Source organism: Amblyomma maculatum, chromosome 10 (genome assembly GCF_055883805.1).
Source record: "Amblyomma maculatum isolate TAMU_Amacu chromosome 10, ASM5588380v1, whole genome shotgun sequence".
In the NCBI taxonomy this organism is placed as follows: Eukaryota; Metazoa; Arthropoda; class Arachnida; order Ixodida; family Ixodidae; genus Amblyomma; species Amblyomma maculatum.
Genome location: NC_139353.1, coordinates 128,586,859 through 128,658,947, shown reverse-complemented (window position 1 = coordinate 128,658,947; position 72,089 = coordinate 128,586,859). Strand labels below are relative to the sequence as shown.

The 72,089-nt window shown below is 45.4% G+C and overlaps 1 protein-coding gene across 1 annotated transcript; it reads right to left on the bottom strand.

The window, feature by feature from the left end:
- Positions 1-43,302: 43,302 nt before the first annotated feature.
- Positions 43,303-44,998, bottom strand: LOC146177448 (uncharacterized). Its single transcript, XM_084581565.1, has one exon. The coding sequence runs from the start codon at positions 44,509-44,511 to the stop codon at positions 43,303-43,305; it is 1,209 nt and encodes a 402-aa protein (XP_084437691.1). The 5' UTR covers positions 44,512-44,998.
- Positions 44,999-72,089: the final 27,091 nt, after the last annotated feature.

Sequence of the window (72,089 nt, the reverse complement as noted above, 5' to 3'; positions counted from 1 at the left end):
GTTCAAGGACCGGATTTGTTGTATTACCTGATGTCACGCATGACGCCATCCTGGGCATCGACTTTTGCGTTAGTGTGGCACATCACTGGACGTTGGAGACAGCTACATTTTTCTGAAATGAAACATGTCAGCCTTACTAAACATCCGTTCCCGAGTCGCGACGATTTGCTTTTTCTCACGCAAAATGTGGTCTTGCCAGTTCAGACAGCTGTTTTTGTCCCTGCGCAGTCTTCCAGAAATCGAATGGGGCATTGCCAACTTATAATTTAACTGGACACTTGCAATGTATTGAAGAAAATTGTGTTGGTCCCTCGTGTTGTTATCGACGCAGAAAACGATTGTACGCACATGTGGGCCCTGAAGTACCCATACAGCCTGTGCGTCTGCCGGCTGTCTCAAACTTGCAAGATGTGAACATAATGTTACCAAAGGCATCGCGGCCATTTCTGATTGCCCTCGCACTGCACTGAATATGCCGGGTTATTCTGATTAGTTAGGAGCAGTGATAGCAAGCCGCTATTCTCTACCAATTGGCATGCACTACAGGACGTTCCCGCGTCTCGTGCTGCTGTGCTTGCCTTTGCCAGGACAGGATCTCTTCCTTATGTGCCAGACTCTCGCATGCAATATCCAAATAACATGGGGAATTGCTATTCCATCAGGAAAAAACCGTATTAAGTCTGTCCAGCCGAGCGCAAAAAATATTCATGATCAAGTCGAAGAGATGCTGCAGAAAGGAGTGATTCAGGAGTCTTGCAATCCATGTGCCGCACCCGTAATACTATTGAAGAAGAAGGAAAAATCATGGCAATTTTGCGTCAGTTATCGTCACTTCAATGCGTTCATTCAAAAAGACGTGTACACTGCCACGTATTAATGACGCTGTCGACTGTCTGCGTTCGGCGTCATACTTTTCGTCCGTTGAACTCCGCTCTGGGTATTGTCAAATACCGATGTGCCCATGTAACAGAAAATACTGCCTTTGTGATTAATGATGGCATGTTTGAATTTAATGTAATGGCGTTCGTCTTGTATAATGCGCCTGCGTTGTTCGAGCGTTTCATGGATACGGTTCTTCGTGACCTGAAACAGGATATTTGTATGTAGTATTTGGATGATGTTATCATATTTGGAGAGTGATTTGAAGAGTACATTTAATGCCTTGAAATGGTCTTTGACTCTGTCAGCAACGCTGAACTCGTGTTGAATTCTAATAAGTGCTACTTCGAAGAATGACAAACTGTTGTCCTTAGCTTCCTTGTGGAAAACGACGGCATTCAACCTGGTCCGCAGAAGATGGCTGCAGACTTTGAAAAGCTACGTACGTTCAAGAGGCTTTGGAGTTTTCTTGAACTGTTGTCTTATGGCCGCCACTTTATACCAGGCTTTGCACACCTTGCAATCCCCTAACTGCCGTTCTCCACAAGCACTTGCAGTTGGTTTGGACACCTGACTGTGGTTCGGCTTTCAACCAGCTGAAATTTGCTCTGACCTGGGAACCCCTTTTGCGCCACGGCGATTCGTACTGACACTAAAGGCTTCGGACTTGGGTTGGCGCTCATACAGATTCATAGCTGTTCCGAGCTTGTAATTGTTTATGCCAGCTGCACCTTAACGAAGTCAGAGAGCAATTGCAACGTAACTGAAGAGAAATGCCTAGCTGTTGTCTTTGCTGGTTTGGTTTGTGTGGTTTAACGTCCCAAAGCTACTCAGGCTATGAGATGCTGTAGTGGAGGACTCCAGAAATTTCTACCACCTGGGGTTCTTTAACGTGCACTAACATCGCACAGCACACAGACGCCTTGCATTTCGCCTCCAGTGAAAAGCGGCCACCGAGGCCGGAATCTGATCCCGCAACGTTGGGAAAAGTAGTCTAGCGTCGGAACCACTGCGCCAGCCTGGCGGGGCTGTAGGCTATTGAACACAACTGTTTATCTTGCAAGCTAGATATGCAGCAGGCATGTAGGGTGTGATAATCATTTTGAAGGCATGTGGCACACTTTAATTGCACTGGCTACTAGGCCATATCTGACATGAGAACCACAGGTTTTGATGGGTAGTTCATGACACATAAAATTTAGAGTGTCTGCTCAACACAACATACTTTGTCTTTCTAATAGCCTCAGTAGCAGACCCTACCATGCTTATTTGCACTATATCAATGTGGCTAGCAAGAACATATTTGTGCTGTGTCACTTTAACATTTTGCATTTATTTATGTGATCCTCACCTCACATGCCTGAAGGATCCTCGTGGGATAGGCGGTCCCGCAGGTGATCCAAGCAGGCCTGTGCCTGTTGGGCCCAAGCCATCTGCTTCATAGCGTTGGCCTGTGTCTTTTGGGCCCGGGCCATCTGCTCCATGGCGTTGGCCTGGCGCTCCGTGTGGCCTACAGTCTTTTTTCTGAAAGTTTGGAGGTGGGAAGGGACACTTATGAGTGTGACAATGTACATATAATGCTAATGTCACCCATCTGCAGATTGCCTTGCAGATCCTCGTTCACGTATATGCATTTTTTTTTTACTTGCTTAAACTAATACCTCTGTCAAACCGGCCACCGCACTGTCCATTGAGTGAATGGCCATTAAATATGTTTAGGATTATAGAGATGCATCAATCCCTTGTGTCAAGTTTCAAAGAGCATTTAGTAGTGAGCATGTGGTCTGACAAATGGTTGGTTGGTTGGTTGGTTGGTTGGTTGGTTGGTTGGTTGGTTGGTTTGTGGGGTTTAACGTCCCAAAGCGACTCAGGCTATGAGAGACGGGCCACGGATAACATCTAATAGAAATGTGAATAAAACAGGATAAAACAAGGTGTATATTGCGCACAATGCAATTTTTAAATAAAATTCCGTTCCAAGAAGGGTATTCAAATACCTCACAGCACAGCATAAACAACACGCACCACAGGCGAGCAATGGCGGAACGAATTCAATCGCCGCAATCATATTGCGCAATAAATGCAGCCACAGCTCGGCAGCGCTCTTTACTGCAGTCATAGTTGCTATTGTTAAAAGCACATGTGGGACTCTGGCTCTCGGTTGTCGCAAAGTGTATTAAAAGGCTAACATAATTGAAACGCTACAGCATGCTGCACTGCCACAGAACAGCAGCTGGACACTCTAGAAGAGAGCCTATTTGTTTACATCTAAACACTGCACAGAGGTATGCACTGCACTGCATATCTCTGAGTACATTCTAAACTCGACAACAAGCATCCAATAGAACCACACCCCTGCCCTAGATGTAAGACTTGCAGTCATATACAAAAAGGCACCACGGTCAAAAGTAATGCAAGCAATTTCACTTTTCACATAAAATAGGCTTGAACTACACATCTTCAAACGCCGTCTACCTTCTGTAATGCTCCTTTTGTCATAAACAGTGCATCGGAGAGACAGGGCAACCAATGAACATAAGGCTTAACGGACATCGGGCAGACACAGGCAAAAACCTCCCGAAAGCAGTTTCTAAGAATTTCAATCAGAAAGACCATAATTTTGAAGAAATTAAATTATATATTTTCCAGTCAGGCTTTAAATCTGCAAGGGACATAAAATATAGAGAGGCATATCTAATTCATAAATTGAAAACATTCGAATCAGAAGGAATACATATGTCGAAAGGAACGTTACAATGCCTTATGTATATTCCCTCTGCATCATAACTTTTCGGGAAAACAATACCAAATAGCGTCAATCGTACAGTTTATTTACAACACATGTACACTCTATTTCCCTCCGCAAAGCATAAGGTGTACATGTTTCGCTAAACACATTTCCTCCTTATCACTTGTTATTTGTTTTTTTTTTCATATCAGTTGTGGCTCACTGTGCGGTTATTATTGTACTTGAACTTTTCTCCCCCCCCCCCCCCCTTTGTAGAAAGTTTCAAGAATTGTCCCCCTTAGATTGGTCAGAGTTTTGCAGGGTCGGTGCAGTAAGGCCTCAGTAAGCCCAGCGGAAGGCTAGGCCACCGGACGGGGCCCAGTAGAGGCAAGAGGCCTCTGATTGCCTTTCCACGGCCGATGCGTCAGGCCTCCCCGACGTGCCTGGGCTCAGCACGGCGCCGAACGCTTGTGCCAGTGAAGAGCTGACACTGTGGCACTCCCGGGCCCGACCACCGTTCCGAGTTTCGTGGACGACAGGAGAACAGGACAGGATACGGCCGGCAGGCCCCAAGTCTGGATCCCCGGTCAGGCCTGGCAGAAGACGCACCGCTCCGAGCTCCTTGGACAGCCGATCGGCGCCGCTGCTCGCCATTTTCCCCCGCTCGTTCCTCGCGCTCCTCGAGCCAACCTTCCCGTTTTCCTCTTCTTCTTTCTCCAAACGTCGTTTTCTTTCTTCGTTTTGTATCAAATTATCATATGTTCTTCACACGTGAGCACCTTTCTAAAATAAGGCATTAACTACTCATTACTTTTCATCAAAGTATAGTTGTACCTACAAAGAAAACTCACACAATCTTCACAGTTGCAGAAATAACAATTCTGGTTTTGTCACTTAATCCAAGATCACTCTCTGGCTGGGGCAGTTGCTGAACCAAGCTTCGCAGGATGGCCAGCACAGGTAGGCCAACAGAAAATTTATCACTAGGTTTAAGTTGAAACTAAGCATGTCTGTGAGCTTTTAACTGAATGTGTTTTTCAAAGAAGGTGGTGATTTCACGTGCTGTGCAGTTGCAGCATTATACATTTTTATCTTGGCGACACCTTGTTGAGTTGGAGACTCAGAGAGGAGTGACTACTGTTGGTACCCTTTGCAAAGGTGTGCTTACCAAGTATAGACCAACACCGTGTTTACAAACAACAGGAGCGCTCGCGGCGTCGAAGCCGACTGGGGGTAAAAAATAGGGTTAGCGCCGATAGGAATACATAGAACCGAAATATTTCTAAGCAGTTTTTTTAATTTCACGAGATACTTATGATATCCTTATTCGGTGCAGAGTAACCGTGAGCATTCTAGAACAGATCGTGAAAGTATGAAATCTCATTACTGGGGCGAAGTATTTTCAAAACACCGCGAAACGTATGGGGGTGCGAGTTGGGAGGGTGGCCTATAAAAACACAAGTGAACGCAACTTACCACTACATTTTTATCGTTTCGCAGAGCACCAGAAGTAGTGTCCGGTCGTTAAACATTGGCCAGCGCTTTGAAGAAGAATGCAGCGTCATTGCAGAGGCGGTATACTTTTAAAATTGCCCTAAAAATCGATGTTGTGAATCCGGAACCCTCAAAATGCTCATGTAACGAAACACGTAGTTTTGTTTACAGTCTGATATGCTGCCGCATGGAGTAAATTAGCTTGATTATACTGTCCTTCAAGTCATACATCCTAGACAGAATTACATTTAAAAGGCAGTTGTCAAACGCCGTACGACAATACAGACCGAACGAGAGTCTCGCAATGCAGCAGACGACAGCGCAGCTGGCGATACCCACCGTGGCCGCCTCCAGCTCCGGAGCGTCTGCTATGGACAGCGCCGCTGGTGCATTGCCGTCTGCAACTGTGCGCGGTCAGTTTATCGTACTGTGAATGGTCCCCCAAGTCGTCAGACTGCAGCACTTGCAAGGGAATGTAGTGTGTCACGCAAGATGGTGTCGGGGCGTGACACAAGACGTTCACCAAAAAATGAGAAGGGTTCAACGCTGCTGAACCGAGTAAAATGTTGCGGTAAGTTGTGTTTGCATGTTTTTTATGGGTCGCCCTCCCCAACTCGCACCCGCATACGGTTCGCGGTATTTTAAGAATACTTCGCCTCGTTAATGAGATTTCATACTTTCGTGATCTGTTCTAGGATGTTCATGATTGCTGTGTACCGAACAACGAGATCATAGGTGCGCCGTGAAATTAGAAAATTGCTTTGAAATTTTTCGGGTCCATGTATTCCTATGGGCGCTAAGCCTAGTTTTCACCCCCAACCGGTCAAGCCTGGTGACAGAAGCGCCACCGTATTGCGCTTACGTCACAGATCGGTGTTCTTCTGTACACTGTACTTTGCTCTCAAATAGATTTTAATAGTGTAGTGGTTACAGCAATAGGCTGATTGAGGAAGTAAAGTTTCTTCACAGTAAATGTCAAGCTACGAGGACAAACCGGTGCAGTGATGATTATTTGGTTTGCTTGAACACACTGCTTTATTGTGATGTGTTATTCCCTTGCTCTCAGGTACCAACATTATGGGGTATGGAAAACTACCGATAGTGGTATATGTGACAAACCTTGCATTTCGAAACAGTACCCATGCTCCTCGGTGGGTGGCGGTGTCACAGGCGGTCTGGGTGACTGGGCTATGGGTGACGGCCTGGATGCCTAACAGTTAAGCAAAGGGATATATACATAACACCTTGTATCATGTTTCAGTTGCGGCATGTTGTCTGTTGAGGCTTTCAGCAGTTGCTGTGTCACTTCACTCGGGAAGCCTGCAGCACTAAATGCCTTCGCCCCAAGGACCCTAAGTCAGGTGTTCTAGGTCGGTGCTTTGTTACAAACCTGTGTACATCACTGTTTAGCAAGACATTACAACTACGCCTTGTGCGTAAGGCAATTTTATAATTGCTTGTTTGTGCGTATGCACATCGACTTGTTGCATACTGTTTGTAATGTGAAGCTCAAAATTTGCAAGGTGTTGACTGAACTTCATGGTTTTACTGACAATGTTGTGCGTTATACAATGTGCCCCACAACTGGCAAGCATAGCTCCGTGCATTTGTGCGTTTTCATGCTGTGGCCTTTGTTGATTTTGGTAATTGAAATTAAAATGTGTACTATATGCTTTCAGCACGATCATTTCATTCCTCTCGGGCATTGTGGCCACATCCCATGCAGTGCCCACACAAGTTTACATGGCTGAAATCTTGTCCGTAAGGGACCTATTGCCACATGTGTTCCTCTAAAAAATGTTATGATTACCGAAAAACATGTTGTATAAAGTTGTCGCATTGTTCATAAGAGAGCTCAGTTATCCATTCTTTTAAATGATGCCTCCATGTCATACCCTACCTTTGGTATGGCCTTAGGGATGTCATTTCTACCTACTAATTATAACAGCACGACTGCTGTAGGGTTGCTAAAATGAAATGATTTCATCAACATAATGATCCACTGTAATACAAATGTCCCCGAACTGGTCGAATTAACTTGAAATTGATGTACTCTCTAGGAGAAGTATGGGAGAGGCCTTCGCCCTGTAGTGAGTATAGTCAGGTTGATGATAATGATGACGATGTATGCTCACAATGTGGATAAGAGCACCCGATGGACACTTTGATCAAATGCTCCGTTGCTTATTGGGCAAAGCTACACTTTTTGTGTACAGTCGTGGTCAGAAGTAGATGAAATGCGATAGATTGTTAGAAAGTGGTTATGAATAAACTATAGTAAGCGTGGCACAAAGCCTGTGTTATATACATGCAAGTGAAAACCTGCACAAATCATTCCGCAGTGCACATCTAAAACAGCCTCGAAATATTATATCTTGCCCTTTCATAGAAGTTTTCTATTGATTGTATATATTAATGCATGCAGACACCTATCTAAATGTACAGCAAAGTACCTCACCCGCGAGGTTGCTGTTCTTGGCCGGCCGCCGAGGACTGCGGGGGTCCTGCAACCGGCGGCGCAGACCTGACCGACGATCGTAATAATGTGAGCGTCGGTTTTATCAGGACTGCGCCTGGGTTCGGCAGCCCTCCGTCGGTTCTCCTGCAAGGTTGACATAGTGATAACCGACTTTTTAGCAGATGCACATTTGTGTATGCACGGGCAAAAAAAACTGCGTCAACTTATTTAATACAGTAAGTCGCCGTCACGCTCCGTAGCACGTCTACTCGCCTGTGCTCGGCAGCAACCGACGCTGCTGTTCTCCGCGCCGCCCTGACCCGCTCCTGCCAGACACGCCTCCAGTCCTGACGGGACTGAGTAGCCGGCCCTATACCGTTTAACTAAGCCGCCAGCTGAGTCCATAACGCCGCCTGGTTTCGGCGGTGATGCTGTCGTCGGCCGCATGGGCCAGTGCAGGGTGGGAATGTATGAAATTGACCATAGCTTCAATTTGGAGATCACTGCAGCGCAGCGCGTATGCTCCGCGCTGCTTGCTGTCGGACATGCTGTCAACACTTTCGGATTCCATTTTCGTTCTGACGCTTCGCACAGATAGCAGCGAGTGCAGCAGCCGTACAGCCTTTTGAGCATGACTGTGCATGTTTCTCGTTTGTTTAGACGAGCACAATTTACGAAAGCAACACGGCCGACAATCACCCTATTCCTACCCTGTCACCTTCATTGCATATTTTCACGGCACGCGTGACATGGCTTTGTAATGAAATGAATCTTCTGTGTCGCCAATTATCTCCGACGTCTTTTGCTAGGCCATGGTTCTGTAATCTTCGGTGCTATCTACGGAGACTTCGACGGCAGTTTGTTCTTGCCCGAGAACGTTTTCAGCAAGCAATTTATATACTACTTGCTGCACGCATCTCGTAAACCCAGTGTTGCTGCACGCCATATGGCAATGTCCTGCTGGCGCAGAGAAAATGCTATTGAAGACGGCTTGAAATAATTGTTGCAGAACAAGCGACTTGTGCGCTGGGTAACGAAAAGTTTATTTTGCATGTGCTATATTATATGTAATTACTGTGGACAGGGCACAAAAGAACGAAATGAATTTTTGCTTGTTAGCGCGTTTCCCTTCCTCTGGTTTGGTTTAATATATAGAGTTTTGTTTGGTGTATGCACAGCTATGCACCAACATGCCCCGCTAAGTTTTTTACAATTTATTGGCATGCAGCCTCACACAACGGTTACCCAATATCTTCCACCCAAGCATACCCACTGGCTCCTATATAACGTACATCCAGCCACTCTCACTGGCTATCCAGTAACCAAGCTTACTCACTGGCTTATAATAATTCTGCTATCCAGCTAGGCTCATCAGTTGCCCAACATCGCCCAACCAAAGTTGTCCACTGCCTTTGCATGATTGGCATCCAGGCAATCCCATTATTGTCTAATATTGTTTTTTGTGACTATTTTTTGATCTGGTGGGTGTTACGGCGCAGAGGCAGCTAAAGCCATCATGCGCCAAACACAGGGTTGAGTTTGTTTTTGTGCAGACATTTTACATGCAGCTAATATATATGTACAGCATCCTGAAAGTATACATGCATTCACACAAAAAAGGCAGAATTGTTCCTTTCATAGATAATAATTAGATGCGCATTTGGTACATAGTGAAACAGACTACAGGCATAATTCTTTCAGACTTCCAGGACCTCACCTCTAGTTAGGTCCATTGACAAGGCGTCGGCAGATCCCAGTTTGTAGGAACACGTCGCATTAAAGGCAGCTTTAGGTGTCTGCCAAGCCAGCATCTCTAGCATGCGCATTTTGCTCTCGGTTATAAAGACAGCAGCATTCAGCAGCCCTTGCCGACGTATGCTCAAGCAGCTTGCATGTCACCATCTTCCTTTCGTACAAACATCTGCAAGCGAAAATAAAAATACGAGACAATATTATGCAGAATTGTTTTTTTTTTAGTAGAGCTTGGGCAAACTGTTCATGAGCAGTAAAGTTTGCCACTGCTACAAAATTAGTTTTTCCAAGTCAGTGTGCAGAAATCGGAATACATGAAGAATGCATATTTTCTGTTTGGTGCAATACAGAGTTGAAGCCAAAGCCTTTCTTACTCTTGGCGTACATAAACGGCAGATGAGCACACATTCTGTTAATCTTAATTATCAGGTGCCAATGACTGACAAAATGATTAATTTCCAGTTAATACGCCGCACTGTATAAAAAATGGATATCTTACCGGTCATCCAGCACAGCCAATTGCATGCAGCGTCAGCCGAAGCAGCTCAAGAGGAAATTGGCACGCAAAGGTCCGTCCTAGTGATCCCGAGTCTTTACTCCTGCAGGGAAGTGTAGCAACATGGGAGGCAAATAAAGCAACAAATGCTCCCAAAAACCTACTCCCTTACGAACATATATCTTAAAATAAAGGGGCAGTGGTACTCACACTGAGCTGCAGACTTTTGCGCGAGAAAGGACTAGGCATGTCGGTGTTCTGCTGTCCGAGTGCGTGTGGAGCTGCAGCAGACAACCGGCGACGCGCACCTGCGTTGGTAGAGGAGAGAACATGGAAGCGCGAATATAGAGAGTGCGCCGGCGCCAGTCGTGCCAGAGCGCAAGCGCTGTCCGCATGGTTTCATAGGACATCGCAAGTTGGAATTCCGCCTTGGTTACTGGACGCTGCTCAGGCGTGGGAATGAAAATGCGTACGCTGCCACGGCGAAGGCTGGCGCCGCTGCGTCGCAAATAGCCGCCTGTCTAACTCTGCTAGAAAGAACGCACCGTCTTTGCCAAAAGCAACCAGGCTGCCTGATTTGCTCCTTAGCCCTGTAGTTAAGCATTTTACAAGACATTCCAAACTAATAATCACCTGTGCAGAAAAAGCCCATCACTCATATCTATCTGTAATGACCATTTTTTTCCTTTTTGAAAAAGATCAAGGGCTCCAAACATGGTTGAGAAGGGAACGCTGCAGCCTAGTTACTATTGGCAAAAACGGTACGAACGACGTAATTTCTAGATAGAAATACCCTCGGTCTGGTCGCAACGTGTTCTTATAATATTTTTTAAAAGCATGGAGAATCTTTCCAGAATACTGCATAGGAACAAGCATTTAAACGCGTCATGTTAAGCCGACCTTGCAAAAGTATTCGAAGGCAGGTCATTAGTTATACACGCGCTTATACAGCTTTCGGACAAAAATAATGTCTTGAAGAGCAGTATGACCAGGCAACAATAATGTTTACAAATATTTCGGTGGTGAGCGTGCATTCATGTCTTTTTTGTTTCTGTAAAACAAAACAACTCATTGACACTTCCAGTCTGCAATTGTGGGGTTGCTATGCTTGTAGCTTCTTGAATATTTTCTCTTTTAAATCTTTACCAGTGAATGTTAACAGGAAATGTTAACTAGTTAACAGGTGTCACAGCAAGTACACAACTTGTAGAAAAAGTTGGGCAGCGTGCAATGCTATTGAATTTAAATACACTTCATTTCAGAACATCTGAGAAAGCTAGATATTTTTTCTTTGGCAGGCGAAGGTAGAGAGCGTATAGAAAATATAGTTTTCAATGTTTTATATGGGGGATCTACCTTTTGACTATGAGGTATGCTGCATCAACAGCCTAAAGGGTTTGTTCATCATTCGTCTCTTGCTGAAGCACTCAAAGCAGAGCACGCCGGCATATAGGAATCAAGTGTAAGTTTATGGCTGATGTAAATTACAACACAAAATATGCTGCAGCTAGCCCGCCTTCTGCGCTTACAAGACCACCTACGGCGCAATACAGTCGGTGCTGGCGCCTCAACGAGGCGCCAGCCAGCGTACATGACGAACGGGCACAGCATTTGCCTACACTAGCACAATCTCTTCACCCTCTGGTTTCCAGAATTTGATCTTTTCATCTACCACGCAAATGAAATAGTGCATAAATGAAGCATTTATGTGTATTTCCAGTTATGGACAAAAGTTTTCAGGATGCGGATGTAAAACTTCATCGCAACAAATTAAGCCGGGCTGACAGCCTATAGTATATATTGTTTTGAAGGTGCTAAGTCTTACTGGCCTACTGCAGATTGCAGAAGTGTATATTGTCACGTAGAGGTGACACGGCCGTTGACACCAAAAGAAGGCGCAGGCTTAATGGTACTGAAATTGACTCTAAATTGGGCTCACTTGCACTCGCAAAAGAATTAAGCAACTCGGCGGCGACGATAGCACCAAACGTGCTCGTCGATCGTGGAACAAAAAATGCCGGTCGCACTCGGCAACGCTCAATTTAAAGGCTGCTCAGAACAATCTAGATGACGTCGCAAACTGCTACTTGCACAGCCTGGAACATTGTAGAAACATACGCAAGTGATCGGGATCTTCGAGACAGATCTCGGCTCATCGTTCGCGAGAAGAAAATAACGCGTCGTATCGCGATAACGAGCATGAACACGGGATACAGAATTGATACGCGTGCCAGAATCACAGTGATAAGGCCGCATGCCAGCGGGTGTTACAAAACAACAAATACAGTTTTCAAGGTTTCGCGGCAATATGCTTGTATACTGCGCCGTGCTGTGTTTCTATAGATAGGCAGCGACCGTTGTCAGCCTAAAAAAATTATGCGTCTGTTTTGTTGCGATTTTATCGAGGGCGACGAAGTATTTTTAAAATTTTCGACAGATTAGTGGCCTCATGCATCACGCTGAAGACGTATAGAAGAAATGGTAGGGACTGAAACTGCTGTGGGTTTCACCTCTGTACTAACCTTCTTCGCAGTTGAGAACAGCGTGACAGCTCGGGCATTTCTAAGGCTTCGTCGGCGGCATAAGCCATGCGTCCGTGTTACGGGAGAACGCAGATTTAATTTTTGAATGAAGATTTGAAGAGGAACTTCAGAATGAGTCGAACCACCTTCTGGTATGTTGTGAGTGTCTGCGAGTGTTTAGACGTGCTGACACTGAAATGCGCAAAGCCAATCCTCTGGAAAAAAGTATAGCCATCGCGATAAATTGCTTGGCTTTATCTCTGGAAGGCAGGACGGTGGCCAACCTCTACGGCGTGAGCCGTCCTCCATGAACATAATATGCCGGAACTTCTGCGAAGTTGCTGTTCGCGTCCTGAGTCGCGTTTCGTGCGCTTCTAACCATGACACAAATTAACAGACCATGTGAGGCAGTTTGCAGCTCTTCCTGGTTTCCCCCAAGGTGTGGGAGCTCTCCATGGTTGTCATATAGATGTGGGCCCACCCAAATAGCAAGCATGTGACTAATACAATTGTAAGGGTTGGCACAGTACAAAACTATTAGCTGTGGTGAACCACTGCTATAACTTCAGGTATGTAAATGTGGGTTCTTCTAGGAGAAACCATGACGCTGATGTCTTCCTTATTATCTAGGTGGTCAATGATGAATAAATTAAAGATAAATCTTACAAAGTCGAAGGCTGTAATATTTTGCGCAAGAAACAAGCCGACAACACCAAACTGTGTACTGAAGTTTGAAAACCAACAAATAGAAATTGTTGAGGAACATAAATCCCTTGGTGTATATTTTTCATCTCATTTAAACTGGAATGCTCACGTTGAACATATCTGCAAACAACTCTCTTCAGCCTGTGAGGCCCTCCCGCGATGTCGTGGAACTCTATCTATGAAGTGTAAACTACAAGTTTATTACGCATTATTTTTTTCTCACCTTAACTACTGTAGTTTAGTGTGGGCCACAATGACCAAGGCATACATAAATAAGCTTCTCATATTGCAAAAGAAAATTGTTCGAATAATAGCTAATGCTAATTATGCGACTACCTCCAAATATGCATTCAAAGCCCATAACATTATCCGTGTTGATCAATTGTAGAATTATAGGTTACTACAAATCATGTATTTTTCGAAGGCATCCGTTGCCGAATATTATTCTTCCTTAGCATCTTTGGAGACGCATCGTTCTAACATGCACACAAGAAGTACTAATGCATGGAATGTACCACGTTTTCGCACTGATTATAAATTACAAATGCTATCTTACAACCTGCCCCATGTTTTAAACACTTATCAAAATACCATAGGATACACAAAAGCCGAGCTGCGGAAATATTTTTTGAAATGTGGTTTTGTGCATCTGTTTGTAGATTGCTGAATGTTTGCCCAGTGTGACATTTTTCCTTTAAAAACTACCCAGTTCAACTGTTTTATTTTTTGTACCATTTACTTTAAACTTTATTGTGAATTTCCATGAGCATTTAATGTTTTGTCATTGAATGCGACTACTTTATATATGACAGATTAGGAGATTTCCTTCACCACTCGTCTGCTGCTGCTTGTAAGGGTTTCCTGGACACTGTCAAGCTGCGAAGGCAGCTTCTATCCGGGAAACCCTCCAGTTGAACCTGGAAATAAGCTTATTATTGCATTGTATTGTATTCCAAAAGATTAAACTGGTGATGATTTTGGCAAGCAACGTGTTTAGTCTTCAAAACAAAACCTTCCATGGAGTGACAGTTGGCTATGTACTGCTTGCTGACCAAGCGTTCTCGCTTCAAAAGAATATGATGAAGCCTTTTTTGACTACCTGGCGCTGCAGATTCTCCTTCCCCAATTTTTAACTATTATATGTCGAGTGGAAGACGACTTCTGGAAAATGGATTTGGCCGCCTGAAGCGCGATTCAAAAGTTTACTCAAACACCAAGAAAACGGCAGTGGTAATGGGAAACGCATTATAGTGCTTGCTGTGTACTGCACAATATCTGCGAAGAACTGAGCGATCGATATGACCCTGTCTTCATTAGCACTGCGCGCACTGTTGATGCAAGCAGGCCTCAACCACAGTGCACAAGTAACCGCCCTGAACTAGGTGGCACAGAAATACGAAATGTTTTAGCGGCATTCCTTGCTGGCAAATAAAAAGAGCACAAGGAGTTCCTCTGCCTTCCTTGGTATACATATCTCAATGAACGGTTTGGAACCCAGGGTTCTGTGCTCTCAAATTCCTCATCTGTGGCGCTTTGAATAGGTGAACCAACCGGAAGTGCAGTATACTACGGTCTCTATTGAAGTTTTAGACATGCTGTTGACATCTTTAACTGCTACATCAATGACCCACGCCATGTATAAACAACAGAGTTTGTGTGGCTACGTTCGCATTCTCTCTCAGTATAGGGCACATTTGAACATTGCTCATATTAATAAAATACTTTACGTGTGTCTTTTTGTTTAAAGATCCTGGAAGGCAAAGCAAAGTTTTGTAGTTGTATTCAAAATCAGCACTTCGCCACAAATACGTTTTCACATTTGCATTCCAGGTTTTCCTTCACTGATTGCTACACGAGTCTTGCTAAGGCATTTCCTTTCAGTGATGGCTACAAATTCAGTGATAGAAGTGCTGCTCCAATTGCGCAAAACACTGCATGTTCAAGGCGACCTCTCCCCAAGAAAGTATAAATGGTTTGTGTGCAACTTGTTTTTGCAGAGTGGTACGGCCAGAGTCCATCTGCAGTTGCACTGAAGCGAGAGATGGTTAATGATGTCAAGTGTTCATACAAGCTTTTATTTAGGCATTGTCAACCACGGAAGCCGATCCAGTAGCCAAGGAGTCAAAGCTTCGTAATGTCAGCATTCATCGTCAAACTTTGCAGACCACCTTAAATGGCAGCGAACAGTCTCAATTTCATCAAGTCATCAGGGCTAACATTAAAATCAGACAAGTGCCACTTCGCATATGAGGAGCCATATCATGAGCAAGGATGGCGTTCTCCCAGATCAGCAGAAAGCTTCTCCGATCGCCCAGTTTCCGCAACCTTCCAACAAGAAAACCTTGCACAGATTCCTTGGGCTGTGCGCCTACTAGCACCGATTTGTCAGGAACCTTTCGCGCAACGCCGAACCATTGACGCAACTTACAAAGGCTGACGTACCTTTCAGATGGGAAGTGCCTCAGGCGGAAGCGGTTAAGCAACTTAAGCGCCGCTAAGGGATTTCTCCTGTCTTCGGTAACTTCGATGCAAACAGCGAAATAGAAATATATACAGACGCAAGCAGCGTTGGCCTAGGCGCAGTCTTCGTTCAGAGAACTGCAGGAAATGAAAGCACTATAGCGTATGCCATTCGTTCGCAGTCGAAAACCGAAGCGAATCACTCGACGAACGAGAACGAGTGCCTCGTGGTCGTCTCGGCAGTTTCAAACTTCCGTCCGTACTTATACGACAGGCCATTCAATTGGTAAGCGATCACCACACACTGTGCTTTTTGGAAAATTTAAAACAACTCTCCGGCCGCCTTTTCCGATGGAGCCTCCGTCTTCCCAGTCATCTGCAAGTCAGGCCGCAAGCACTCTGATGCAGACTGTCACGAGCCCCCGTTGAGGCACCGTTTTTTGGACAGTTAAGTAGCAGCATGTTCGCAGAACAGCGATCAGACCCTGAGCTGAATGTGCTAGCCGATTACTTAAAACTACAGACCGCTTCCCCTCCCGCTGCGTTCAAGCGTCAGCTGTCGTCCTTCGCGTTACAAAATGACGCCCTTGTAAAGAGCTTCGTTTCTAACAGGACCGCACGCCTTGTTGTGCCTGTAAACCTCGGAAGGGAAAGTCAACAGGTGTGTCATGATGCACCAACGGCTGGACATTCGGCCTAGCACGCACGTTGCACCGAATCCGGAGAAGTATTGCTTGCCACGGTTAGCTGCCTGCTGGTCTACTGACCTCAATACCACCCCCAACTAAGCCCTTTCAACAAATAGGGATGGACCTACTCGGAACCTTCATCGACGGAAAACAAGTGGATAATAGTTACCAGTGATTACATGACCCGTTACACCTAAGCAAAAGCCCTGGCTAACGGTTCCGCTGTGGAGGTCGCCAAGTTTTCGTCGACCAAATGCTCCTCCGACACGGCGCCCCAGAAGTTCTCATCACGGACAGCGGAACAGTATTTACGGCAAAGCTCACTCAAGACATCCTGAAGTACAGACAAGCAAGCCACCGCAGGACGACCGCCTACCACCCGCAGACAAAAGGCATTAAAGAACGTCTGAATAAAACTATTACGGGCATGCTTGCTATGTACAGTCGTGAGCATTAGTGGTATACAATACTCAGCCGGTGGCGGAGCTCGGAGAAACTGCATTGCAACGCTACCTAGCGACAGTACAGAGGTCGAGATAGCCTAACAGGGAGCCGTCTTATCAGCAGGCAAGCCAGTTGGCTCCTTTAGGCGTGTCGTGCTACTGTTCGCTGAAATGCCGAATGGTGCCGCAGCAGTACTATGCCTGTGGCGTCCTTTTTTTTATTTATATTTTCTCTGTTCGCGCTCGAGTTACCACGGCCGGCCGGCGCTCGCCCCGGCGTGATTCTCGGATGCACTATTAAATGTTTTATTTGTTTTGCGGACGTTTTCTCGAAACCTTTTCTCAGCGATATTTTTTTACTAGGGACGCCCCATAAAGTAGTCTGTCGTTCGTATTCTCCTGAAGGCTGGATTACAATGGCAAATGGTTCCTGTGTGCGAGCGAAGGCGGACTGTAGAGCTAAGCATTCGCAGAATGTCGCGAAGGAGTATATGTAGTCTCATTGGAAGATCGCTGAAGGCAGTTAACAGAATCGTCCAGGCGTACCGTGATGAAGAAGGCAGGCTGCATGATGCCACCACGTAGTGATAGGCCGAGATCTACCGACGATGAGACTGACAGACTGATTGTCGCAGCGGCTGTGGCAGAGCCTTTTTGCGCTGCTAAAGACATTCGTGACGCACTCAACATGGACGTCTGCTGCTCGACAATTCGTCGCCGACTGAGAGAGGCAGGGATTAGCAGTTATATGGCTGCCCAAAAGCCACGTTTAACTGAACGGCAGAGAAGTCTACGTCTTGAATTCTCTAAATCACTTGAAGACTATACAATGAATGAATGGAATAAGGTAGTCTTCACCGAAGTGTCCAGATTTTCAACTAGGTGGGATCAACAACAGCCTGTGTGGCGCCCTGTCAACTGTAGGTATGCAATGTTTTGTTCCCTTCGTGGGCAGTCAAACTGCCGTCTAATATTCACCTAAACGAGTACAAAGATATACCAATTTTTTGGTTGTCTTTTTGTCCTTTGTAATTTTGCATAAATATGTAGCAAACTACACATATCTTTCGCCTATACACCACCGGTAAATAAATTATAACGCCGTACGAACGCCCATTTTTCTATTTTGAGTTATGAAAACCAAACGATGCTATTACGTCAGAAGTCAGCAAAACGTGATGTGAGGAATTATAAAAGTTAAATGCTATCGTTGCTTCATTGTTTTATTCATAAAGACGTCGAAATCGGTTTGCCCAGTGATCTAAAACCACAATAGATGGAGCGATTATAATTTTTGTCTCCACGCCTCACGCTACCTATACTAACCGCTAACTCATAGCCATAGCTGGGCGGATGCAACCGAAACAGATTGAAGAATAAATGCAGCTTTAAATCGCTTGGCTGTTGTTTGTTTGAAGAAAGTTCCATTTCAGCCACCCTACAGCAATCATGCTGCTATAAAAAGCTGGTATAATTGACATCCCTGCGTCCATCCCAAAGGTAGCGTATGATATTTTGGTATATATTAAAAGAATAGATAAATGAGCCTCTTTCATATACACGATACGACTACATTTGACATGAGTTTTTCCAGTAATCATCGCATTTATAGAGGAGCATATGTGGCAGTAGGTCCCATATAGTCAATATTTCAGCCATGTTAACTTGTGTGGGCACTGCAAGCGATGTGGTCGCAATGCCTGAAAAAAATGATATGAAATTACTAAAATCAACCCAGGCCACAGTATGAAAACAAACATATGCACGGAGCTATGCTCGTAGGTAGTGGAGCATCCATTGTATAACACAGAACATTCTATGTAGAACCATCAAGCTGGAGGAGGAGTAGAAAAAACATTTATTATCTAAACTTCCTTTTCTTCCTGAGTGGAGCCCTCAGTCCAGGGCTCCATGTGCCGCCTCAATCCTGCAGGCCCGCCAGGACAGCTGTCGCTGGTCTTGCTGGTTGTTGCGAATAAAACGGTCTCAGAAAGAATAAATACAAATCAGTCCACAAGCCCATGGGCCACGCCAATCCTCTCGGCCCGCTTGATTAGCCGGCGTTGTTCGGCCAGCTCCGTGCGGGACAAGGCATCTTCCCAAGATGAGAGGGTGGGGTGAGGTACAGGTGGAATGCCGGCGGGTGGCTTTGGGCAGGCCCAAACTGAATGATATAGTGTAGGTCGGTGTTGTTGGCAGGTGAGGCATTTATCTGGGTAGCGGGTGGGGAAGAACAAATGTTTGTCGTACAAATTTGTATACGTGTGAGTCTGCAGTTGTCGCCATGCCACAGCTTCGGCTTGGTGAGTGTTGGTTGCGGCGGTGGCAGAGTTCTTCTTTGTGTACGGTATATAGTGTAATGTGGGTGTAAGACTGTAGAACTGTGCTGGCGTCCTCTGTGTCTACTTCCCCCTCCGCTTCCGTCAACAGCGCCCGGAAGGTTGCTGCTCGGGCGAGCGCGTGCGCACTCTCGTTGCCAGGAAGGGAGGAGTGACCAGGAGTCCAAACAATTTTAACAATGGGAAAGGTATCATAGTTTATAGGTGAGAGCACGCGTGAAGCCTCGAAAGATAATGTATTCTTCGCGAAGGCGCGACACGCAGCTTGTGAATCTGTGATTATTGTGTATGTCGGACTGGTGGGATGTTTGCAACATGTGTCCATGTGGTGTATAAAGGTGAGTGCTACCGCTATGGCAGTCTCCTCAGCCGTCGTGCTCGAGTTCCTGCCACGAACGGAGGCCGTAATCTTAATTGAGCCGTTGGCGTCCGTAACAGCTAGTGCCATAGCGTCTGTGCCCGATGGATATCTCGCCGCGTCGACATATAAACCAGTGTGGAGTGCGGGGTCCATATTCTTTGGGACTGGCGCGACCCTGATCTTAGCTGCCAGTTTGGGCGAGATGGCATGGTACCTCTGTTGCAGCGGTGTTGTGGCTCCGGGTAGCCTAGTCTACGGAGAACAGTCCGGCCCACTCTAGTGTCTCGAAGGCGCGTGAGTTGGCCATTCCTTTGGGCTTCTATCAGCTCTTCTGCGGTGTTGTGGAGGCCAAGCTGAAGCAGGCGATGCGTCGAGGTGTACGGGGGATGTCCGAGGGCTGTCTTTACTGCCGATCGTAGAAAGATGTTCAGATGATTGAGTTCAGTTCGATTGAACTTATGATAAGGGGCGTGAAACATCATACGGCTGATTAATAGGGCCTGCACGATTCGCATGGTATCCCTTTCCTTGAGCCCCCACGTCTGTTGCAAATACGGCGGATCAAGTGCGCCACCCGCGCGAATTGCTTCTTCAGCAGCTGTATAGTGTAGGTCGCTCTGCCGTTGCTCTGCAGATACAAGCCCAGTACCCTTAGTCGATCCACTCTAGGGATGGGAATTTCTTCGAGATGCAAGTCGATTTCCCGATCGACTACTTGGGTCCTCGCTCGTGCACGAATCACAAGCAGTTCTGGCTTCTCAGGCGCGCATGTAAGCCCGCGCTAAGTTGCGTACTGCTGTGTCATCTCAATTGCTTCTTGAAGGCTGTCTTGGATGTGGCCGTCAGAGCCTTTGGTGATCCATAACGTGATGTCGTCAGCATAGAGCGCATGATGCAGATCAGGAATTCTTGACAGCAGCGGAGGAAGTCCTGCCATCGCCACGTTGAACAATGTGGGCAACAACACCGAACCCTGTGGGGTGCCTCGACCAGTGAGACGTATCGGTTCAGAGCGTACGTCTCCGATTCCCAGGGTAGCAGTTCGATCCATGAGGAAAGCCCTAACGTAATCATAAGTTCGTTGACCACAATGTGAACTCGCTAGTCCCTCCAAGACTGCATCGTGCGACACGTTGTCAAAGGCCCCCTTCAGGTCTAAGGCCAGGACAGCACGGGCCTGGGTCCTGCCGGGATGATCGATCACTTCCTCTTTAAGCTGAAGATGAACATCCTGAGTAGAGAGGTGCGGCCGGAACCCGAACATGGTGTCAGGGAAGATGTTGGTTTCCAAGTGTGGGTGCAGCCGCCGGAGCACTACATGCTCCATCAGTTTCCCAACACACGACGTCAAGGATATGGGTCGAAGATTCTGAAGGGCGAGCTGCTTCCCTGGTTTCGGAATTAAATTTATGTCAGTATGACGCCATTCTTGCGGGAGTGTACCGGTCTTCCATACGTCATTGTAATAACTGGTCAATGCAGTTATTCATTCGTCATCAAGGTTCTGGAGCATCTTATATGTAATACCGTCCGCCCCAGGGCCAGTGCTCATTCCCAGGCTCGCGAGTACTGCTCGAACCTCTGATTCCGTGATGTCCTCGTCCAGGGGTGAATACTCATTTTGATGAGGGTAGTCTCTATATTGCGGTCTGGAACCCGTCAGTATATAGCGCGCCTCCAGGGCATGCAGCAGTGCAGTGCTATCTTTCGCTTCCTTATGGGGGAGTTTGGCAACCGCTTTAGAGGTGTCCTCTCTGGTTTTGGATGGGCCGAGAAGGCCTCGGAGGTGTGACCACGTTTTGGCCGTTCCGAGTGTTCCCTGCAGCCTTGTGCAGAGCCTGTGCCAGTTGGAACTCGTGAGCTCTTCCGCATAGCGCTCTGCTGCAATTGTAATTTCCGCTATACGTTTCCGTAGCTTGCGATTGTGTCGCTGCTTCCGCCATCTTCGGAAAAGTCCTCTTCGAGCTTCCCATAGATGGAGGAGGTGCGGGTCGATCTCAGGTGCCTTTTCTGTGGCCTTCACTACGGATGTGGCGTTCTTTAAATCCATCTGAAGCTGTCTCACCCATTCAGCCAAAGGGAGTCGCTCGCCTTCTTTCAAAGCAAGTCTGTTTTCGGAAGGCGTCCCAGTCCGTGAGGCGCAGCTGACGACCAGACACGCGGCCCACTCGCACTTGCATCGCCGTCTCAAGGATAAAATGGTCACTGCCCAGAGACTCTTCTAGGCTTGTCCACGTGCACGGATGTTGCGTGCCAACTAGTGTCAGGTCCGGGCTAGTGTCCCGGTTCACGCTGTTGCCCATACGGGTGGGATGGTCGGTTTCAGTCAAAAGAGTCAGTTGGGTGCGGGCAATAGCTAGGGCCAACTTACGGCCCTTGGGAGTTTCGGTTTTGTAGCCCCACGAAGGATGGAACGCGTTGAAATCACCCATAATTAGTAAAGAGTTCTCACGTGACTTCACAATATTGAGGGCGTCATGAAAGAGCTCTTCAAATACGTTCATCTTGCCCTTTTTGGGAGGACTGTATACATTCAACACAAATACACTGTCATGGCCTCTTTCTCTAAGCTGGAGCTCGAGCAAAACGTGTGAAATGTGTGAGCGTTGTGTCATTGAGTAATCAATCGCGGTCATATCATTGTTAACCAAAATGGCTGGGTCAACGCCTTGCACATTTTGAGCTTCAAATAGCAAACAGTATGCAAGACGCACATGTGCACACACAAACAAGCAATTATAACATTTCCTTAGACACGAGGCTATGTTAGAATGCCATGTAAACAGTCATGTAAACCTAGTAACTTTGACTTAGGGTCCTTGGGATGAAAGCATTTAGAGCTGCACATTTCTCAAATGAAATTACTAAGCAACACATCGAGTACGATGTACTCCTGAAAGTCCCAACATGCTGCAACTTAAACGTGATACAAGGGAACGGAGGAGTTAAAGCGCGGGAAAGGAGGAGCTCGAAGCGCGCGCAACCGTTTCAGGCTGCCGCCTTATCAAGTCCCGAGCCGGGGACCCTCGACTGTCTGGTTGGTGCCCTGGTGTGGGGCCAGCTGGGCTCGGCACGTTCTTGGCCAGCTGTGGTCGTGGACTCGGCGATATGTGACCAGACACCAGCTTAGTCCGGCTGCGTATGCGTCTCTCAAAGAATACAAGGTGTCACAGATTGCCCGCGAGAAGGTGCAGAATTTCGTGCTGGCCTTCCAAGAAAGACTGTCGCAAGCGGGTGCCACGCGCTACCTGGTGGCAATGCGTGAACGTGTTGAAGCAATACCCTCAAGATCGCGCACATCTCAAGATGGGGACTTGCTTGACTGGGCCAAAACAGCATTTTTGCCGGCAAACACTGCCATGGCAGCACATACTTCAACTTCAGGACCAGTGCCCATGGCAGTGCTTACCGCTCTTGGGAAGCTCAAGAAGGTACCACCTGTGCTTCAAAGTAAACCGCATGCTGCACCCCTACAAGCTGCAGTACACAAGACGGGAAGCTCTGAAGCCTTAAGAAAATGCCAGCAATATGAAGATATATGCATCTCCTGTAGCAAGCAGTTGCTATGGGGGGGGGGGGGGCATGAGGAGCTCCCCTTGTTCAAGGGGGTGGAAACCCTGTTTGCGACATCGCTAGATGGATGAAGTGCATACTGCGCAATTTGTGGAGGCGGCAAGGAACCCTTCATCTGTGATAACGTCGCTTGCCTAGATGCCTGTGCACACTTCGCCCGAGGCAGCTGGTTGGCGACAGGCAGCCAGACAAGGTGGCCCAGTGCTCGTCTTGGCTGTGCCATCTCGGCTCTGGGCGCTCGGCAGGCCTTCTGCTGCCCCGACCGAACCAGGATGCTCAACTATTGGCGTTCTTCAGTACTTGGCTGCAGAAGGCCCAGCCGACCCTGAACCCATTGCCCAGTAGCCAGCGCCAGGGGCTCCGCGTGTTCTCCTTATTCGACAACGTTTCTAAAGCCAAATTTGTGCTTGACAAGCTGGGCATTTCTGTGGAGGCTTACTTCGCGTGCAGCATGTCCATGGATGGCCAGGACCCCCAACGTACAGCACTGACATCACCTAGCTGGGTTATGTACAGGAACTGGATGCCTTTCGGGTCGAGAAGCTGTTGCCGATAGACCTGCTGATTGGAGGATCACCATAAAATGCCGTTTCCGGTGTCACTCCACACTGGAAGGGTCTCTATGATCCAACACGCTATGGAAAGCTGCTCCTCGAATTTCGTCGGGTGCTGTCTATGCTGCAACTGGCAAAAGGTGACCGTCACCTCTTTAGGGTCTTTGAGACTGTTGCTGCCATGCCACGAGACTATGGGCCCACCATTTCACGCTTTCTCCAGTGTGACCCAACACTGCTGGATGACCGCTGCTTCTCGCCCCAAGCCAAGGCTTGGTTCTACTGGGGAAACATTCCTGGCATGCATCTATCCTCTGCTTCACTACCTTCACTACTAGGCATCCAGACTGCCACCCGTGGCCAAAGCACATGGACCGTCTGTAACACCGCCACCCAACGAACATGTGTACCATGTCGAAACGCAAGGTCTGTCACAAATACAAGTATTGTCACATATAACACGATTGGTAGTTTTCTATGCTACACAATGCCGGTACTGGAGAGCAAGGTCCTAACACATCACAATAAAGCCGTGTATAAAAGCAAACCAAATAATCATCACTGCACCGGTTCATCTTCATAGCGTCAAATTTACTTCCCCAATGAGACAAGACTTCTATAACCACCACAACATCATTATAACTTTTTTTTGAGCAAAGCATAATGTATACTTGGTGAGCACACCTTTGGAAGTGGTCCCAACAGCAATCACTCCCGACTCAGTATGCTAATGAACAAGATTCCCCCAAGATTCAAAGGCGGAAAAATGTACAATGCTGTTACTCTAGAGAATATGAAATGATCAAATTCTTTGAAACATACATTCATTCTAAACGGTCATAGCCTTGCTCTAACATAACATTGCTATCCGCTTACCGTGTGTTGGCCATCCTGTTATGTTCTGCGACTGCCCCAGCCAGACAGTGATCTTGGATTACGTGACAAAACCAGAATCGTTACTTCTGTAACTTTGAAGGTTGTGTGAAAGTTAGTTTTCTTTGTAGGCACATGTATACTTTAATACACGGTAATGAGGTAGCTGCAGCAGTGGCGTAGCGGTAGAACATCCGCCTCGCATGCAAGAGGACCGGGGTTCAAATCCCGGTGCTGCGCAATTCTCCACCGGAATAAAAAAAAACACAAAAAATCCCCGTGTCGATGGAATTGCATAAACAGGTTTGGGGTGCGACCTTATGCCGGTGAACACCTCCGGCAACGCACTCCCTCAACAGAACAGGAGTTGGCCACCCTGGTGCAGTAATTGGCCGCAACCTCTCATGATATGCTCCACAAACCCCGGTCCTCAGTCACCAGCGGCTGCGGATCAACTGGCCACGGCGGCGGTCGGACCTGTGACGCAGCAGGGGGTGCTAGGAAAGCCTGGCTCCGCTGGACAGGCCGCCATTGGAAACTGACCCTGGCAACCTTTAATGCTAGAACCCTAGCTGATGAAGCTAGTTTAGCAGTGCTCTTACAGAAACTAGAAGGTATGAAATGGGATGTCATAGGGCTTAGTGAGGCTAGGAGGCCGAATGAGGCATATACTGTACTGAAGGATGGGCATGTACTGTGTTATCGAGGTTTACCGGAGAGGCGAGAACTGGGAGTAGGTTTCCTTGTCAATAAGTATATAGCGGGTAATATCGATGAACTCTATAGTATTAATGAGAGGGTGGCAGGCATCGTAATTAGGCTTAATAAGCGGTATAAACAGAAGGCTGTACAGGCCTATGCACCTACATGTAGTTATGATGACCAGGCAGTTGAAAGCTTCTACGACGATGTAGAATCGGCAATGCGAACAGTAAAGCCACAGTATACTGTACTAATGGGCGATCTCAATGCCAAGGTAGGGAAAAAACAGGCAGGAGACAAGGCAGTAGGTGACTATAGCATTGGCTCTAAGAACTACAGGGGGGAGTTACTAGTTGAGTTTGCAGGGCGCAATAACTTAAGAATCATGAATACCTTCTTCACCAAACGGAAGAACCGGAAATGGAAATGGAAAAGTCCGAACGAGGAGACTAAAAATGAAATCGACTTCATAATGTGCTCAACCCCCGCCATTATGCAAGATGTAGAGGTAATCGGGAAAGTGCGATGCAGTGACCACAGGATGATGAGGTCCCGAATTAGCCTAAATCTGAAGAAGGAACGCAACAAATTAGTAAGAAAGAAACCCATCAACGAATTAGCGTTGAGGGGGAGGGCAGAAGAGTTCAGGATCTCGCTACAGAATAGGTATTCACCTCTAACCGAGGATGGCGACATTACCCTAGAAGCAAGGAACAATAATTTCAGAGATATCATTACTGAGTGCGCGGTAGAAGTAGGTGGTAGGACAGTTAGAGAGGATACCGGTAAGCTGTCTAAGGAGACGAAAGATTTGATTAAGAAACGCCAGAGAATGAAAGCTTCCAATCCAACAGACCGGATCGAATTGGCCGAGATGTCAAAGCTAATCACTAAGCGCAAGGTGGCCGATATAAGGAAGTATAACATGGAGAAAATTGAGCATGCTGTACAGAACGGTGGAAGCCATAAAGCGGTAAAGAAGAAATTGGGCACAGGCAAAAACCAGATGTATGCGATAAGGGACAAGCCGGGCAACGTCATCACGAATATGGATAAAATAGTCAAAGTAGCTGAGGCGTTCTATACAAATCTCTACAGTAGCCAAAGTAGTCAGGACCGTAATGAGATTGGCGGTAGGGAAAAACGTTCAGACGTTCCACCAGTGACGAAGGCCGAGGTCAAGAAAGCATTAGAAACTACGAAACGGGGGAAATCTGCTGGAGAGGATCAGATAACTACGAATTTGCTGAAGGACGGGGGGGATATCGTGTTAGAAAAACTGGCCACCCTGTATACGCAGTGCCTGGTGTCATCGACGGTACCGGATCCATGGAAGAATGCAGACATTATCGTCATTCATAAGAAAGGGGACTCTAAGGACCTTAAAAATTACAGACCAATCAGCTTACTGTCTGTTACGTATAAGGTATTTAATAAGGTAATCGCTAATAGAATCAGGACAACCTTAGACTTCAATGAAGCAAAGGATTAAGCAGGGTTTCGGAAACGGTACTCTACTATCGATCATATCCATACCATCAATCAGGTGATAGAAAAATGCTCGGAATATAACCAGCCCTTATACATAGCATTCATTGATTACGAAAAAGCATTTGACTCAGTTGAAATCTCGGCGGTGATGCAGGCATTGCTAAATCAGGGGGTAGACGAGCCGTACGTGAAAGTGCTGGAAGATATAAACAGTGGCTGCACAGCAACCATAGTTCTGCATAAAGAAAGTAACAAATTCCCATAAAGAAAGGTGTTAGGCAAGGAGACACAATCTCCCCAGAACTATTCACAGCTTGCTTAGAGGAAGTATTGAGAGACTTGGAATGGGAGCAGTTAGGGATAAGGGTAGATGGAGAATACCTCAGTAATCAGCGATTTGCTGATGACATTGCCTTGCTAAGCAACTCGGGAGATGAACTACAAATAATGATTGATGTCCTAGACAGGAAAAGTAGAAAGTTAGGCTTGAAAATCAATATGCAGAAGACTAAGGTAATGTTCAATAGCCTCGGGAAGGAAGAGCAGTTTACATTAGGTAGCGAAATACTGGAAGTACTAGGCGAATATGTCTACTTAGGACAGGTAGTAACCGCAGATCCGGACCACGAAAAGGAAATAACAAGAAGAATACGATTGGGATGGAGCGCATTTGGCAAGCACTCGCAGATTATGACTAGCAGCTTACCGGTATCGCTCAAGAGGAAAGTATACAACAGTTACATCTTGCCTGTACTCACCTATGGGGCTGAAACGTGGAGGCTAACCAAGAGAGTTCTACTTAAGTTAAGGACAACCCAGAGGGGTATGGAACGAAAAATGGTAGGGGTAACATTAAGAGATAGAAAGCGTGCAGAGTGGGTCAGAGAAATAACTCAAGTTACCGACATTCTAGTGGAAATTAAGAAGAAGAAATGGACATGGGCAGGACATGTAGTGCGAAGAGAGGATAACCGATGGTCGCTGAGGGTAACAAACTGGATTCCAAGGGAAGGAAAGCGTAGCAGGAGGCGGCAGAATGTTAGGTGGGCGGATGAGATTAAGAAGTTCGCAGGGGTCAAGTGGATGCAGCTAGCACAGAACCGGGTTAAGTGGAGTAATATGGGTGAGGCCTTCGCCCTGCGGTGGGTATAGTCAGGCTGATGATGATGATGAATGAGTAGTTAATGCCTGATTTTAAAACGGTGCTCCCGTCTCACTGCAATGACAGACCGATGACTAGCCCAGCACCTCCACAGAATTGCCTCCAGCAAGCACGTCTCCAGCCCAGCCGTCTGGACACCCAATAGATGCTCCACACAGGCGACCACATCGACGCCCATATGCGCAAGGGCACTAAGCGGAGGAAATGGATGTTGTCCAGGCAAATGCCACAGCAAATTTTGCAGGCAGTAATCATCAAAAATGTCCTTCACAGAAAATTCAAAATACTTATTTGCATGTGGATAAGCATGCTGTTGCAGCACAATACCATCTGCCATCAGATATGTCACTATCGAGAATGACAATATAACAAGCATGGACAGGTAAAACGTACCTGACATGTACCATGGATGGGTAGTAACTGATTCGTCAACGTGTTGTGCATTATTAAGAGACCAGGACTTGGCAGGCCCTACCAATTTGGGCTCTTCTTTCATATAGGAGGACGAGATGGGAATCGAACCTACCAAGATATTTAGGGGAGGATTAAAAAACGCTACATCTAGTCACGCAGGCACAATACAGCTTACTTAAGAAGGTGCTTTACAAGTATCTATGTTGCCTACTTTTATTCATAATCAGTTAACATTTACCTAGCCATATGGAATTTCGTCCAAAATATTTTGTTAGATATTTTCTTCAATCATAATATTTTCGTGTTGAAACATGGAGGCAAACCAAGAGAGCTTTACTTAAGTTGAGAACAACCCAGAGTGCTATGGAACGAAAAATGGTAGAGGTAACATTAAGAGATAGGAAGCGTGCAGAGTGGGTCAGAAAAATAATTGAAGTTACCGACATTCTAGTGGACATTAGGAAGAAGAAATGGGCATGAGCAGGACATGTAGGGCGAAGTGAGGATAACCGATGGTCGCTTAGGGTAACAAACTGGATTCCAAGGGAAGGAAAGCGTAGCAGGGGGCGGCAGAAAGTTAGGTGGGCGGATGAGGTTAGGAAGTTCGCAGGGGTCAAGTGGATGCAGCTAGCACAGAACCGGGTTAAGTGGACATATATGGCAGAGGCCCTGCCATATATGGCTCTGCAGTGGGTATAGTCAGGCTGATGATGATGAATATTTTTGAGATAAAAGAGAAACCAAAAAGAGGTTACAGCCTTGTCACACAGACAGTCTTATTAACCATTCAGTTCAAGATCGAACTTGATGGGGATCGGTCACTGCCACGTCGAAGTTTTAGATGACGAGTGAACTCGCTGGACATTGACTCAGCGAGGTTCGCGAATGACCATTGGAATGGCAAGCAACACTCAGAGCAGTCAAGCACTTACCCTAAGGTGAAAAAGACAAACCTAAGAGAAACAATATCTGCTTGATTAAATTATTTAGATTACATGAAATAGTTCGTCAGCTAGTTCTTCGCATGTCAAAATGATCGCTCTCTAAATGTGCAATATTCAAAGTTAAACACTCTCTGTCCTAGGGTGTCTGCTGCTGTTCTGTGGTAGTGCAGCATGCTGTAACGTATCGCTCATGTTAGCCCTTTAACACGTTTTTCGACAACCAACGCTAAAAGAGCCACACACGTGCTTTTAACAACAGCAACTGTGACTGTAGCCAAGACCACTCCCGAACTGTGGAAGCATCGATTGCGCAAAATGAATGCGGCGACTGCCTGTCACTCCACAATTGCTTTCCTGTGCTGCGTGTGAGTTATGCTGGGACGTTAGGTATTTAAAAGCCCTTCTAGGAACGAAACCTCGTTTAAAACTTGCATTCACCAATTTATCCGCCTCGTTTTATCCTGTTTCACTTCATATTTCTGATGAATGTTGCTATCCATTGCGCCATCTTTCGGATCACACACTCACTACTAAATGGTTAATAAAACTGGCATTGTGGCATTGATGAATCCCGGCAACCCGCAAAATATATGTTCATTTACTCAATTGGAAGTGGGATTGCCAGTGTGACGGAGGTATAAGTTTAAGCAAGTAAAAATGCATATACGTAAATGAGGATCCGAAAGTATAACTGCAGATTAGCATTAAAATGCACAGTGTCACACTCAAAGATGGAACTTCAGTGCCCCTTCTGCCCTCCAAATTTTCTGTAAATCAGACTGTAGCCCACACAGAGCTCCAGGCTATCGCCACGTAGCTGATGGCCTTGGTCCAACGGCACATCAAACATCGTAGAGCAGGGGGCCTTTGCCCAGTAGACAGAGCATGTGTGGTGACAGAGACAGGAGCGGGTGTGGTCGTGTGCTTCTTCGCCACGCCAAGCTTGCTTGCACACACACGAGGCTGAGGCAAAGTTGACGAGTTGGCCACCTACGGGAGGTGATCATGGCCGGCTGCTACGCTGCACATGGCGCCGCAGTTGTTGACGTACCGTGCGCAGGTGTGCAAGCCTTTGAAGAGGTGTTCTCGCGAACAGGCGAAAAACAGGAGTGCGGACGGCTTTACCTTGAGGGTATGTATGGCGCGACCGTGAGCCCACCAAGTAGCTGGCACGTTGGTTGGTTGGTTTGTGGGGTTTAACGTCCCAAAGCGACTCAGGCTATGAGAGACGCCGTAGTGGAGGACTCCGGAAATTTCGACCACCTGGGGTTCTTTAACGTGCACTGACATCGCACAGCACACGGGCACTCTGCTTTTCGCCTCCATCGAAAAGTGGCCGCCGAGGCCGGGGTTCGATCCCGCGTCCTTGGGAACAGTAGTCGAGCGCCGTAACCACTGCGCCACCCCGGCGGGTTGCTGGCACGTTGAGACGGCCCGTTGTCGTCAGAGCCAGCTGCTTCCTCCTCGTCCAAGGGCACGGGGCAATCCAAGCAGAGGTTATGCTGCGCGGCACACGCTGCAATGATGTACTATCGGGGACAAAAGTCTCCGGACCGCCACGCACAGCAGCCGGAGCAGCGGGGAGCGCATCGCCGCGCGCTCTCGCGGTGACGTACCTGGTGACGAGACTGACGCTCTGCGCATGCGCGTCCTTCCTTATTTGCGAGCATGCCTATTTACTCGTTCGGAGCCGCCGCTCGTTAGTCGTCGGTGTGCGCCGGTAGGCGCCGTTGCTGCAGCGGCACGCTGCTGACTCATCGGCGCTGTCAGGCGCCTGTCGCTCGCTTGCCCATGCGCTTGCATACGCCTATGATAACGCTCGTCGCCTGTGTTCGCCAATTTTCGGCCATAATAAAGCAATAAAGAAGCGATTGAAAAGTCGCAAAGAGCACATTTAGAGCGTCAGTTGTGCTCTGCTGCCTGCCTACAGTAGAATGGTTAGGCAAGACGCTTTTAACTTGGAGCGAGCAATGAGCAACGAAGAAAATAAATTCGCATAATGTTGTGGACTGGGGGATAAAAATTTTAGGAGGCTTACACTTCGCCTTAAGAGTAGATGCAATATCGCCTTCTCCTTTATATTTCTTTCTCGTTTATTTATTACAAAGCACCAATTGCCAGTCACTATCCTGGTTACACATTTCGATATATTACGCTACTCGCTGACATGCGCACGATTTTTTTCAGTACAATGAAGCCCCGTAACGCCAGCTTTTTTATTCCGCGGATCATTTTATCTTTAATAACTTTAATTGGTAATCACTATAACACCACTGCACATCTTCAAAGTACCTTAAAAAGTCATAAACACCACTAAAGTCATAAGCACCAAAGTCATAAACGGAGCAGGATCGACCCCTCATGCCAGATGATTTTTTTTCTCCTTTGCTTGAAACTTCCAGTATTCTTTCCGACTGACACACGGCGACGACGCCAGATTTTCAGCGGAACAAGCTTTCCAGTAATATAGGCAACAAGCTTCGCGGTCGAAACTCACTTCTGAGTCGGGTATCAAACGATCAATTTGTGCATGAGACATCGCTAGCGCGAACACGTGTTGTCCAATTGTTTCAGGTGATGTGCGCTCGGTGATCATCCTTAACGCTAGTGGCGTGTCTTAAAAACACGGGAAAAATATGTTGGGGGGTTGGGTTTGGTTTTTTGGCACATAGGCTACTATGGCCATCATGCGCCAAACACTAGGTTGCAGAGCTTCTTTATGAGTGAAAATGAAAAGTTTAGAAAATTACAGCTGATTTAGGATCCCTAACTATTTAAGAAAACTAAAAACAGATGAAATTTCAACAAGCGGGTTGTCTCCTAATAGTAAACAGGGGTGGAATGGGATGCGTTCATTATAGAATGGAGTAAAATATTTTTTCCTTAAGTGTTCAAGTTCTGTGCACGAGATCAAAATGTGGTTCACGGTGAGCTCACCTCCACATTCTTTGCATAATGGTTCTTGCTCTTTTCTCAGTAAGAAATTGTGTGTCAAGTGTGTATGTCCGATTCGAAGACGGCACAAAATCACCTCACTGAAGCGTTTGTTCTGTGTACATGATTTCCATTCTCCTACTATGGGTTTTACTGTGTGTAGTTTATTTTGCTCTTCGTTATTCCATTTTTTCTGCCATTTATCTATCAGGCTTCTTTTTACTAACTTAATACAATCCTTGTAGGGAATTGGTATTTTCTTTATTTTCTTAGTTCGAGCTTGTGCAGCACATGAGTCGGCTACTTCGTTACCATCTATCCCAACATGGCTAGGAACCCAGCAAAAGATTATGGTTTGGCCTTGTGTTGTGATTTTTTCTATGCCGTGAATGATGTTCCCTACTATAGGCTCAACTGCATTTTTGGAATGTAATGCCGTAAGCACACTTAAAGAATCGGTATAGATTATGCTCTTTTCACAGTCCTGTTGCATAATTTTATCTACAGCTACATAGACAGCGTAACATTCTGCAGTAAATATTGAGGCACTGTTAGGTAGCCTTACAACTTTTTCTCTGTTGCCTTGCACGACAGCACATCCAACATAATTTGCTGTTTTTGATCCATCTGTGAAAAATTCTGTGAAGTTCATATACTTCTCTCGTAGTGCTTGGTATTCCTGTAATATGTGTTCGTGTGCTGTTTGATTTTTTCGGAAGGCTGTCAGTGTGAGGTCACATGTAGAGGGAAGGCTGTACCAGGGCGGAAATGGATACTGTCTCTGGGCTACAGTTGGAAGTGCATCCAGTATTCCTAAATCTTTGCATATTTCTTCAAAGCGGAGTAGTAAAGGCCTGATAGCATGGGGTTTGTTTATGAACTGTGTTCTGGAAGGGCACTTTGTAACTAAGGGGAAACAGAGATGTTTTGGTAAAGATCTTATCCTGAGTATGTATTCACATGTAAGCATGCTCCTCCTGTCGGCAAGGGGTGGTTCATTTGTTTCTACATAGATGCTTTTAATGGGGGATGTTCTGTATGCACCACTAGAAAGACGTAAGCCGAGGTTATGTATTGGGTCTAATCGCTTTAGATATGATGACCTCGCGGAGCCATACACAATACAACCGTAATCTAAACTGGAGCGTACAAGAGAGCGGTAAATGTGTAAAAGGCATGTTCGATCGGATCCCCAGTGCTTCTTTGAGAGAACTTTGAGTATGTTGAGGGACTTAGAAGCTTTCTTCTTAAGGTTAGTTATGTGAGGCAGGAATGTTAATTTTTTATCAAAAGTTATACCTAAAAATTTGTGTTTATTTTTTACTGGCAGTTCAGCTTCATTTAGGTATAAAGTTGGATCTGTCTGCAGGGCTCTCTTCAGTGAAAAAAGAACAGCTACTGTTTTTTGAGGGGAGAATTTAAACCCATTCCTGTCTGCCCATGTAGCTAACTTATTCAATGTTATCTGTATTTGCCTCTCACAGGATGATATGTTGGATGATGTACAGGCAATTTGCAAATCATCAACGTAGAGTGAATACATAACAGACTCTGGGATTGCTTTACTTATACTATTCATTTTTACAACAAACAATGTAGTACTTAAAATACATCCCTGTGGTACGCCATTCTCTTGGATAAATGTTTTTGACATAGTTGTGCCTAGACGAACATTAAATGAGCGGTTAGAGAGGAAATCACGCAAGATGTTTAGCATTCTCCCACGGATGCCCAAGTCTGCAAGGTCACGCAATATTCCGAACCTCCATGTTGTGTCGTATGCCTTTTCAAGATCGAAGAAGACCGCTAGACAGTGCTGTCTGTGTATGAATGCTTCTCTGACGGTATTTTCCAGACGGACAAGATGGTCAGTTGTACAACATGCCTTCTTAAAACCACACTGATGAATATCGAGAAGCTCTTGGGATTCTAGGATAAACATTAATCTAATATTAAGAATATTCTCAAATGATTTTGCTAGACAGCTAGTTAATGATATTGGCCTATAACTGCTGGCCGAAGTTGGTGGTTTGCCATGCTTCAAAAATGGTACAACAAGAGCTTTTTTCCACGCCTCCGGTATCTGTCCTACTACCCATATCTTGTTGAAAAACTTTAGAAGGGCTTCTACAGATGGCTCAGAGAGGTGGGACAACATTTCATAATGTATCTCGTCGGGGCCTGGGGCAGTCTTTTTGCCAGTAGATAGAACTCTATGAATTTCTTGTAATGTGATTAAACTGTTAATCAGTTCGTTGCTGCCACCGCTAGTTGGGAGTTTCTGTTTTTCAGCTGTGATTTTATATCTTAAGAATGATTCTGTGTAGTGGTTAGAGCTAGACACTCTGCAGAAATGCTCACCGAGTATATCTGCCTGCTCCTGCAAGCTAGTTTGCACACCTGGAGGGGTTAGGAGAGGGACTGTGTAGGGGGAGTAGGTACCATCTAGTTTGCGAACTTGTTCCCATACCCTTTTGGATGTGATGGAACTGTTTATAGATGAAACATAGTTTTTCCAAGATGTTTTCTCTGCGCTGCGACGAATATATCTTGCTTTTGCTCTTGCTTTCTTAAAGTTCAATAGGTTCTCGTGCGTTGGGTACCTGCGAAAGACACCCCAGGCTTTATTTTGTTGTTTTTTTGCTTCCTTACATTCCTGTGTGTACCACAGTTTATGATTTGGTTGTATTTTGCCCGAGGACTGGGGGATAGCAAGGTGAGCAGCAGCAAGGATACGGGTCGTGAAAAGCTCATTTAATTCATCTACACTGAGGCTGTCTGAAAAAATGTTTTCTAAATTGGCTTCTGATTTGAACAATGACCAGTCGGCTAGGTGGAGCTTCCAGCGACGTGGTTTAGAAGGGATGATTGATGGAGAAGATAAAAGCTCAATAACAACAGGTAGATGATCACTTCCATACGGGTTGTCTATCACGTCCCATTTAAAATAATTAAAAATCGATGGCGAGCAGAGGGATAGATCTAAACAGCTCATTTTTCCAGACCTTGGTGAGCAGTATGTTTGCTTTCCGGTGTTCAGCAAACATATGTTGTTGCATAATATAAAATCTTCTAATATGCGGCCTCTAGTATCTGTTAATTCACTGCCCCAAAAAGATGAATGGGCATTAAAATCACCAACTACCAGATAAGGCTCTGGCAGCTGGTCTAAAAGCTCCTCTAAGTCATGGAGGTTTACTGGTGAATGAGGTTGAAGATATAAGCAGCATATCGTTATCGTTTTAAAAAGCAAAGTGGTAACAGCTACGGCTTCGTATTTAGTTTTGAGCTTGATTTGTCTGGTTGCAACACCACTCTGGATAACAATAGCGACACCTCCTGATAATCTACCAGACTGCTCCCGGTCACACCGAAAGACTTTATAATTTTTTAGGATGTTTTTATATTCAGGTCCTAGGTTTGTTTCTTGTAAACAGATGACGAATGGAGAGAACGTGTTTAAGAGATCTTTTACATCACTATAGTTGTTAATTAGGCCTCGACAGTTCCAATGAATGAGGAACGCGATATTAGGGGGATTTTGTTGAGAGTTAAAAATTTAGGTTTCGGGTCTCTCAGGGCCCGTTATTCGGGGTTTGTCCCTTTTTTTCTTTTTAAGGGAGTTGTGCCGGCGCAGAAGCGGCGGCGAACTAAGACTAGTGTCCATCGCTTCCTCGGAGGCGCTGGACGTCCGCTGGTCAGCTGCGGGTGCTTGTGTTTCAGGCTTCTTCTGAAGGGAAGCCTTTTGGGCTGGCGGTTGTGAGACCGGTAGGCCCTGTTTTGCAGATGGCAAGGAAGCTTTCGCTGTCCCTGCCTGGGGCGGGGGTGGTCCTATCTGAGGCATTGCCTGGACAGGAGCCAGATTCAAGCGTGGCGTGTCGCCCCCACGCGCCACCTTGGAGTAGTCTGCCTTTGCTGTAAAAACGAATGGGTTTTTCTTTTTCGGTTTTTCGCGCGCTTCTTTGAAGCTGATGTTTTCTATTGTTTTTATGGCTATGATTTCTTTTTCATTTTTCCAAGTTTGGCATGATCTGGAGTAGGCAGGGTGCTCCCCATCGCAGTTGGCGCAACGTGGCACAGCTGCACAGTTTTCAGAGGTGTGGTCATTTCCAGCACATCTTGCACATTTTGGACGGCCACGGCAGCTCTGTGAGCCATGACCGAAGCGTTGACAATTGAAACAGCGTCTGGGGTTGGGGATATAATGTCGCACAGTCACTTTGATATATCCTACTTCAATAGATTCGGGGAGTGTGGAGGTGGCAAAAGTTAGGACAAGGTGCTTAGTGGGTATTTCTTTGTCATCTTTTCTTATTTTTATTCTGTGGACATTGGTTACATGCTTTTCTTTAAGCCCCTCAAGCATTTCTTCTTCTGTGAGGTTCAAGAAATCGCTCTCAGATATCACGCCACGGACAGTATTCAATGATGTGTGCATAGACACTACAATTGGGATGTCCCCAAACGACTCAAGCTTTGGAATGTTGTCATATTGAGTTTTGTCTTTGACTTCAAGCAGGAGGTCCCCACTGCCCAGCTTGGATACTTTGTATCCTGGACCCAGGGCTTGTGTGAGAGACTTGGACACGATGAAGGGAGACACCATGCGGGCTGGCTTTTCTGGTTTTTCACTGTGGATAACGTGGAACTTGTGGAATATTTCTAGTTTTTCATTAAAGAATTGAGAGGTTACTTCGGTCCGCCTTTTCTTTGTTTGGCGATCATTTTGTCTTGAAGAAGCCATAAAGTAAGTATGCTGTTCGGTCACAGTGCCAGCCACCCACCATCGAGCCCAACAAGGGGACGGGGCAGGAGTTAAATAAGTCCTACCCTCGCCAGCTGTACACAGTAACTATAACCTAATATGGGTAACCCAGGATAGTTACACCACACACGGTTAACCCTAGCCGCCCGGAAGAAGGAAGAATCCAAGAAGAGAGAAGAAGACAGGAGAGCTGTAGGATAGAAGATAGGAAAGTGAAAGATGGAGGGGAGGATAGGAAAAGGCGACAGCCGGTTCCCCCCGGGTGGGTCAGCCCGGAGGTGCCGTCTATGGGAAGCGTGGGCCAAAGTGGTGTGTTGCCTCCGCCGAGGGGCCTTAAAGGTCCAAACACTCGGCATCGGCTCAACCACCAGGATCCCCTTTTCCCCAGACACGGCGATGCCACGCACGGCTAAGCGTGGGTGCTCGGGGTCCGTGGTGTCGCACAGTACACGCAAACATCTGCTTTAACAGATGCCCCCTGCGGGAGGAAAAATATGTGGTTGGACTACGATTGCTATATGCAGTAATTTGAAGGAATTTAAAATAATATGGATTCAAAGTGTTTTATTGAACTAGTGACTGGTGAAATGTCCCTGCAAGGCGATAACTTGCGCTATCCGCCATGGCATTGAGGTGTAGAGCGATGGAATCACATCCGGTCGTTCACGTAACACCTCCCATTCTTCCTTCACTGCATCCCACAAGGAGTCGGCCGTGGTGGGAATATCCCGGCGGGTGCTGAGTTGCTGTTTGATTAGGCCCCATACATTTTCTATTGGGTTGAGGTCAGCTCCTTTGGGGGGCCAGTTTAGCTGGCGCACTACCTGGCTGTCGAGGAGTGCTGACACTTTACGGGCGGTGTGGACTGGACTTCTGTCCTGCTGGAGCTGAAAGTCACCATCAGGGAAAGGGCCGTCGAGAACGAATGGCAAGAGATGGCAAGTGATAATGTTGCAGTATTCTTCTGACGTAAATGGCCCTTCGATGCGGACAAGCGGGCCGTGCCCATCCTTGCTGATCGCCCCCCAAACGTTTACAGTGCACCTCCCACTGCAAAAAAATGCTTTGGGTGTACTCCGGGAGGTACCTAAAAGTAGAGAAATAAGAAGAAGGATGTTTTATCTCAGTAAGCAATATATGTTACACTCAAAGAAGGGAAATAGCATACGCGATCATTAGAAAAAAAACGCCCGACAGGACAAGGAGGAACGACCTAGACACGACACATGCAGGGACTGACTATTACTAAGGCGTAGTGAAGGGAATGTATTTTGCCACTACCAAAAAAGCATGCTCATATGATTACACACAAAAAAAACGAAAAATAGAATGAATAAAAGAAATTACCGCTACTTCACAAAAAATTACCACGGTTCTACTACGATACTTATAATTTCTGGTTCTTGCTATATACAATACCAGCCCTTGTTATAGAAACCTAGGTGGCCGAACTTATACCCTGACGCCTACCATATTCCAAGTGATATGCAGGGTGCAGCCGGCGTGGGCATATACTAGCAAATCCTTGTCTTTTAAAGTAAACTTAAGAACAATATTAAAATAGAAATTAAAAATAAGTTTGCTTCGACATCGTATGGAGGCGAGCGCTAGTACTTTATGGACGAATACGCAGCTTGACCCGAGTTTGAGGTCTCTCTAATTAAAGATGCATATAATTTGGGCATGGCATACTGAAGAAGGCAAAAATTTAGCCCAAGGAGGTACGCAGTAAAAAACTAATTACATATACCTTACAAAAACCGATATAAAATAGAAAAACTACTCGCAGAGTTCTCAGGGTGCCACTGCTAGAAGTTTGCTGAAAATTAGCTGAGAAGAGTGACCGTGTCTACAATTTTAGCCGCGAACAGGGCAGCAGATTTAACCTTCGAAATTAGCGTTTGTTTAGAGAGGCACCTTTTTGTTTTTTCAGGAAACGCCTCGTTTTTAAATAAACACACGTTTTGTGCAGTATACTTAAGCGTGCTCACCTGCAGTTCAGTGGTCGCCTCACACGCCGCTGGTGGTCCCAGCGAGTGCTGAAAGTCGATTCATCTGAGAAGACAACTTCGCCCCAGTCTTCCACTGATCACTGCTCGACGGCTTGTGCAAAGGCCAACCTTTCTTTGCGCTGTTTATCTGTGAGGTGCGGCTTTTGTGCTGCCACACAGCTCTGCAGACGTGCTTCCTGCAATCTCCTCCGTATTGTCTTGCATGAAACATTGAGAGCGTCCTTTAGTTCTTTTGCGCTGAGGAACGGGTCGGCAACTACCGCAGCGACAATCAGTCTGTCCACATAATCTGTCGTTGCCCTTGGTCTGCGTTGGGCGTCACCAAACCTCCCTTCATCATTTTTATAGGCTTGTAATTTCCTGTTAACGGAGTCTCTTGACCTATTAGTGCGCCGGCAAATTTCCCTTTGGGAGACACCTTCTAGAAAAAAACGCACAATGCGCCGTCGTTCTTCTAGCGGCACTTTCGGCGCCATGATGCCGACTGAAGTCGGAGCTCGAGAACGGGTTGTTTCAATGCCTACAATCAGCCAGTAAACGTGGTCAGAACATAGCCTTAAAAGGAGGCCAACTGTTTCATGCATTGCTAGGCAGCGCCAGTAGCACTAAAGTTCGCCAATCGGCAAGCGAGACGAAGCGAAAGTTGGATGTCCGATGACTCGCATTTCCGAAAAGATTATTGTATTGTATTGTATTGGGGTTTTTTGGCGCATAAGCAACTCAGGCTATCATGCGCCAAGAGCAAGGTTAAAATCTGTGCTTATTTAAAAAGGGGAAAAAGGTTCGTTAAAGTTTACAGTTTATTCAGAACGTCTGCTTCTTTTAAAAAACTAAGAACACATGTTAAGTTTATTATTTATTGCTCTTTCTCCTAAAAGTAATTTGGGATGGAAAGGGATGGCACGATCATAAAAAATAGTGAAATGCTTTCTCCGTAGTGTCTCTAGTTTCGGGCATGTAATCAGGATGTGGTTGACGGTGAGCACTTCTCCGCATTCTCCACACGTAGGCTTATCTTGTTTCATTAGTAAAAAGTTATGTGTGAGATGTGTGTGCCCGATACGCAGACGGCATACTGTAACCTCCATGAAGCGTTCTTGATGAGTGCTTGTTTCCCATTCTTCTATTTTGGGCTTTACGAGGTGCAATTTATTACTTTCTTGGTTATTCCATATAGACTGCCATATATCCTTTTGTTTTCGTTTAATTAACTTTATGCAATCCCTATAAGGTATGTTTACTTTCTCTATTTCTTTCCTGCCTGCTTGAGCAGCACACACGTCTGCTCTCTCATTTCCTTCAATGCCCATGTGGCTTGGAACCCAACAGAATATTATGTTATGTCCTTGGGTTGAGATCTTTATTACATCGTGTATTATGTTACCGAGTAATGGCATGACTGCATTTCTGGAGTTTAGAGCTGTGAGCACACTCAGTGAATCTGTATAGATAACACTGTTCTCGATGCCCTCGTACACAATTTTTGCTACAGCTACCAGGACAGCATAACACTCGGCTGCAAATATTGATGCACATTGAGGAAGTCGAATAATTTTTTCGGAGTTCCGATCCACTACAGCGCAGCCCACATAGGAGGCAGTTTTTGATCCGTCTGTGTAAAACTCTGTGCATTTGCTGTATTTCTCTTTTAGTGCGTGATATTCTTGTAATATATGTTCTGTAGGAGTTTCGCTCTTTTTGAACTGTGTAAGTGTGAGGTCACAGACTGTTGGAAAGTTGTACCATGGGGCCAGGGGCCTATTTTCTTGAGCGACATCAGGCAAGGTGTCCAGAATATGGAGCTCACGGCAAATATCTTCAAATCGCATAATCAATGGTCTTGTTGTCTGAGGCTTATTTGTGAATATTGTTCGGGAGGGGCAAGTTGTGACAATCGGGTAACAGATGTGTTTTTTTCGTGTCCTTATTTTGAGAACGTAAGCGCATGTGAGTGCATTTCGTCTGTCTTTCAGTGAAGGCTCGTTCGTTTCCACATAAAGACTATTTATTGGGGATGTTCTGTACGCTCCGCACGCAAGGCGAATGCCTAAGTTATGTACCGGGTCTAATTTTTTAAGGTATGAAGGTCTAGCTGAACCATATACTATGCTCCCATAGTCTAAGCGTGAGCGTATAACAGAGCGGTATATATGTAAAAGACATGCCCTGTCGGATCCCCAACGTTTCCGCGAAAGAACTTTCAGTATGTTAAGAGATTTGGAAGCTTTCTTTTTCAGTATATTTATGTGTGGTAGAAACGTAAGTTTTTTGTCGAACGTAATGCCTAGAAATTTGTGTTCAGTTTTCACCGGTAATTCTTTTTTATTTAAGTGGAGGACAGGGCTGTTCTGAATGCCTCGCTTGAGCGAAAACATAACTGCCACCGTCTTCTGAGGGGAAAACTGAAATCCATTTTTGTCGGCCCATTTCGCTAGTTTATTAATTGTTATTTGTATTTGCCTCTCACATGTTTGTATGTTTGAGGATGTGCAGGCTATCTGAAGGTCATCTACATAGAGCGAAAACATAACAGAATTTGGGATTTCTCTGCAAATGGAATTCATTTTTACAACGAACAGGGTTGTGCTTAGAATGCACCCTTGTGGCACCCCGTTTTCCTGAACAAAGCTTCTAGACAGGGTGGCGCCGAGACGGACTTGGAAAAAACGGTGTGAGAGAAAGTTATTTAAAACATTTAGCATTCGGCCTTGGATGCCTAGATCTGCTAAATCCCGCAGGATCCCGTACCTCCACGTTGTATCATAGGCTTTCTCTAGATCGAAGAAAACTGCGAGGCAATGCTGTTTATGTATAAAAGCCTCTCGGACAGTGTTTTCAAGGCGTACTATGTGGTCAGTTGTTGAGCACCCTTTCTTAAAACCGCACTGATGAATATCAATAAGTTCATGAGATTCTAAAACAAAGGTTAATCTAGTATTTAAAATAGTTTCAAAAGATTTCGCTAGACAACTGGTGAGAGCAATAGGTCTATAACTGTTAGGAGAAGTTGGCAGTTTTCCTGGTTTTAAGAATGGTACAATAATGGCCCTTTTCCAAGCTTCCGGCAATTTCCCTAGAACCCAAATTTTGTTAAAAAATTTCAGAAGTGCCTCTACAGAGGCTTCGGATAGATGAGCAAGCATCTCGTAATGAACTTGATCAGGACCTGGTGCAGTTTGTTTACCTCTAGCTAGGACTTTCTTTAATTCTTGCAGTGTAATTAAACTATTGTATGGTTTGCTCGTGCTGCCACTTGTTGGAAGCTTTTGTTTTTCAGCTGTGCTCTTATATTTTAGGAATGTTTCTGTGTAGTGTGTAGAATTTGAAACCTTATGAAAATGTTCCCCTAATATATTTGCCTGCTCTTCGATGCTCGTTTGCATACCAGGTGCTGTGAGAATCGGAATTGTATATGAGGAGAAGCTGCCATCTAGTTTGTGGACTTGTTCCCACATTCTTTTAGATGGTGTTGAACTGTTTATAGATGTCACGAATTTCTGCCATGATTGTTTTTCGGCGTTGCGACGAATATAACGAGCTTTAGCTTTAACTTTTTTATAAGCTGTCAAATTTTCATACGTTGGGTATCTTCGAAACTTACCCCAGGCTTTATTTTGTTGTTTTTTTGCCTCCCTACATTCCCGTGTCCACCAGATTTTGCTGTTTTGTTGTACCATTGCTGAGGTTTGTGGAATGGCAAGGCGCGCGGCATTTATAATGCAATCTGTGATGAGTTTATTCATTTTATCTACGCTATGCTCCTCTGAAAAAATTGTTTCCAAGTCTGCTTCTGTTCTAAAAAAATCCCAGTCTGCTAAATGAAGTTTCCAACGTCGTGGTTTGGTTGGTATGACAGATGTTGAAGATGAAGATGATAAACTGATTTGTGCAGGTAGGTGATCACTCCCATATGGATTATTTAAAACATTCCATTTAAAATCGTTAAAAATAGAGGGCGAGCAAAAGGACAAATCTAAAACGCTCATCTTTCCTGTGTTTGGAGAACAGAAAGTAGGTTTTCCGGAGTTTAACAAACATGTGTTACTGCAAAGAATACGGTTCTCTATAACTTGGCCTCGCGCGTCAGTTTTCTCACTACCCCACATGGGTGAGTGCCCATTAAAATCGCCTACTACCACGTATGGCTCTGGAAGCTGGCTAAAAAGATGTTCTAAATCATGGAGAGTTATTTTTAGGTGAGGTTGAATATACACGCAACACACAGTAATGGTTTTATATGTAAGTAATGTGGCTGCCACAGCTTCTAATCTGGTGTTTAATTGGTGTTCTCGGGCTGCAATACCATTTTGCACTATAATGGCCACTCCACCGGAAAGTCTGCTGGCTTGTTGTCGGTCTCGGCGGAAGACTTGATATTTCTTTAATATTTTTGTGTGCTTGGGACCTAGATTTGTTTCTTGCAAGCAAAGCACAACAGGTGAGAGTGTGGTTAGGATATCTTATATGTCGTTTATGTTGGTTAAAAGTCCCCTGCAGTTCCATTGCACTAGGAACACCATCTTATTCTTTTGTGAGTTTAGAAGTAGAGTTATTATTTTTCAGGGCCCGTGATGCGGGCCCTGTCTTTCTTGGATCGTTCCAAGGAGCTTCGCCGTCTGTGTGACGACGAAGGCACATGGCCATCTTGGCTGGATGTGTCCATCACCTCTTCAGAGGAGGCGGACAGTTGTGCCGGAGGCGCGTGTTCATTGTTTTTAGACCCCGCCTCAAGGGCAGAGGTCTTGTGGGTCACCGCCCCTGAGGAACGGGTGGCCTGTTTTTGGGGTGGAGTGGTACTAACCACTTCCACCAGGGGCGCAGAAGGCCCTACCTCAAGCTCACTTTGTGTGGCCTGGGCAGGTGTTGAAGGCCGGTGTGGTGCCTCGCCCCGTCGCACCACTTCGGCGAGATTTGGCTTTGCTGTGAACTGGAATGCTGTGCGTTTTGTCTGGAAGTATTTGGTTCGTGCTTCTTTGTAAGTTATATTCTCAGTTGTTTTGATGGTAATGATTTGCTTTTCATCTTTCCAAGTTGGACAAGCTCTTGAGTAAGCGGGGTGCTCCCCGTCACAGTTTGCACAGTGCGGTGCTGCAGCACAGTTGTCTGCATTATGTTCGTTTGATGCACATTTGGCACATGTGGTACGGCCGCGGCAGCTCTGTGATCCATGACCATACCTCTGACATTTGAAACATCTTCTTGGATTTGGTATATATGGCCTGACATTTACTTTTATGTATCCCACTTCAATTGATTCTGGGAGCGTGCTGCTGTTGAAAGTCAAAACAAGATGTTTGGTGGGGATTTCCTTGTCATCTTTTCGGATCTTGATTCTGTAGACACCTATGACATTTTGGTCAGCAAGTCCTTCTGCCATTTCTTCCTCAGTCAGGGACAAAAAGTCACTTTCTGATATAACACCTCGGACAGTATTGAGAGATCGGTGGGGTGTGATGGAGATGGGTATGTCCCCAAGTGCCACAATATTTTTCAGATTAGAGAACTGATGTTTGGTCCTGACTTCAAGCAAGAGGTCACCATTTGTTAGTTTGGTTACCTTGTAACCGGGGCCTAGGCTTCCTGTGAGACATTTTGATACCGTAAATGGAGAGATTTTTCTAGCTGGGATTTCTGACTGTTCACTATGAACAATGTGGTATTTCGGAAAGGTTTCTTTTTGTTTTTGCACGAACTGGCCTGTTACATCGGTCCGCCCTCTTTTGTTTGGAGGGCGATCATGCGTTGAAGATAGAGAGTCCATGAAAGGGTTTGCTTTTTCGGTAGTTGTGCCAGCCACCCACCACGGAGCCCAACAAGGGGGCGAGACAGGAAACTTGCAACAAGCCCTGCCGACGCCAGCTGTACACCTCTACTATAACCGAATATGGGTAACTCAGGGTAGCTACTCCACACAAGGTTAACCCTCGCCGCCAGGAAAAAAGAAAAAAACAAGAAAGGAGGAGGAGACAGGACAGTGCCAAGAAAAGAGATAGGAAAGTGAAAGATAAGGGGGAGGACAGGAAAAGGCGACTGCCGATTTCCCCCGGGTGGGTCAGCCCGGAGGTGCCGTCTGTGGGAAGCGTGGGCCAAAGTGGTGTGTTGCCTCCGCCGAGGGGCCTTAAGGGTCCAAACACTCGGCATCGGCTTAACCACCAGGATCCCCTTTTCCCCAGACACGGCAATGCCACGCACGGCTAAGCGTGGGTGCTGGGGTCCGTGGTGTCGCACAAAACACACAAACACCTGCTTTAACAGGTGCCCCCTGCGGGGCCGAAAAGATTACCAAGGTTAAAGTAATAAGGAAAAAAAAAAAGCGTTTTCGTTGTGTCATTCTGGATCAGCACCATAACAGATAGGAGAGTTAAGCGTTCCAAGAAGGGAAAGGTGCAACAAGTGCTACTATCTGCCATGTAAAAAACGGTGTATATCTTGAATGGGTGGCTGAGACGTACGAGCGGATCCGCAACACGCCATACGCCTTCTTACGGATGCACGAGGAGCGAAAAGCGAGGCGACCTATACTTCCAGACAAAACGCAAACACATCGAGTGTAACTTGGCATCCATCACCTTGGCTACAGGAGAGGTCTAGGCTACCAGCGAGATTGTAATGCATTTTGCGTCTAGTTTCCTGACCACTCAAAGTGCCCGTAGGGCAGTCAATCTAAAACCAGACGCGGAGGCTTAGGGGTTACGGCGTTCAGCTACCGAGCCGGAGTACACGGGTTCGAACCCGACCGTGGCGGCCGCCGCAAAAGGCGCCCGTGTAGTGGGCGATGTCAGTGGACATTAAAGATCCCCAGGTGGTGGAAATTATTCCTGCGACCTCCACTACGGCACCTCTTTTTTCCTTTATTCTTTCGCTCCCTCCTTTATTCCTTCCTTACGTCGCGGTTACGTGTCCACCGAAATACGTGAGCCAGTTACCACGCCATTTCCTTTTTTCAAACCCAATTATTATTGTTATTATTATTTTTAATCACTCTGAATGTCTACAAAGCACCCATCGAGTTCGCACGGCGAGTAGGAAGATATTCTACCTTGACGGCAGTCAGTAGATTCTGAAATAGAGAGGGGGACACTAACAACAAGAGGTGAAAACGCGATTTGGCGACAATTTAAGCGTTCAACGGCTCTTCAGCCCAGCGTACCAAGGCTAGTTAATTGTGCGGCCAGCTATTGCGAATGTATCTTGCATATTATTGTGCAACTGTGTCCTCATCCATATTGAGCGCGAGGCGAATGCTATCTTTCTAACCTGCAACCTGAGAAGGACGCTTCATGGCGTGGAACAATCTCCAATGATGTCGACTACCCTGCGTAGAGAACAGGCAGCCGCACCATGCAGCCCAGCGTTGGCTACGTAGTCTCGTTGCATAGCGCCGCGCACGTGCAGTAGCCCGGGGAAGAGCGGAAAGCGCTAAGGGGTCGTCAGGGTGACGAGAAGCATAATGATCCGCCTGGCGACGAAGAGCCCAGAGATTCAGGAGGTGCATGTCCGGGTTTGACTAGTCTTCATTTACACTGGTGGTAACAGTACAGCAGAGAAGGTATGCAGTGCTGAAGACGGTTGAATGTAGATAAACGATTGTCTGCGTGTAGAGAGTCCCATGACGTTATGAGTACGCTGCGGCGTATTCTCCGTAGACGCGAAGGAGTGAGGGAGGTAAAAATAGGGATATGATCACTACCCTAAGTATCTGATTCAACAGCCCAACGGCGGTTGCCGGGGCCTAACCACGTATGGCCCAGGTGGATACGGGCCACCTCGTTCCCGGGTAGAGGTATGCGGGTGGACTAAATGTTGAATGAGGGACAATAAACATTAATTTTAAAAAGAAGCGGATTGGGGATAGAAAGAAATGATCGTTAAAGCTTCCTTGGATGTGTGCAGCCCTGGAGGAATCCCATTGGTATCCCCAAGAAGTGTGTGCGCTGCTGAAGTCCGTACTAGAACAGGGATAACCGAGTTGTGTCATTGTGTGCTCTGTAACAAACAATCTGAAAACGTTCTTTTCAATAAAAGTTACCCACGGCGCTACATAATACCTCCTCTATGAACAAAGAAACCTAATTAGTACTTCTGGCCCGCCTGATAAAGGCCTATCACAAAACGCACTGCACTTCAGCCGATGCGGCATTGAACTGTCGCGCTAGCATTCACTCACACACGATTATTTCACAGCCCGCGTGGACATAGGTTTTGCCTGCACAGCTTGCTTTGTATATTATTCTTCGCCCTACAACATTAGATTGCTTAATAGTCGTCCGTGCGCTCTAAGCTTAATGCGTCTTGTCTGACCGTGCAAATGTTAAGAGGCCGCATAGTGCGAAAGGCATTCTGGATCATTCTTTTTTGCGGCGTTGTAGTTGCTTTTTTTAGCATGGCCTTCTCATGCGCTGCGCTGAAAAGTGGTGAAGAAGAGCATTATCGTAATCTTGTGTCAGCGCGGGGGCAATCGAGTGATAACCGCCTGTCCACGCCGATGGAGACTCATGCGCTGATGAGTCAGCAGCGTGCCACTGCGGCAACGGCGCCTAGCGGCGCGCCGCGACGACTGACGGGCGGCAGCTCTGAGCGAGTAAACTGGCATGCACGCAGGTAAGGAAGGACGCGCATGCGCGGAGCGTCAGTCTCCTCACCAGATGCGTCACCGCGAGAGCGCGCGGCGATGCGCTCCCCGCTGCTCCGGCTACTGTGCGTGGCGGTCCGGAGACTTTTGTCCCCGATAGTACAAACACGTGTCAGAAACAAGTCACCATCATCATCAGCCTGATTATACCCACTGCAGGGCGAAGGCCTCTCCCATATTTCTCCACTTAAACCGGTTCTGTGCTAGCTGCATCCACTTGACCCCTGCGAACTTCTTAATCTCATCCGCCTACCTAACTTTCTGCCGCCCCCTGCTACGCATTCCTTCCCTTAGAATCCAGTTTGTTACCCTCAGCGACCATCGGTTATCGCCTCTTCGCACTACATGTCCTGCCCATGCCCATTTCTTCTTCTTAATTTCTACTAGAATGTCGGTAACTTGAGTTATTTCTCTGACCCACTCTGCACCCTTTCTATATCTCAAGTTACCCCTACCATTTTTCGTTCTATAGCCCTCAGGGCTGTCCTCAACTTAAGTAAAACTTTCTTGGTTAGCCTCCACGTTTCAGCCCCATAAGTGAGTACAGGCAAGATGCAACTGTTGTATACTTTCCTCTTGAGCGATACCGGTAAGCTGCTAGTCATAATCTGCGAGTGCTTGCCAAATGCGCTCCATCCCAATCTTATTCTTCTTATTTCCTTTTCATGGTCCGGATCTGCGGTTACTACCTGTCCTAAGTAGACATATTCGCCTACTACTTCCAGTATTTCGCTACCTAATGTAAACTGCTGTTCCTTTCCGAGGCTGTTGAACATTACCTTAGTCTTCTGCATATTGATTTTCAAGCCTACCTTTCTACTTTTTCTGTCTAGGTCATCAATCATTATTTGCAGTTCATCCCCCGAGTTGCTTAGCAAAGCAATGTCATCAGCAAATCGCAGATTACTGAGGTATTCTCCATCTACCCTTATCGCTAACTGCTCCCATTCCAAGTCTCTGAATACTACCTCTAAACAAGCTGTGAACAGTACTGGGGAGATTGTGTCTCCTTGCCTAACACATTTCTTTATGGGAATTTTGTTACTTTCTTCATGGAGAACTATGGTTGCTGTGCAGCCACTATATATATCTTCCAGAACTTTTACGTACGGCTCGTCTACCCCCTGATTTCGCAATGCCCGCATCACCGCCGAAGTTTCAACTGAGTCAAATGCTTTTTCGTAATCAATGAATGCTATGTATAAGGGCGGGTTATATTCCGAGCATTTTTCTATCACCTGATCGATGGTATGGATATGATCGATAGTAGAGTACCGTTTCCGAAACCCTGCTTGATCCTTTGCTTGATTCCAATCTAAGGTTGTCCTGATTCTATTAGCGATTACCTTAGTAGATACCTTATACGTAACAGACAGTAAGCTGATTGGTCTGTAATTTGTAAGGTCCTTAGAGTCCCCTTTCTCGTGAATGAGGATAATGTTTGCATTCTTCCATGGTTCCGGTACCGTCGATGACACCCGGCACTGCGTATACAGGGTGGCCAGTTTTTCTAGCACGATATCCCCCCCCGTCCTTCAGCAAATCTGTAGTTATCTGATCCTCTCCAGCTGATTTCCCCCTTTTCATAGTTTGTAGTGCTTTCTTGACCTCGTCCTTCGTCACTGGGGAAACGTATGACTGTTTTCCCTACCGCCAATCTCATTACGGTCCTGACTACTTTGGCTACTGTAGAGATCTGTATAGAACTCCTCGGCTACTTTGACTATCTTGTCCATATTAGTGATGACGTTGCCCGCCTTGTCCCTTATCGCATACATTTGGTTTTGGCCTATGCCCAATTTCTTCTTTACCGCTTTAAGGCTTCCCCCGTTTTTTTACAGCATGCTCAATTTTCTCCATGTTATACTTCCTTATATCGGCCACCTTGCGCTTATTGATTAGCTTTGATATCTCGGCCAATTAGATCTGGTCTGTTGGATTGGAAGCTTTCATACTCTGGCGTTTCTTAATCAAATCTTTCGTCTCCTTAGACAGCTTACCGGTATCCTCTCTAAATATCCTACCGCCTACTACTACCGCGTACTCAATAATGATATCTCTGAAATTATTGTTCCTTGCCTCTAGGGTAATGTCGCCATCCTGAGTTAGAGCTGAACACCTATTCTGTAGCGAGATCCTGAACTCTTCTGCCCTCCCCCTCACCGCTAATTCGTTGATGGGTTTCTTTCTTACTAATCTGCTGCGTTCCTTCTTCAGATTTAGGCTAATTCGGGACCTCACCATCCTGTGGTCACTGCATCGCACTTTCCCGATTACCTCTACATCTTGCATAATGGGGGGGTTGAACACATTATGAAGTCGATTTCATTTTTAGTCTCTCGGTCAGGACTTTTCCACGTCCATTTCCGGTTCTTCCGTTTGCTTAAGAAGGTATAAGGGCAATTGTATGTGTAATTCATCAAACTGTTGCCCATGAAGCACCGCTTTCTATCACGCTCCCTGTTAACAAATGGATCTCTCTGCGCGTCAGTGCTGTCGACGGATCGCTTACGCATTCCGTGGAACCGGCCCGTTCCTTTTCATATGCTTCAAAGATTATTCTTTCGCGCCGGTCTGTGAAACTACATCGGTCAGACGGGAATATGCATAAATAATAGGATAAGAGAACATGCCTCTACGATTTTGGATAAGACCAGGACTAACTTTGCAGTATACTGCAAAGACTGCACTTTATGTGAAAACGAAATGTCTCCAGCAGAACTTAAAAAAGTATCAGTTTTGAGGAAGAACAAGGACAGATTAACGAGAGAGATCTTCGAAGCCTGGGAAATATCTTAAGCTGATTATTGCGTCAGCATGCCTTCTGTTCTACTGAAGAAAGAGAAAGGCTTCTTAGATCACTGGGAGGACCGTCAAAGATGAAGTAGTGTACGTGCTTGGAAGCGGAAAAGGATATTGGTGTTCAATTAATCAGTTGTCTATGCAGCATCGTCCTTGTGTGTGTGTGTGTGTGTGTGTGTGTGTGTGTGTGTGTGTGTGTGTGTGTGTGTGTGTGTGTGTGTGTGTGTGTGTGTGTGTGTGTGTGTGTGTGTGTGTGTGCGTGCGCGCGTGCGTGCGTGCGTGCGTGCGTGCGTGCGTGCGTGCGTGCGTGCTTCTATGTGTCATCACCTACTCTGCTGCGTGGTGCGTCATGACTCTTGAAGCATTTCGTTCAAGTATTTTAAACGAGAGTTGCATATTTTGTTTCGATACAGCAAATGATCCATATGAGCTATTCATTTCTCGTTTTAGGACATTGCATTATGAACATTTCAAAGAAAAAGAGATGAAAATGAAAAACGAAAATATCTGCTCGATGAGTTTGAGCAGAAATTGCGATGGAAGTGCTCAAACCTGGAGAAAAATCAACAAACTACTTGATTGCACATTACATTATGCAGACTTTACTAGTCTTATTATTGAAGGTTGCAATGTAGAAGGAACTGAACTTGCAAAAAAGTTCAGTGTTTTTTTAAACAGGCTGTTTCACAAATACACTCTCAAACACTACAAAATCCAAAATAAACGTCAACGATCATAGTATATGTTTAGATCCCACAAATAAAAAGGGTGTCTGCAGCGTTCTTGCCTCCTTAAATAATATCAGGTCTCGTGATATAGACAACATTCAAATTATACCGATAAAATACGTGATTGACAGCGTAGCTTCAATCCAACCTCACCCTAACCACTAGCCTATTTCCGAAATTAATGCAGCAGTCAAGTTACCGTTGCCTACAAAAAGGTAGATAAAAGTAATATGTCTATTATTGGCCAATCTCAATCTTACCCGTCTTTTCAAAAGGATTAGAGAAAATTGTCTACAATAATTAATTTCTGCTTAAAGTTCAATCTTGTTGCTTCTTCTCAGCATGGTTTCATCCATGGCAGATCAGCTTAAACGGCGTTATTAACGCGGAAATAAATTACATTAGATGCAATTGAAATTCGTGAAATTTGCATCGGAATCTTTGTAGATTTTTCAAAGGCTTTTGACCGCCTCACTCATGCAGTTTTATTGAAGAAAATGGAATCATATGGTATACGCGTTACGCCCCTACACCTCATAAAGTCCTACTTCCAGCCCCGTTTTCAGAAAGTTCACATAGGATCCTCTTGTCATTTCAAGCCGTTCGTACCGGTGTACCGCAAGGTAGCATTTTAGGGCCTCTTCTGTTCATATTATACATAAATGAGATAGATTGTATTCATGTAAAACCGAAAAATGTTATTCACGCAAATGATACGAGTTTATTAAAGGTGGAGCTTTTAGCTCCTCCTTTTATTCCAATTATAAATAATGCATTAAATAAATAAAAAATTTAGAGTTAGAACAATGCACTACTTTTAAATAGTAAAAAACCAAAGCAGTTCTTTTTCACGCAAGGCAATTAGCAATTAGCCAGAACTTCGACATAAAGATTAGTGCACAATTCGAGCCGCCTTTACATGAAATCATAAAATAATTCATCCTAAAATATTCTGTATGTATATAGTGTATGTATGAAAAGTGTTCGAAGTATTTAGGCAATGTTCTGATGATTGAAAAATTGCAATGTACTGTGTTTTGTATCCAGCTACATGCCATGTAAGGGGGTTCCGGGAGCTCCTCAAGTGATCTGCGGTCACTTTTCTACCCAGACTTACATCTGTGACGATGTAAATAAATTTAAAATTTGAACTTGAACAGACACTATAATAAATATCTGGCTAATAAAAAGTGAGCAGGGATTGGCTGTGCCTCCCTAGAAGGCACAGGCAACTAATTAGGGACTGAAAAGGATTTCATGTTTACGGCTCTACCTGATCCACTGAAAGACAGTGATTCAAGCAGCTTCTCGTGTCACTGTTCAAGGTGGCTGCGTAGCGCCTTTGGGAACGGCCTCTGTCCCGGTCACAAGAACAGCACCTTTTTGTGACCTTGGCAATACTACTGAGTTCCGTTGGTGTTGAAAACTGGATGTCGCCTCTGGCAGAATTAAAATCAAAAGCAAGATTTAGATATGTGCCCTCTCAAACAGAACAACACCGCTTTCCTTATTGACTAGAACTGCTGGCACCCGCTTGCTTCCATGCAGCCTGAGCCATCGAAGCGTTTGTGCGAAACAAATTTCATGCCCAGCGGATATATGCGTACGTGAATAGGGCAGTTTATTCGGGAAGGCTCCCTGCTCACGTTTCAACAAGTAAATGCTGACGAGTTCTTCCACCATTCCCGCAATCTTTCGCTTGTTAGTAAACACGGGAGCAGCCTTGTGTACAGCGCTCGAGCAATTATCAATCTGCAAAGAAAGGCCGGGTGGCTAATTTGCTCATTGTACAGCAATATTAAGTAACTCGCTAAGATAAATCACTTTCTTACTTACCCAGCGAGGCTTGTATTTAGATCACCGACGAGATCGAGTTGTCAAAAAAATGTACCAGCGGCGTTGCGCAGCCGAGATCCAACATGCAGAGCTGACTGACCCCTATCATATAGCACTGTGCTGCTCCGAGCATTTCACGTTCGCACAGCGTATTGATACAATAACTTAAACACAACACAAAAATCTACCGCGACATTTACTAATACAATCTGCGCACAAACAATCCAACTAATATTTAAGTATTTAGCTTGTGGACAATCTAAACTCCTCTTGCATAATTATTTAGGCCAAACTATTTTTCTATTGCTGTAACAAAGAGGTGCAAAAAAAAAAACAAAACTTGCAGTTATAGATTAGGTTCCTATAGAGGCAGTTAGTTAATTAAAATGCACTATATTTTGAAGCAACATATATATGTAAGTTTAAGTATTTTTAAGTTGAATTTTATCTTGCATGTTTTTTGTGCGGTCCGCTTTTGAGCAGAAAGTCGCGCGCGCCAGCTCTGAAGCCACGAGCGGGCCAGTATATCAGGCAACTATTTTTTCTGGCGCTTCACTGTTCTTGCAAATAAAAGTACATATATAACCGCTCACTAGCTATTTATTATATAACTGTCGGTTGTCTGAAGCTATCACCATGCACCGACGAAAAAAAAACGACGAATTTTGTTAGTAGAAGTTCTCATGAAATTAAACCTGAGGAGGCGACCATCTCATCTGAACAGGTAACTCATGACAGGCGGTGCGATGTAATTCATTTCCGTGATGCGCGTGGTGTCCAGCATGCCGCCTATGGCATGGCCAGTGCCTGGAGCGCTGACAGCGAGCAAAATGCTTCGGTAGACAAAGTGCCCAAAGTGGTAATGACCGCGATATATCTGAAACAGAGCGCGCTCCTATTATTTCCGACAGTGAGTGGTGTGAGCGCTCTAATGAGCTAATTGATATCCTCGGAAGCGACGCGAACATCTCGAATGATGCCGAGCTTCAGTATGAGAGTGCACGTCTTAATGAGAGCTCCGCTGGATAGCATGCAGACTCTCATGATGATGGCGATTCAGAACTGCGCTTTCTTTGTTGTTCAAGAAAATGAGGTGGCATTCCTGCTTTTCTGGTTTATCAAGTGATGTACAGACATTACTGTCTACACCTCGCGGAGTGAGTGTCAGAAGTGTGCCACCAGGATTATACTGTCATTTTTCAAATTTCATCGATTAACTGAAACTCTTGTCAGATGAACTACCCTTTGCTGAGAAGCTGTTCAGTGTGCATATGAAAGGGTTTATTCTCGATGCTCCAGCAAGAGCTTCCTTGTTGGGCGTCAAATCTCACACGGGCTATTTTGGATGTTGCAAATGCATACAAGAGGGCATGTTTGCGGATGGCTCAGTAGTATTTCCAGAAACAAATCCACTTCTGCGAAATTATGAAAATTTTTTTGCAAAGGACTCAGGAAGAGCACCACGTCAGTGACAGTCCTCTTAGGTCGTTCACCCGTAAGAGTCGTGTCCCAGTTTCCATTATCTTACATGCATTTATTCTATATGCATATTCTTCTATCCATATATCAGGGTAATCAAAACGTTATTGGTTCTCTCGATGAAGTGCAGCAAATCCTACCACCTGCCATCTGAAGGTGTAAATGAGATTTCTCAACGCTTAGTTGACATTAAGCAATTCTGCTGCACAGAGTTTGCACATTTGCCACGGCCATTGAAAGACCTAACTCCCAGTCAAAAAAAAAAAAATCAGTAGATACAATCGGGACGACCAGTCATATTAAATTGGTTCTGCCAATTCCAAATAGTTTGCCCAATGAATCCTGTCCAATCCAACTAGTTTCTTCACTCCCAATTGGGAACCCCAATGGATTTCTTCAATCGCACTTGGGATCCCCAGTTGGTTTCTTCACTCCCAATTGGAAGTCGCGAAAGTAACTGACCTTCCCAATTAGGAGCGAAATCAAATTGGGCTTCCCATTGGTTCTATTTAGTCCAAAGGAAACATTCCCAATTGGGACAGTCAAGTTCATGATATCCTATGGACATATGTACACATCTCTATAAAGAGATATGTGAGGCATAAATAAATAAGTTAACTCTGCGTAACAGAGATGTGTCACTGCTGTACTTGATAACCATAGTGCCGTTTCGGACAAGTGAAAAGTTTACTGCTTGCTGATACTTGAGTCATGCGCTGTAAACACCCACGGGTGAACTTTATGTCAGCGCCTGCGGCGCCATCCTTTCTGGCAAAAGCAGCCTCGCCCGCCGCATCGTGAATCTGTAGGGATCCAGCCAGGAACGAGCGGCCTGCCTACGGAGACAAGTCCGCCTGGCGGTAGGTGGACTATTTAACCGTTTGATGTTTGACGTATAATTGGGAAATTGTGTGCACTGTTGACCTCATCCTAGTGTAGTGTTTTTGCACTCTCTGCTGCCTTGTGGACTGTGTAAACAAATAGGAATAGCACTCATACACAGTAACACATCAAAATAGCGAGAGGTTGCACAGTCTTGATGTGCATTTTTTTACGAGAATTACTAATATTTATTTAGTCTATTACAGTGTGGGTTTGCTCCTGCACCAGGTATAAGTTCGTTTTTTGTGTATATAGTTTAGTTTGAATACACGTTGACACGAGGTAGTCTGCACAAACGTCCAGTTGGGCGTCTTCATGTTTTTTTTGATGGATGCAGGGGGAGTAGGAATGCGCATTGTAATTACTGTAAAAGCACCCTGAAGTTCTGAATGTGTTCCTAAATTTTCGTTGGTGTCTCTTCTGTCTGTATTATTCCTCAGTACAGACTAGACATTCTCTTTACCATGGAACAATATGAACTTTACTGAAATTATCCACTAAACACCTGTGTCGCCACTGATTAATGCAGACGACAGTTGCAAGACACTGCTGCTGTCTGAGGAGGAGCTCCTCGACCCCCCACTCGGAGCTGATTCCTCCAGATGATGAGATAGGAGCGGAGGTAGAGGTGGAAGACGAGGCGGAAGAAGCAGCTCAAGCTGCACAGAGTGTGAGTTTGCTGCTGATATAGAGGCTCCAGGGTGCATGGTTTGCAAGATGCTTGGAAATAACATTTGCAAGAACATCTATACTGAAGCAATCATTTCACATTGGTCACAAAAGTTCTATTCATGTTTGCCATCATGGCATGTCTTTTGAAATTTTTTTTAATCTTGCTACAAGGCCAGTGACGTCTCCTTATGATTTAATTAATGTCCTACATTTCATATACTGCAACAATTTTTCATTGTCATATCACTATGACCCTTCTACGTGGTAATGCGCCTGTGTACATTAATGTTCATTACATTAATAAGTCCTGTAAAAATTTCAGCGCTTCCTTGCACAGCGTACTGCATCGTATGACGGGTCTACATTCAGCCTGCTTTACTTTCATAGGTGCCTGGCCCTTCCCTCCCTTTACCTGGTGCACCCGCTGGGTCTCGTCCGCCGTCTCAGCCGAGCAGGCAACCGTCCAGGCAGCAGCAGCTGGACGAGGTGCAGGAACTGCTGCTGGAAACGCGGATCTTGCGCGTGGCTCAAAAGACGCAGAACCAGCAGCAGGCGGCGGTTCATGCACAGGTTCAACAGGTAAGCCCTACCTACCAAACTGAACCTACCAAATTTCACCTGTCATAAGCTGCTTGCTGTATGCACTGTAACGCAACTGCATTCTTCGTTCCACACCATAGCTTATCTCTTTATGACTGGCTCTTGTGGAACGTGATGTAGTGTATCTCAATATTTATGCATGTGAAATGTGAAAGTGAAGTGAGTCCTGCATATATACTTAATGCGGACGTTTGCAAGAAAAACACCCTGACCGGGGGCGCCTGCTCGCTGCAGTGCAGGGGATCAGCTCTGACATGCAGGACGTCGGGGCCGCCATTCGGGACGTCGGGGCTGCTGTGCGGGAATGGAGGGCGGATGTCATACGCCAGAATGAATTGCTCGTTCAGCTCATGGCGTTCGTCCTCCTGCTCCTGGGCAACCAGCCGCAGCCACCAGGCTAATTTGTTTTTTGTTTATGAATATATTAAGGTGTAAAGTTTAAATATTCTTTTTTTTTCCTTTCGGAGCCCACACAAGGTGCGTGTGTTTTTAGTAGTATTTTTTCCCTCTGTTTAACGTGAAGGTTTTCAGTTTGGTTTGGTTTGTGGGATTTAATGAGTCCCAAAGCCATTTGTGAAATAAGAAACGCCGTAGTGGGGGGCTGCGGAGTAATTTTGACCACCTGGGGTTCTTTAACGCGCACTGACTTCGGACAGCATACTGCCGTCTTGTTTTTCACCTCCATCGAGAAGGGCATTCGATCCCACATGCTTGGCTGCAGCCGACAAGCTCCGTCACCACTGCGCTACCACGGAGGAAGTTTTATCCTTGCTTTCTCCTGCAAGGAGCATGCACATAGGTAGACTTTATATTGTTTCTTGTTTGCTCTACAAGACACAGAGCGTGTATACAGTTCTTTTCCCCTCTGAGGAGTGCACAAGGTCGGCAGTCTTTTTTACCCCTTCTGCGGGATGCAGAATGTTTGCTGCGTAGTCCATACTTACTTCCTTGGCATGTCATTTTGAACTGTGAAGTATTTTTGCACCAAGGTCTTTAACGTGTCCTGACGTCACAGAGTGAACAAGTGTCTTTCTTGTTTTGCCTGTATCAAAAACGACCACAAATGGACAGGGGTCCACCAGCTATGCAAGCAAATGTAGCTGCTTAGCTATGTCAATGGGACGTTGTGTGTAGTGCACACCAATGTAAATGGCTATGTTATATGCTTAGCTTTCTCGTGATATCATCTACCACGTACGATCTGTGATGTTTACACATTTGTATAACTGATAACTTGTAACCACGCTACACTGACTACGCACTACAACTCGAGTCATATGTTATGCATTATTTAGCAGGAATATCATTGAATTGCTGTGCTTATTACTTTTGACGAAAACTTCTAGCCACATGGCGCAATATTGATGTCGTTTTCTGTGATATTTAATATTTTATACATTGGTGTAGGTTTCCAAGCTTTACGAAATCTATCGTGGACGATGAAAACTTAATGAAGACGGATAATTCCTTTGTTTAAGGACGCTACTTAGCACGCTACGTGGAAAAAGGGTATGTAGGTTTTAGAAAGTGTGTATGGACATGTACAATGCTGAACCGCACTCGACCTTCCCTAACACAGAGGTATGTAATGAAATGAGGTAAACATATCGAATGTTTAAATACCACATTTCAATATGTATGAGTTATAACGTTTCTATAACACTGGCTCAAGCTGTCCTAAATATCATACTGGGTTTAGTCTTGTAATATTTTTTTTACGTGTCTGCATGACAGAGTTAGTCCAGCTGTTAGATCCTTGCAATTTGTTTCCGGTGCCGTTGTATGACATATGTGGTCGGAAATGTTGCTGTAAAATACATTTGTACTGCAGTACAATGAAGCACTATGAAATGCTTCATCGGTACTTTGAATAAAATGAGTGTTACAAATATTTGCTGGCGTTTGAAACTGTTTTATCCATAAACTTGCTGATACTGTTTTATCCATAAACTTGGCATGGTCACAGACGCACACATCCATGTGCACACATCGTAGGACACACTGCTGGCGAGCCAGGTGGGTCATCGCGAGCACAGGCGTCGTAGAGTGCTCGGAGACGTGTTTGAATTGCCGGACGACCAGTTTCGACGACTGTTCTGATTAGAGAAGGATACTGCTGTGTGCCTGTGTGAAAAGCTTGCTGATGAACTGGGAAGCTTGCATATGAGAGACAGATGGTCCGGTGCTCTACATTGGTATGACTCGCCGTTTAAGTTTTTAAACCAACAAAAACAGCAATATTTACTGCAATAGTAATACCCCTGTGACACTAGGAAAATAATATAATCCACAGTGGGTCATTAGCATGTTGCAATGTTAATTTGCTACTGTGCAAGAACACTTAATGCCCTTAACGTAGAATCCGGTGTGACATTTAATAACTTTGGGAAATACAACCATTCTAAGCAGAGCCAAATGTATGCTCTTGACACCAGATATACCTCAGAGAAAAGCAAAGTGTAAAAAGGTGTGTGTACACCAGTGTAATGATTCTTTACTTTTGCTAAAAAATGTTTGTGTTGTGAAATTTTGTAGCACAGGGTGTTAGGAAAAGCCATTACTTTGTCTCAGCAGTAGCTCTGGTCTGCCCGCGAAAGACTGGTTTATGATTTGTTTCTTGCTGGCCGGCTGTCCACGTGTATTTATTTTTAGGTACTTAACGGTGTAGCTGAGCGCTTCACATTTTCGAGGTCAGTTCCATGACACATACGTGTGCACATCTGCACTGTATTAATTGTACTTGGAAGTGATTTTATACTTGACTTTGATTTTTGATTGCTCAAGTGTTCCAGCATAGGCAGATGTATTTGCTGCCCCTAGTACTGCACAGAAAAGTTCTGGTCTCCTTTTAAATGGTGCATAGTGAAAAACACCCATTGTATGCACTTATATCCCTTAATCGGAACTTTTTCCGGACTGTCACTGCCATCATTTGTAATTTACATGCACTATTGTGTAACACTGAAGGAACCTCAATGTCATTACATGCATGGGATTCCATTTAATTTCAATGAGAGAAATTCTTCCAATGCCACAACGGTACACATAGCGACGCAGTAAAAATAAGGCAATAGTTAGCAGCGTTGATGCCGATGAGTATAAAATCACTTCAGAATAAAAAAAGATTCAATCAGTAATAAATATGCTGAAAGTTTGCATGATGACATAAAATCAACAAAAAAACAATAACACGCTCTTGTTGAACAAATAACATAAACACAGTGGGTAACTCATTTTTCTTTCACTTGCAGGTGATGATGTCTACCCTCTGCAGCTATGGCTCCTCACACATACCCCAGGAAATGATGCACAGGGCAGCCCTGCTGCAAGGTTCAACAGTGCACATTCGTCGCTTAGGTCTGTTGTTGAGCGTACCGGTACTTTGGCGTCCTGAAGGGTCGCTTTAGGTGCTTACAGAGGTACCGGGCGTTGCACTATGAACCTGTTATGGTTGCAAAGAGTTTCAGCATGTGCAGCGTTGCGCAACGTGTGCATTTACGTCCGGCAACCTTATCTGCGGAGTACACACTATCTCAGTGACGACCACGATGGCGACACAGACTTGTCTGACGATGAGGAGGAAACCCCTGCACTGTACCGGGAAGGCAGGAGGAAGCGGCACGAGCTGCTGCAGAGGTTCGTGCATGACCCTCGCCAGTAGGTGCCCTGTAGATCCAGCAGCCACTTCACCACCGCCAGCCACATCAACGCCACCAGCCATGTCATCGCCACTGCCAGCCACGTCTCCATGTCCAACAGCCCCTCTATCACCAGCCACCTTAAATGTTTTCCAATTAAGGCAACAACAAAGACGTTGCACTCATTAGTGATTATTGTAGCGGGAAGTGAAAACACCATTTTAAGATTTTTTTTCACATATTTGAGTCATGACGAGTGTTCTTGGCATGGTGTTTTACTGGCTCTGTAGACCCACAGAATGCTTTTTTTATTTTTCGAGAAAGGAAATCTCTGCTCACTTCTCGCACTTTGTATAAACTGCTTATGCTTGTGAGCACAGTGTCAGTTTGGAAGTAATTTCAGTCCACTGCGATGCTTCAAACTAGTTCGGGTGTTGTTTCGTGCTAGTGTTTGTGTTATGTGCCTCATAGTTTGTAGGCGTGTGGTGATATTTCTGGTGTTTTGCCCTTCATTTTTGTGCCGTCAGTGATTCCCTCATGGTCGTTCCTGGCAAAGACGCTTCGTACTAGTGAGCAGTGCTCAATGTTGCTTGTGTTCCGTCAGCTGACGTGTTCCTGAACTTTGCACATTATATCCTGCGGCACTTCAAAACACTCGCTGCTATTGGTGATGCGCGAGTTCACATTGTGTGCCTCGTAGTTTTGTCGGCTTGTGGTGGCGATTGTGGTGTTTTGCCCTCCATTTTTGTGCCGTCAGTGATCCACTCAATGTCCTTCTTGGAAAAGACGCTTCGTACGCATGAGACGTGCTCAACGGTGCTTGTGTTCCTGCATCATATCACAGCATATGGTAGTATGCCTCCAAGCAAGCCTGAACGAAACTCTAGCACTGCTTTTACTGATGCCTCTAAGCACAGCATTTCAGTGCCACCATTCCCTGTATTGGCGACTCAACCAGCTAGGATCCCTCTGTGCCGTATCGAAAGTGGCCCAGCGGAAATGGTATTTCAACCACTTGGCAACATCAATATCTTGTGATGAAAGCGTTTGATGCAGCCACTACTTACCGCCGCCACCTGTTCCTCGTCCCAGTATTATAAAGGTGTGCTACTGCTTTGTCTACCCTGGCCTCGTCTTGAAAATGTGTCCTCGCTGGCAAAGATTGTGTTGTGGTGCCTTGACCTATCCTTCACGGCAAGATTACCACCCTGGCCTCGTAGACGTTCTATGTGCTATCTTCATTCCCCTGACCAGTGGCCTCTACCATTGCAGAATAGTCCACTGGCAAATATACGAGTGTGAAACCTCCAGCTCCCTGTATTCCACTGTCCGTCCCCCAGCGCAACTCTGCCGTGCCAGAAAACGTCACTCGACCGATGAGGGTCGAAGCTGCCGATTTGCTGTTTTGCCTTCTCTACAGCCGGAAACCAATGTCATCAACCGAAGAGGCTCAGGCACAAGCTTCAGAACAACCTAGTTCTTGGCTATCTCATTGGGAACCCCTCAAGCTTACAAGTGAATATAATGACAACGTTGAATACTGGCTGACCCATTACCAACGAGTCAGCAAGTACAATCGTTTGGGTCAGACTGCTCAGCTTGGCAATGTTGTCTTCTTCCTCGCCGGGACCGCCCACCTCTAGTTTGGTGATCACGAGGACACATAACTTGGACCCGGTTTGTGGAGGACATCTCCAAGTGCTTCAGTGACACTTCGGCCAATAAAGAGAGCCGAGCAGACCCTTGCACAAAAAGCTCAGGTTCTGCGTGAGACATGTACGATGTACATTGAAGAAGTGCTCATACTTTGCCACTTTGTCAACAGAAACATGTCGAAAGATGACAAGTTGGCCGCGTCTTGAAAGGAATCGCCAGAGACTACAACTTCCTCCTTGCAAAAGAGAACGCGATGCAGCAGTGTCGTGCATTTGAGGCACTCAAGTCACGACGAAATCCCACAGAATTTGGTCGTCTAACGTAACGTCGCAAGTACCGCCAGCATCGACCTTCCTGCTTCTGAAGTCATCGTCTCGATGGTTTGGCAGATCATGTCTGCAGAGTTGACCTCTCAGCTGCAATGTGCCACTCATGATAGAGCACACCAGGCATGCTCTTCGCTTAAGGTGCATGCTGATCAGCCTGCTCCCTGGCCTCAACGTACCATGAGTACCAACAACGACCAGTGAACCAGCCAGAGCGGGCACGATAGGCCTCTTTTTGAGTTTTACAAACAGTGACATGAACCGGATCAGTATTACAAAACATTTCTGCCTGAACCACTTCGAAAAATTCCCATTGGATAGTCTCATTTGATACGGAGTCATCCCTGTTACTTCTACGGTAACCGAGAGGCACTACTCTGTTACAGTTGCGGCCTCAGCGGGCACATTTCGCGGTATTGCCAGCATCGTCAGCCTGTGCGTTCTTCCGCTGATTCCCGTCTCGATTTCAAGATAGATCGCCATGACAGTAACTTGCTTCTCTTTGGCAACTCGCTTTTTTTTCGGTACTGACCGCACTGATTCTCCTGCCTCCGAGCGCAGCATGACACCGCCTCCTATCCGGCCAATGCATTCACTGTCGCCGCTGCAATCCACCACCCATGGGAGACTAGCTGCTGCAACCGATGAAGATAAGGTCGCTGGCTGGTGAATTTCGCCCATACATTTTTTCTTATTGTCATGTTAAAGAACAAAGTATTGTGCGTGGGAACAATGTTTGTATAATTGCTTTAGTGAATACTGGTGCCGCTGTATCTGTGATGACACTTTCATTTATAATTGCCTCAGCCAGAAAGATTTTTGCATGGGACCGAGCGACCACTTTTAGCAGCATTGGGGGCGAAAGTTTAGCCTCTGTCATCCTTTGCTCAGCTTCTGTTGAATTGAGTGGCACAAGTTCCAGGACCGAATTTGTTGTATTACCTCATGTAACGCATGACACCATCCTGGGCATCGACTTTTGCGTTAGTGTGGCACATCACTGGATGATGGAGACAGCTAAATTTCTCTGCAATGAAACATGTCAGCCTTAGTAAACATCCGTTCCCGAGTCGCGACGATTTGCTTTTTCTCACGCAAAATGTGGTCTTGCCAGTTCAGACAGCTGTTTTTGTCCCCGTACAGTCTTCCAGAATTCGAATGCGGCATTGCCAACTTATAATTTAACTGGACACTTGCAATGTATTGAAGAAAATTGTGTTTGTCCCTCGTGTTGTTATCGACGCAGAAAACGGTTGTACGCACATGTGTGTTGTGTTGTGTTGGGTTTTATGGCGCATAAGCAACTAAGGCTATCATGCGCCAAGAGCAAGGTTAAAGTTAAATCTATAGTTTATTTAAAAAGTTTCCTTCTTCTAGAAAACTGAGAACAGATGCTAGGTTTACAAGTGCTCTTTCTCCTAAAAGCAAGGTGGGATGAAATGGGATGGTATGATTGTAAAATATAGTAAAATGTTTTCTCCGTAGTGCCTCAAGTTTCGAGCATGTAATTAGAATGTGGTTTACAGTGAGTATCTCGTCGCATTTTTCACAGGTCGGTTTGTTATGTTTCATTAGCAGAAAGTTATGTGTAAGATGTGTATGTCCAATACGAAGACGGCATACTATCACTTCCATAAAACGTTGTTGATGTGTGCTCGATTTCCATTCTCCTAGTACAGGCTTTATGAGATGCAACTTATTATTTTCTTGGTTGTTCCATCTGGACTGCCATTTATTCATCTGTTTATGTTTTATTAATTTCAAGCAATCACTATGTGGTATGTTTACTATCTGAATCAATTTGTTGTGGGCAAGTGCAGCACATTTGTCTGCTCTTTCATTGCCGTCAATGCCTACGTGACTAGGGACCCAACAGAACACTATGTTATGTCGTTGTGTCGTGATCATTTTTACATTATGTATTATGTCACCGATTAGAGGCATGGCAGCATTTCTGTGATTTAAAGCCATCAGTACACTCAACGAATCGGTGTAGATGACACTTTTCCCAATGTCTTCATTCACTATTTTTTCTACAGCTGTCAGGATAGCATAAGATTCAGCTGTAAAGATTGATGCGCACTGAGGAAGCCTAATTATTTGTTCCCAGTTCTCTTCAACTACGGCACAGCCAACATAAGTAGGAGTTTTTGATCCATCTGTATAAAACTCTGTATAATTACTGTACTTTTCTTTTATTGTGCGAAATTCTTGTATTATATGCTCTTTAGGAGTTTGGCTTTTGTTGAAGTGTGTTAGAGTGAGATCACAGACATTTGGAAGTTTGTACCATGGGGGTAGGGGGCTGTTTTTTGGTGCAGTGTCGGGCAAGGTGTCCAGAATTTCTAGCTCACTGCAAATGTCTTCGAAACGCATTATCAGTGGCCTCGTTGCTTGTGGTTTATTTGTGAAAATTACTCGTGAGCGGCATGTTGAGACTATTGGATAGCAGAGGTGTTTTTTCTGTGACCTTATTCTCAGGACATAAGCACATGTGAGTGAAGCCCTTCTATCTTTCAGCGGAGGCTCATTCGTCTCTGCATACAGACTATCAACAGGGGATGTTCTGTAAGCGCCACAAGAAAGGCGTAAACCTAAGTTATGTACCGGGTCCAATTTCCTTAGATATGATGGTCTAGCTGACCCATAGACTATGGACCCGTAGTCCAAGCTAGACCGCACAACAGATCGATATATATGTAGAAGACATGCCCTATCAGACCCCCAGTGTTTCCGAGAGAGAACCTTCAGTATGTTTAGAGATTTTATGGTTTTCCTCTTTAGGATGTTTATGTGAGGCAGGAATGTTAGTTTTCTGTCGAACGTTACACCCAAAAATTTATGTTCACTCTTTACTGGCAACTCAATCCCATTTAGGTGTAGCTTGGGATTGATCTGTATACCTCGTTTCAGCGAGACCATTACTGCCACTGTTTTCTGTGGGGAAAATTTGAACCCATTTTTAAAAGCCCATGAGTCTAGTTTATTTAGTGTTAATTATACTTGTCTTTCACAAATTGATATGTTTGAGGATGTGCAGGCTATTTGAAGGTCGTCGACATACAGCGAGAACATAATGGATTTTGGCATTACCTTGCTAATAGAATTCATTTTTACAATAAACAAAGTTGTACTTAAAATGCACCCCTGAGGTACCCCATTCTCTTGAATAAAGTTCCTCGAGAAGGTGGTACCAAGACGTACTTGAAATGAACGACCTGATAGAAAGTCCTTCAGAACATTTAGCATCCGGCCTCGGATGCCCAAATCTGCTATATCGCGTAGGATCCCGAACCTCCAAGTCGTGTCGTATGCCTTTTCCATGTCAAAGAAAACGGCCAGGCAATTTTGTTTATGTATGAACGCTTCCCTGACAGTATTTTCAAGACGCACTAAGTGGTCGGTCGTTGCGCACCCCTTTTTAAAACCACACTGATGAACATTAAGAAGTTTGTGAGATTCTAGGATGAAAGTTAGTCTGATGTTTAAAACACTTTCAAAACATTTTGCTAAACAGCTGGTCAGAGCTATGGGTCTGTAACTGCCTGCTGAGGTCGGCGGCTTTCCTGGTTTCAGAAACGGAACAATAACGGCTTGTTTCCAAGCCTCTGGGAGTTTACCCAGAGTCCAAATTCTGTTAAAGAATTTCACAAGTGCCTCTACAGAGGATTCGGATAAATGAGCCAGCATTTCGTAATGAATTTCGTCAGGGCCAGGCGCAGTCTGTTTTCCAGCAGCAAGGACGTTCTTCACTTCTTGGAGTGTAATAAAACTATTATATGATTCATTTCTGCCACCACTTGTTGGGAGTTTTTGTTTCTCAGCTATGTTTTTGTATTTTAAGAATGTTTCTGTGTAGTGTGACGAACTTGAAACGTGTGTGAAATGTTCGCCTAGTATATTGGCCTGTTCTTCTATGCTAGTCTGAATACCAGGGGCTGTGAGGATGGGAATTGTAAACGGGGAAAAGTTTCCACTGAGTTTACGAACTTGTTCCCACATTTTCTTAGACGTCATTGAGCTATTTATTGACGTGACATACTTCTGCCAGGATTCTTTTTCAGAGTTGCGACGGACGTATCGAGCTTTAGCTTTGGCCTTTTTAAAAGCTGTAAGATTTTCGTGTGTAGGGTACCTTCGGAAAACACCCCATGCTTTATTTTGTCGCTTTTTGGCCTCCTTACATTGCCGAGACCACCACGTCTTGTGTTTTTGTCGCACCACACCTAAGGACTGTGGAATGGTGAGATGAGCGGCAGTGATAATGCAAGTCGTGAACAACTCATTTAGTCTGTCGACACTAAGGGCATCTGAGAAAACTGCTCCTAGATTCGCCTCCACTTTAAAAAGCTCCCAATCTGCTAAGTGAAGTTTCCACCGTTTCGGTTTGGTCGGCATGACTGATGGTGAGGATGATAAGCTGATTATTGCTGGCAGGTGGTCGCTACTATACGGGTTGTTCAGAACATCCCATTTAAAATCATTAAAAAGGGAAGGTGAACTAAAAGCCAAATCTAAAAAACTCATTTTTCCTGACCTTGGTGAACAGTACGTGGGCTTACAGGAGTTCAATAAGCAAATGTCTGAACTAAGAATAAAATCCTCGATAAGCTGTCCACGTGTATCACTTTTTTCACTTCCTCACAAAGGGGAGTGTGCATTAAAATCTCCTACTACTAGGTAGGGCTCTGGTAGTTGGCAAAAAAGGTTTTCTAGATCATGGAGTGTTATTTTAAGATTTGGTTCAAGATAGACAGAACACACAGTAAGAGTTTTAAAGGCAATTATTGTGGCTGCTACAGCTTCTAAGGGAGTGTTTAATTTCAGTTCTTGAGCTGGAACTCCACTTTGCAATATGATGGCCGCACCACCCGAAAGCCTGCTTGCTTGCTCTCGATCTCGGCGGAAGACTTGATATTTTTTCAGTATATTCGAGTGCATGCAACCTAAATTTGTTTCCTGAACGCACAGTGCAACTGGCGAGACTGTATCTAGAATGTCTTTTATGTCATTAATATTCTTTAGAAGTCCTCTACAGTTCCACTGTACCAGGAATGCCATCTTATTTTGTTGAAAGCTTAGAAATTAAGTTAGGTTTTTTCCAGGGCCCGTGATTCGGGCCTTGTCTGTTTTGGTTCGTTCCAAGGAGCTCTGCCGTCTCTGTGACGAAGACGGCAAAGAGCTGTCCTGGCCTATGTCCATTACCTCGTCTGAGGTGCTGGACGAACGTGCCAGAGGCACGTGTTCTTTCTTTTTAGACCTTGCCTCGTGGGCGGAGGTCTTGTGGCCCGCCGACCCTGAGGGACGCGTAGCCTGTTTTGGGGGTGGTGGAGGAGCGGGAGCTGCTTCCACCGGGGCAGGGGATGGCACTACCTCAGCCTCGTTTGAGGTCTGGGTAGGTGCCGAAGGCCGTTGTGGTGCCCCGCCCTGTCGCACCACATCGGCGAGATTTGGTTTCGCTGTGAACTGAAATGCGTTCTTGGTTTTGTTGTACTGAGTACGTGCCTCTTTGTATGTGATGTTCTTTGTTGTTTTTAGTGTTATGATCTGCTTTTCTTCTTTCCATTTTTGGCAGGATCGAGAGTATGCGGGGTGATCCCCCTCACAGTTTGCACAGCGTGGGTCTGCGGTGCAGTTATCAGAGTTGTGGTCGTTCGCAGCACATTTCGCACAAGTTCTGCGGCCACGGCAACTTTGCGAACCATGGCCGTATTTCTGGCAGTTGAAGCATCTCCTCGGATTTGGGATGTACGGTCGGACGTTTATTTTGATGTATCCGACTTCAATTGACTCTGGGAGGGTGCAGCTATTGAAAGTCAGAACCAGATGTTTTGTAGGGATCTCCTTGTTATCCTTTCGAATTTTTATTCTGTGAACTGCTATGACGTTTTGGTCTGCTAGTCCTTCTGCCATTTCATCTTCAGTGAGAGCAATGAAGTCTATCTCAGATATTACTCATTTTACAATGTTCAAGGATCGGTGGGGAGTGATGACGACAGGGATGTCCCCAAGCGACACAATGTTTTTCAGGTTGGAGGACTGGCACTTGGTTTGTACTTCTAGCAAGAGGTCACCATTTGCAAGTTTTGATACTTTATATCCAGGGCCCAGGTCTTTAGTGAGACACTTTGACACTATGAAAGGGGAGATTTTTCGAGCGGGTTTTTCTAGCTCCTCGCTATGTATGACATGGAACTTTGGGAAAGTCTCTTTTGTTTTCACAAAGAAATGGCTTGTAGCATCGGTCCGCCCTTGTTTGTTTGGAGGGCGATCATTTGTTTGGGAGAAAGAATCCATGAAAGGGTTTGTGTTTCCGGTAGTTGTGCCTGCCACCCACCATGGAGCCCAACGAGGGGACGGGACAGGAACTTGCAAGAAGTCCTGCCCACGCCAGCAGTACACCGCTACTATAACCAAATATGGGCAACTCAGGGTAGCTACTCCACACAAGGTTAACCCTCGCCGCCAAGAAAAACGGAAAAACAAGAAGTGAGGAGGAGACAGGACAGTGCTGAGAAAAGAGATAGGAAAGTGAAAGATGAAGTGGAGGACAGGGAAAGGCGACTGCCGATTTCCGTCGGGTGGGTCAGCCCGGGGGTACCGTCTATGGGCAGCGTGGGCCAAAGTGGTGTGTTGCCTCCGCCGAGGAGCCATAAAGGTCCAAACACTCGGCATCGGCTCAACCACCAGGATCCCCTTTTCCCCAGACACGGCGATGCCACGCACGGCTAAGCGTGGGTGCTGGGGTCGGTGGTGTCGCACAGTACACACAAACACCTGCTTTAACAGGTGCCCCCTGCGGGGGTACGCACATGTGGGCCCTGAAGTACCCATACAGCCTGTGCGTCTGCCGGCTGTCTCAAACTTGCAAGATGTGAACATCATGTTACCGAAGGCATCGCGGCCATTTCTGATTGCCCTCGCACTGCACTGAATATACCGGGTTATTCTGATTAGTTAGGAGCAGTGATAGTAAGCCGCTATTCTCTACCAATCGACATGCACTACAGGACGTTCCCGCGTCTCGTGCTGCTGTGTTTGCCTTTGCCAGGACAGGATCTCTTCCTTCTGTGCCAGACTCCCGCATGCAATATCCAAATAACATGGGGAATGCCTATTCCATCAGGCAAAAACCGTATCAAGTCTGTCCAGCCGAGCGCAAAAATATTCATGATCAAGTCGAAGAGATGCTGCAGAAAGGAGTGATTCAGGAGTCTTGCAATCCATGTAACGCACCCGTAATACTATTAGAAAGAAGGACAAATCATGGCAATTTTGCGTCGGTTATCGTCACTTCAATGCGTTCATTTAAAAGGACGTGTACACTGCCGCGTTACAATGACGCTGTCAACTGTCTGCGTTGTGCGTCATACTTCTGGTCCGTTGAACTCCGCTCTGGGTATTGGCAAATACCGATGTGCCCATGTAACAGAAAACACTGCCTTTGTGATTAATGATGACTTGTTTGAATTTAATCTAATGGCGTTCGTCTTGTATAATGCGCCTGCGTTGTTCGAGCGTTTCATGGATATGGTTCTACGTGGCCTGAAATAGGATATTTGTATGTACTATTTGGATGATGTTATCATATTTGGAGAGTGATTCGAAGAGTACATTTAACGCCTTGGAATGGTCCTTGACTGTATCAGCAACGCTGGACTCGTGTTCAATTCTAATAAGTGCTACTTCGAAGAATGACAAACTGTTGTCCTTAGCTTCCTTGTGGACAACGATGGCATTCAACCTGGTCCGCAGAAGATGGCTGCGTGTTGTGTTGGGTTTAGGTGCGCATAAGCAGCGCAGGCTATCATGCGCCAAGCACAAGGTTGTAAATGGCGTACACTATTTATTCTACAGTTTCCGTAAAACATTTGCTTCCTTTAAAAAGCTAAAAACACATGATAGATCGACAAGTCCGCTTTCACCTAAAATCAAAGATGGATGGAAAGGAATGTGTTCATCGTAAAATCGAGTAAAATACTTTTTCCTTAGCATTTCAAATCTTGTGCACGAAAGTAAAATGTGGTTTATGGTGAGTTCCTACCCGCATTCTTTACACGGAGATTTGTTTTCTTTTCTCAACAAAAAATTGTGTGTCGTGTGTGCGGCCAGTTCAGAGACGACATAAAATCACTTCTATAAAACGTTCTTGATGGCGACATGATTTCCATTCTCCTAAAGTGGGCTTCACCAACTGCAGTTTATTATTTACCTCCCTACTCCACGATGACTGCCATTCGTCCTTTAGTTTGTTGTGCACCAGCATCATACAGTCTCTGTATGACATATCTATGTTCTTTATTCGTTTTCCATGGGCCTGGGCAGCGCAAATGTCTGCTCTCTCAGTGCCTTCCATGCCGACATCGCTCGGGACCAAACAAAACGTTATTTTATGTCCTCGAGCAGAGGCTGTTGATATGTTGTGTATGATTTCCCCGAGTAGTGGTACAACTGCAATTTTGTGGCGAAGGGCTGTAGATCACTTAAGGAGTCTGTGTATATAATACTGTTTGTAATGTTCTCGTTTACTATTTTGCTTACAGCCACTGCCAGAGCATAACATTCAGCTGTAAAAATACTTCACACTGAGGTAATCTCACAGTTTTTTCCCATTTTCCATGCACTATTGCACTTCCTACGTGTTTTGTTGTCTTGGATTCATCCGTGTAAAATTGTGTGCAATTGTCATACTTTCCTTTAAGAGCTATAAATTCTTGCAGGATGTGTTCAGGTGGTGTTTTATGTTTAGAAAACTGAGTTAGTGTGAAATCGCACACAACAGGAAGGCTGTACCATGGTGGTAGTGAATTTTGTCTTGATGCAATATTGGGGAGGGCGTTTAGTATTCCTAATTCTCTGCATTTATCCTCAAATCGAAGTAACAAGGGTTTGATTGACTGAGGCCTATTTTAGGACAATATTCTGGAGGCACATTTAGTGACAATGGGGTAGCATATATGTTTTGGTAGAGAGCGTATTTTCAGGATATATGAAAATGTGAGCATGGTCCTTCTAAGTTCAAGGGATGGTTCGTTGATGTCTACATAAAGGCTTGCGATAGGTGATGTCCTATAAGCACCAGTAGAAAGACGCAAACCTGAATTATGTACAGGGTCCAAGCGCTTCAAATATGAAGGTCTTGCTGATCCGTATACAATGCAGCCATAGTCTAGGCAAGAGCGAATGACTGTGCGGTAGATGTGCAAAAGGCACGTCCGGTCAGACCCCCAGTGTTTGCGTGAGAGGACTTTGAGTATAATCAGAGATTTGTAAGCTTTCTTTTTCAGGACGTTTATGTGAGGAAGAAAAGAGAGCTTCCTATCAAATGTTAAACCTAGAAATTTGTGTTCGTGTTTTACTGGTATTAGGTAGATGGTGGGGTCAGTGTGCAGTCCCCGTCTAAGAGAAAAGAGAACAGGCACAGACTTTTGCGTGGAAACTTGAAACCATTTTTATTTGCCCATGATGCCAGCTTCTTTACAGTTAGCTGAATCTGCCTCTCACATGTAGTTACGTTTGATGATGTGCACGCAATTTGCAAATCGTCTACGTAAACTGAGTACATAATGGATTTCGGTATTAGTTTAGCTAGTACATTTTTACTATGAAAAGCGTGGTACTTAAAATGCACCCTTGGGGCACTCCAGTTTCTTGTGTGAAGTTTTTAGAAAGCACGGAACCAAGACGTACTTGGAAGGATCGATTAAGTAGAATGTCAGCTAGACATTTTAGCATCCTGCCGCGAATTCCAAGCTCTCCCAAATCTCGCAGGATCCCAAACCTCCATGTGGTGTCGTAGGCTTTTTCAAGGTCAAAAAAGACGGCAAGGCAGTGTTGCTTATGTAGAAATGCTTCTCGAACTGTATTTTCGAGGCGGACAAGGTGGTCAGTAGTGGAACATGTTTTCCTGAAGCCACACTGGTGAGTGTCAAGCAGTTTTTGGGATCCGAGGAGAAACATCAATCTTATATTAAGAATACTTTCAAAGCACTTTGCAAGGCAGCTCGTCAGGGCTATTGGCCTGTAACTACCTGGAGAATTTGGAGACTTTCCAGGCTTCAAAAGTGACACTACAATGGCCTTCTTCC

Excerpts from the sequence above, each read along its gene's own strand:
- LOC146177448 (XM_084581565.1), bottom strand. The coding sequence starts at position 44,511 with ATGGACTCTCTATCTTCAACGCATGATCGCCCTCCAAACAAAAGAGGG.